At 35.9% G+C, this 51663-nt stretch overlaps 6 protein-coding genes across 16 annotated transcripts; 4 read left to right on the top strand and 2 right to left on the bottom strand.

Moving 5' to 3' along the window:
• Positions 1 to 1625: 1625 nt before the first annotated feature.
• Positions 1626 to 5619, top strand: LOC129322792 (uncharacterized). The gene is made up of 4 exons (XM_054969177.1): positions 1626 to 1788; positions 2629 to 3345; positions 3682 to 4119; positions 5201 to 5619. The coding sequence occupies exons 2-4, from the start codon at positions 2631 to 2633 to the stop codon at positions 5374 to 5376; spliced, it is 1329 nt and encodes a 442-aa protein (XP_054825152.1). The 5' UTR covers positions 1626 to 1788; positions 2629 to 2630; the 3' UTR covers positions 5377 to 5619.
• Positions 5620 to 5773: 154 nt separating this feature from the next.
• On the top strand, positions 5774 to 10928 carry LOC129322793 (mannan endo-1,4-beta-mannosidase 7). 4 transcript variants are annotated; one of them, XM_054969180.1, is made up of 7 exons: positions 5774 to 7243; positions 8464 to 8553; positions 8695 to 8942; positions 9043 to 9237; positions 9567 to 9689; positions 9900 to 10102; positions 10200 to 10928. In XM_054969180.1, exons 3-7 carry the CDS (start codon positions 8781 to 8783, stop codon positions 10657 to 10659), a joined length of 1143 nt encoding a protein of 380 aa, XP_054825155.1. In that variant the 5' UTR covers positions 5774 to 7243; positions 8464 to 8553; positions 8695 to 8780; the 3' UTR covers positions 10660 to 10928. The 4 variants fall into 4 exon arrangements, with proteins under 4 accessions (XP_054825155.1, XP_054825153.1, XP_054825154.1 ...); XM_054969178.1 differs by having other exon boundaries at positions 8464 to 8942; XM_054969182.1 differs by lacking the exon at positions 5774 to 7243 and having other exon boundaries at positions 8390 to 8553.
• Positions 10929 to 11015: 87 nt separating this feature from the next.
• On the bottom strand, positions 11016 to 14986 carry LOC129322794 (lipid phosphate phosphatase epsilon 1, chloroplastic). The gene is made up of 4 exons (XM_054969183.1): positions 14472 to 14986; positions 13312 to 13534; positions 12390 to 12463; positions 11016 to 11304 (listed from the first exon to the last, which is right to left on the bottom strand). The coding sequence occupies exons 1-4, from the start codon at positions 14802 to 14804 to the stop codon at positions 11080 to 11082; spliced, it is 855 nt and encodes a 284-aa protein (XP_054825158.1). The 5' UTR covers positions 14805 to 14986; the 3' UTR covers positions 11016 to 11079.
• Positions 14987 to 26407: 11421 nt separating this feature from the next.
• Positions 26408 to 28280, top strand: LOC129322331 (uncharacterized). Its single transcript, XM_054968618.1, has one exon. The coding sequence runs from the start codon at positions 26988 to 26990 to the stop codon at positions 27765 to 27767; it is 780 nt and encodes a 259-aa protein (XP_054824593.1). The 5' UTR covers positions 26408 to 26987; the 3' UTR covers positions 27768 to 28280.
• Positions 28281 to 29476: 1196 nt separating this feature from the next.
• LOC129322330 (probable methyltransferase TCM_000336) lies at positions 29477 to 34615 on the bottom strand. Of its 3 annotated transcripts, none has more exons than XM_054968617.1 (4): positions 34220 to 34608; positions 33709 to 34116; positions 33322 to 33594; positions 29477 to 29804 (listed from the first exon to the last, which is right to left on the bottom strand). In XM_054968617.1, exons 1-4 carry the CDS (start codon positions 34292 to 34294, stop codon positions 29781 to 29783), a joined length of 780 nt encoding a protein of 259 aa, XP_054824592.1. In that variant the 5' UTR covers positions 34295 to 34608; the 3' UTR covers positions 29477 to 29780. The 3 variants fall into 3 exon arrangements, with proteins under 3 accessions (XP_054824592.1, XP_054824591.1, XP_054824590.1); XM_054968616.1 differs by lacking the exon at positions 29477 to 29804 and adding an exon at positions 30047 to 31760 and having other exon boundaries at positions 34220 to 34615; XM_054968615.1 differs by lacking the exon at positions 29477 to 29804 and adding an exon at positions 32368 to 32953 and having other exon boundaries at positions 34220 to 34599.
• Positions 34616 to 44697: 10082 nt separating this feature from the next.
• Positions 44698 to 51315, top strand: LOC129322685 (toMV susceptible protein tm-1(GCR26)). Of its 6 annotated transcripts, none has more exons than XM_054969018.1 (11): positions 44698 to 44962; positions 45353 to 46006; positions 46451 to 46657; positions 46976 to 47191; positions 47304 to 47520; positions 48122 to 48369; positions 49070 to 49248; positions 49341 to 49594; positions 49846 to 49998; positions 50454 to 50489; positions 50966 to 51315. In XM_054969018.1, exons 1-9 carry the CDS (start codon positions 44714 to 44716, stop codon positions 49995 to 49997), a joined length of 2376 nt encoding a protein of 791 aa, XP_054824993.1. In that variant the 5' UTR covers positions 44698 to 44713; the 3' UTR covers position 49998; positions 50454 to 50489; positions 50966 to 51315. The 6 variants fall into 6 exon arrangements, with proteins under 6 accessions (XP_054824993.1, XP_054824992.1, XP_054824994.1 ...); XM_054969017.1 differs by having other exon boundaries at positions 50917 to 51315; XM_054969019.1 differs by lacking the exon at positions 50454 to 50489.
• The last annotated feature ends 348 nt before the right edge of the window (positions 51316 to 51663 follow it).

Below are 51663 nucleotides of genomic sequence, written 5' to 3'. Positions count from 1 at the left end.
ACTTTTGTGATTGGATATTCCATAAAAAAAGTTCAATGGATGAGGATAAATCACTTGTTAATTTTGCTAGCACTAAATTTTGTGTCCCTTCTTAAGACTTGAAAAAGTGTTTGAATATATTGATTAGAGGTTGAGCTAAAGCTTTTAATATTTTTTATAATCCTTATAGATGGTGTATTTATTACAGGTATACTTGATGAAAACACATATATAAATGTGGAGTAGGACTACTTTTATAAGATTATGACAAAATCTCTAAAGCGTTTGTTAAAACCAAGCGTGTGTATAGTCAATAACTTGCAAAACCATTGTTAACAATAGAGATTGTAGGGTTCATAATCGAACGACATTGGATTCGAAATGTTTGTATTCCACATGAATAACTCAAAGAATAGTAATTTTTTTGACACATATGGGGGATCATTATAATTATTATAAATGTTTTAAAGAGGAGAAGACCCACGTTTTTCAAATGAGGAAAGTTCCTATAGTTATAGTGTTTGTGCGCGCACGTTGTAATTATTATCACATTTTTCAAATGAGGAAAGCTCCTAGAGAGAGAGAGAGTGTGTGTGTGTGTGTGAATACATATGAGATAGGCTCACGTAAGGCAATCATAATTGAAAGCAATCGATTCACCCTCTACACGCAAGTCAAAAAGGCACTAGGTTCTTTTTTTGGGTTTAATTTTGTATCATATGCTTCTCCAAAAATCTTTGAATTTGACATTTTAAAGTTTAAATCCCTTAAATCACATTTTGAATGCCATTAACAAGAGGTTATTTGAATTTTAAAAGATACAACTAATTTTTTAAATGTCTTGATGTGCCAATGTTCAGTAACTCCCTAATTAAATTGCATTGTGTGGCTTTATAATTCTAAAATTGATCCTTAATTGTGTGTTGAGACCAAGTGGAGGTGCAGTTACCTTGCATTTACTGTTTATAGATGCCAAGAAACCCAATGAGTCTAGTACCTAGCTCTTGAGCTTTCAAGTCAATTTTTTCCTCCTCCTTTATGTGTGTTATGCTAGGTTTATTCTTGTTAGTTTCTGCTATTTTATTGTCTTGCTTATTTTTAAGGACAAACTTGTTTAATTTTGAGGAACTATCGTGCAAACAGATTAATATATCAGAATAATTCTTAAAAACAGTACCGTTCAATACGACTTAAGCTTTAATTTCCTATCTATTGCCAACAATATTGTGAAAATAAGAGCTGCGAGCAAATAAAATTAGAGGAGAGGTAGGCACTGGGAGGGGTTGCGAGGGATGCGTGAGAAATGATCTTCTTTAACTAATCAATTACTAAACAATTATTGTGTAGTTGATAATAATTAGATTAGAAAGGTAAATCCACGCAAATAATGTTTGCATATTACACTGTAAGTCAATGAATTGGGAAATGTATGCGTTGGCAAAACAAAAGGTGGGGGAATGTATGAAAAGTTGAAAACATGAAAATGAGGCGCGTGTTCAGGTGAGCACGAACCGGGGGAGGTGGGGTTACGACCGTAATCTAGAGAGAGAGAGAGAGGCGGTCCTTTCAAGTTTTTTCAAGTTTAACCCATTTTGTCTTTTGTTTTTTGTTTAACGAAAAGAGAAAATAAAAGGACGATAGTTTCTTGGGGGAGGGGAAGGGAGGGTGGGTTTGTGTTTGTGTTTGTATATCTCCGAAGCTGCGGGAACAGCCCACCAAATTTATGATGCTTCCTCTTTCTTCCTCCTTGTCCTCCTTCCTTTCTCTTGTTTACCATTAGGGTTTCTGCTTCTTACCTCCCCCGCTCAGGTATTTCTCTTTCTTTCTCGTTTTCTTTGTTTTCTATTTTTTCGGCTCTTGTCAACTAGCTTGATTTCGCTTTCTTTTTTTTAATTGCCCCGATGCACACGATACTTCATTAACGACATCGATTTCCATTTCCATGTCGATTTGGTGAGTGTCTTTTATTTCCCCAAAGAAATATTTTTCGCATCGATCACCATTCATTGCGCTCGGCGGCTCATTTTTTCCTATTTCATTTCTTCTCTGTTTTCTTTGATTTGGAATGGGACGGAATCCTTGCCTGCGTTCAAATTCCATTTCTTTTTCTTCGTTTCCCGACGGAAGTTTGTCAATGTTTGTTAATCTCTTTTTCTCCTGCTCTTTCATTTTTCTAAGTATCTCATTCTGCGCAACCGTTTGAAATTTGTCCGGGGCAGCAGACCGCACGTTCATTCTAATACCCCGGGCTTTTTCTCTGAATTTATTGATATTGAAAAGAAAACATTTCAACTGTATTTTAAATATCTTACGGCAATATTGACCCCCAATAGGTCATATTTGGATCTTTACTGTCCAGCCTTTTTCTCGACGGAGACGTTTAAATCTTCCGCGCCTTGTGTGGCCCGACATATATAGTTGGTAGAGGAAGAAAAAGAAAAGTATTTTTGCTTACTCTGCATCTTAGTGTCCATTTATTGCTTTTATGGCCACTTCTCTATCAGAGTACTGTTATATTTGTTGCTTTAGTGATATGCCAAGTTAGAAGTTTTAGTTAGCCTGGTTGAGGTACTCGTAATCCTTGGAAATGCTCGTAACTTCAGTCAATTTCAAAATATTTACAGTTGTATCACCTTTTGACTTTTACAGCCATGCCGACCTTTACTGCAATAGCGTTTGATAGATTGATAGAGCCTAGAGCTTCTAAATCAGTCGATAAATCTGCCCCTTCGTCCATGCCTGTTCCCAACTCAAAGCTGGAGAGGAGAAGCAGCGCGCCGCCTGCCACAATAAAGAAGGCTTCTCGTCCCCCATTAAAACCAGCCCTCTATGCCACTCCTGAGGTGACACCAGTTCCAGATTCACCCTCATCATTCCCACCTTCTCCTTACGTTGTCAATCACAAACGCCGAGGGCCACGGCTTCTCAAGAGTTTTTCTGAGGCCAACGTATTACAGCAGAAAATTGCAGATGATGAAAAGGATGATGGTCTACAAAAGACATCAGATACCGTGGTTGTTAGCTCAGCTGGTGACCTGCAAGTCACTTTCTCACATCCTGAACCTGTCAAGGAGGAGCGAACTAATGGTTTTCATGACAGTGCGCCTAGAAGCATCATTATTGGTGACCTCTGCACTGGATACAGGGAAGCTGGAAGTAGTAGCAATACAAGTAGGTCACTCAAGGAAAGTAATATGTCAAAGGTGGTGGCAAATAATTCTGAAAGAGATGCAGAGGGTGAAGACTTCTTTGATCCACAAGACTCAATGAGTTACACTAGTAACACAGATGGAGAAGATAATACTGGGGCTGAACACTCTGTAAAGACCCCTACTCCTCAAGGGGAATTTTTTGATGCTTGGGAAGGTAATTGGACTAGCCTCACTGACTTCCTTTTTTCCCTCTTTATTAGTTGAACATGTATGCACATGGGCAAGCACTTGTGTTTGGATTAGCTGAAATAAGAAATAAGACTGTCTCGTTATTGATTTAAACTGTCTAATTTTATCAGAATTTTTGCTTACAGGAGTGGCTTTGGTGAATAAGATAGTATTTTGTTTTTCTGCGTGGGTTTATTAATCTTATTGTATATTGCATGCCTTGATTGGATAGGGAAGGAAGGCAGCGCAAATCACTAGTTTTGCAATGAAATTCTTAGTCTTAAGATATTGTATACCAGCTCACTTGGTTCTTTTCTTGTAGAACTATCTGAAGGCGGGCCTCAAAGTTCTCCTTCTCCATATAATGCCGAAGCTGAATTGCGTGAAATGAGGTTGAGTCTGTTGATGGAGATAGAAAAGCGGAAGCAAGCTGAAGAATCCCTGAACAGCATGAGAAGCCAATGGGAGAGTGTCAGACAAAGGTTGTCTCATGTGGGCATAGTCCTTCCTGCTGGTATTATATCTGTTGCTGAGGGACAACAGATGAATTCTGATCCTGTGGGAGATCTTTGTGAACAAGTTAATGTTGCTAGGTTTGTGTCAGACGCCATTGGGAGGGGTATTGCTAGGGCTGAGGTGGAGTCAGAGATGGAAGCTCAAATAGCTTCTAAAAACTTTGAAATAGCTCGTTTGTTGGAACGTCTCCATTTTTATGAGATGGTGAATCAAGAAATGTCACAGAGGAACCAAGAAGCAGTAGGTAAGATGTGCCCTAGATGGCTTTTTAAGTGGAACCATTGATACAACCCTTTACCTTCAACTGAAAATTTGACTGCATGCAAATTGATGCGTAATTTCTTGCTCTGTTTTAATAACTTTCTGCACTTGGCATCTGTGTTAAACATAGTTTCTCAGTATTGTGTGATTTCTGATTTCTTAAAGGAATCCTCTCCTCCTCTCTCATATAAGAGTTCTGCTTTGCATTAAGAAGTGCCCAAGCATGCCTGTATAAGGCGGGCTTGCATAAGCATCAAGAATTTCCATCTGTCTGGTAACTTGTCATTGTCTGAAAATTTGGTTTTTCTGATTTCACACTGACAGAGACCAAATTCCGAAGTAGAAATGATGCGAAAATTCAGAGCCAATATAGTTATGAAAAATAGAATTAAGTCGGAAGACAAAATCTGGCATTTAGAAATCCTGGAAAACTAGCAGATGGAAGAAACTTGGGGAGAAAGAAAAAACTCTTACCTCTTGAAGGCAGCACTTACCTTAGAAAACCTCTGAAGTCTTCCATGCTTTTCCCAGAACTTCCCGCTCTTCATTGGCCCGTTGTTAACTTCCAAGTTCCAACCAACTTCCTCCTTGTTGTTCACATCAGCTGCTGCTTGCTGCATATGTCAATCTTATCCTTTGCCTTCTCTAGTTCCACAATCCAACCCTTTTAACTCTGGCATGTCCTCTGTACCGGACCTACGCATTTGCACACTGACCTTAGCAGGCACATCATATCATAGTCTTTAAGAGTTGTGTCCTTTAGTTAAGATGAAACGATTTGTTTATGATGGTGTAACGACACCGAGGTATGACAATGATGGATCCCTCAAAATTAGTCATGGGCTATAGCCCCTCTTTTCATGAATTATCAGAGAGTAAAGGATAACAGATGGCAAATAATGGAAGAAACCATATGATTATTTTCTGATTTTGATCATTTAAGATGATCAGCTAAATACTGAGATATGCACATATTTGTATGCATGGTTACCCTGTTTCCCGTATAAGCATCCGTCTAGTAGATTTGCTTCATGTCTTAATCACACTCGTGTTTCTTCTTTCAGAGATGGCAAGGCGTGAGAGGCAAAGGAGAAGTCATAGGCAGAGATGGATTTGGGGTACTATTACTACTGCTGTTGTGCTTGGTGCTGCCACTATAGCGTGGTCTTATGTTCCAGTGGGAAAATCGTCTTCTACGCACCATGATCAGGTTTCTGAACATGGGGATGCAGCCAAGTAATATACAGTGTCAATACTAACTGTAGCGCCTTTTGATGTTAGGAGAGGAGAATAAAACGAATACCTGCCACAGTGTGGTTAACTTTTATAGATGCAATTTTCCGCATCTCGAGCGTTTGCATCTAGCATGTAAGTAGGGCCTGGCACAGAATATCTAGGTGATATGTACTGCAGTGGCTCAGTTCATGTTGAGATTTTCTGTAACTCGTGCATTTCTGCCAGCGATAGATTTGTGCTTGCGATAGATGTGTTTGGTTTTTTTTACATTGCCGCGGCATGTTGACGATGGATGATTATTTAAGCTCGTGCTCCCCCGAGCATTAATGCACTGCAAAAGAGGATTTAGTCAATGAAATAATAGGAAGAAGGAATGGTGTTGGTTGAGCTTTGATGCATGGGGGGATAGGATGATGCCTCCGATTCTGGTGTGTTTCTGTGCCGTCGTTGCCAGTCTTGGTAAAACCATGTTCCTTTCATTCAATTTGGGATTTCAACAGAGTTGTGGCATGGTTATGCCTTGACGAGGCAAAACTATCTAATATCATTATGAAGGTTCCGAAAGCCGTTAGCGGCACCTGTCAACATCTACTTTTTGTAAGGGCTTTAGCATGGGAGATATGTTATTTTCAGGACTATTCCACATTTTATTCATGTGCTGTCGATATGAAGAGCTGGTGACTTGCTTGTCAAGTACTGTCAGCTTTCCAGTTTGTCTTTCGGGTTACGCTGAGGCTTCGGCCTTCGGAGTAGAACGTGAAGGAAATGAAGCATGGGTGTAGAGGGATTGAATTCTCAGAGTCAGGCCCAAGTTTATATTATGAGGATTAACTCGTTCTCATAGGTCACTTTTACATTACATTGTGAGTGCTGGAGTTTGTAAGAAGCCTCTCTCTCTCTCTCTCTCTTTTTTGGGATAATGGTGATTGTATTTTATTTAACCTACGATCCACGCTTCTCAGTGAAAAATGAAAACCCAAAAATGACTTCACTCCGAACGTCCCAACTACCGCCGTATGAATGACAAATTGGGAATAACCAATCAAACCGTTGCGCGCCACTATCTATCTATATCTAGCCCGGTGAGAGGCTCGGGTGGGAAATTAGCCGCGAGTATGGACTATGGAGCCACCTGGAGGATCACATGCTCTCTTATCTCTTCCATCTCTGATTTCAAGTAGGCCGGGTGAACTTTCTCGGGTACAAGACTTGGCTCAATGCTAAAATTTCAAACGTGAGAAAGTCATCTCTCTCTGCTTTTGGGAATGGATTGTATGTAATTTAATGGAGAAATCTCTCCAACTAGATTGTTTGGTGTAGGTTTATTGATCTACATGATGTCTTAACGACCTACGTGGTGTGCCTGGGTGCCCGCGGATATTTATGTCCGATGCATGGACACCAACATTGAAATTATGCTAAAGATCTTACAATGGAGATTCTTTCGAATCTAGCTCGCGAAGCTGCTGATTTTTTAAAGAAGAAAAAAGTTAACAACTCGGCGTTGTTTTGTTGGCTGAACGAAAAGGAGAGTATTGAGGCTTTCAATGTATTGGAGATAGAATTTATTGTTGATGCTTGGCGGAGCAGACAGTGCACGATATGTGCTCGCAAAGTGTCTTAAATCCGCTGATGTCGCCTATTTATTACGCCAATCGTCCACCATTCTCTACTCTAACGCCCATGCAGCCAATATGTTCCAAGCATCACGAACCGTTTTGTTTTGGCCACGTGGTGACATCCTCCCGACTAAACGCATCACCTGCCATCCATGGTGTTCCTTTACATCACATCCTCTATTCTGAAGACACTTTTGGACAGATGCTGTTATATATCATGATATAGTGATAACTGATACAAGATATGGCCATGTATGTTTTTTTTTTTTTTCCTCCGCCGTTTTGATGTTTTCATTTGCATAAGATGCAATGATTTGTATGAAGAAAGAAACATGAGACGTTGCATTAACAATCATCATTGATTAAAAATTGAACCCGGCAAGGTCGAGTTTCTTGGGGGAAAAAAAAAAGATACACTATTGACATGGGTGATGGTTGTATTAGTTAAACATGGGTGTAGGTTGATTGGATAACTATACTGTGAATAAAGTTTCTAAGCCAGAGGGAGGGGGGTGCCGACCTGGGAGCAAACGAGGCGATGGCAAGTGGTAAATGAGATAGAGATGGCGAAGCAGGAGAACAAAGTTGGTGGCACTCCCATCATTCTCACCCTAATCATCACTCCATTATTTCCTTTTTCCACCGAGCCCTGTTTTGTATGGATCACGCCCTTATCCCCATTGAAGCCTCTTCACAAATTAGCAATTGAGGATAAGTTGATAAACCTGTTAGCCAGGGAAATCATTTTCCGGCATAGATATCATATCCTTGGAACCTAACTATTTTAAGGTTATTCCTGCTACTTCCTTCATGTACGTCCTTCCATTTCATCAAGTTGCATACTGTCGGTGGCACTTCGTTTACGTTAGATCTGAAAAACCATCGAGTTGCACATCAGCGACTGAATCTTGGGCTAACATAATATTCAACCAGAATGAAGGGACAGGGCGTTGATATAATTATTCTCAAGATTTTGATTACTAAAAGCAAATGCATGTCATGTTAATCGTTTTTCTTTAGATCGTTTTCCACTTGACTAAATTTTTCCTCACAGATGCTCTCCGCGCATTCATTTGGGTTACCTGCCTGTCACATTACGACAATTATGTGTCGGTAGAAATATTAACACTATCAAAACCTCTTTCTCTGTCCTTCCCGCTCATTAAACTAACTTTCCCGCTAATGTCGCCCTCTGCCCAAGACATTTCATCAAAAAATATTTAATTAAATAAATAATAGCTTTTCAGCAAATACTAGTACCTTCGATATGTCATTTTTAGCATTTAATCTCATAATGTATCTGGTTTTACCCCCGAGTTATTGTACGAAATTCATATTCCTATGCATCACTCTCTTCATTAAATCCAATCCTACATTGCTTTGCTTTCGAAGGCTATATCAACGCCATATCAAGTTATTAATTTCGAAACATCTCCAAAATAACATTATATATTTACGAATTTGTTTTGCAGTAGTAAGAGACGGCCTTCGGCCAGAGCTCGGAGCCTCATAAAACCCGCTTTTTTCGTTTTACTCTTATCTCCACTGCAAGTTTATAAACAGTAAGAGACGACTCCTTCCACATTGAGTCTGTCAGTGTGCGTGTGTGAGAGTCTGGAGCAGAGAAATGAAGAAAATTTCATTAGCTCTTCTCCTGGCCATTTTAATCCACCAGAGCTCTGTCTATGTGCTTGCGGATGCAGGGGATGGCTTCGTCAGAACCAGAGGCACCCATTTTCTGTTGAATGGATACTCCTTCTACGCAAATGGCTTCAATGCGTACTGGCTAATGTATGTAGCTTCAGACCCGTCCCAAAGGTTCAAAATCTCTGCTGCTTTCCGTGAAGCCACTAGCCACGGCCTCACTATTGCGAGAACTTGGGCGTTCAGTGATGGTGGTTACAGACCCTTGCAGTATTCGCCTGGTTTCTATAATGAGCAAATGTTCAAGGTATCTCTCGCAAGACTCACTCAAGGTCCTAAAAAGACGAGAAAGTTCCGCTCTTTAACATGCAGAACTGCTAATGTTTTGTGTATGTGTTGGTTTGAAGGGGCTAGATTTCGTTATAGCTGAGGCTAGGAAGCACGGGATCAAGCTTATATTGAGCTTCGTGAACAACTATGAGAGCTTTGGGGGGAAGAAGCAGTATGTGAACTGGGCTAGAAGTAAAGGGCAGTACCTAACTTCAGATGATGATTTCTTCAGGAGCCCTGTTGTTAAGGGTTACTACAAAAACCATGTCAAGGTTTGCAGAATGCCCGTTATTTTCTTGACGTCACAAGTGATTGTAATTTTTAGTTTGTCCTAAATTTCCCATCATTCGTTTCCCGTCCTCTGCTTTTAATTTAGTTTCCCAATTTTTCCAGTTTATATTCTTCTGGAATTTTGTGAATTGCAGAAGCAAGATGATGGGATTTGTAGTTAATAAGTTCAGCTTGTCCCGATACTTATGTCCGACATATCAGATTAGATGATGAAATAGTAACAATGAGTGATTGCAGTTTTTTTGTAGTTTTTCGGCGTTTTGTTGTGTACTACGATTTCATGTTCTGACTTAACCGATGCCTTCAACAGACTGTTATTGGCAGATTTAATAGCTTTACGGGAATTCATTACAAAGACGACCCAACAATCATGGCGTGGGAGCTGATGAATGAGCCCAGATGCACGTCAGATCGTTCCGGAAGGACTATCCAGGTCAAACCAAACATCTTTACTGTTCTTGTTCATCTTTTTCTTTTTCTTTTTCTTCTTTGATTTTCCGGATTTTGCGGTTTCATAGACGGTGTGCTTTGTTCAAACAGAAGATGCTTTTTGCAAAATTAGAACTTTCAACTCTACCACGTTTTGAAATTGGCCCGCGTCCAATTACTTTTTTAAGAGCTGACTCTTGACTCTCAATCATAGGCATGGATAGCGGAAATGGCTTCCTTTGTGAAGTCCATGGACAGAAATCACTTATTGGAAGCTGGGTTAGAAGGATTCTATGGACAGTCAACACCTCAGAGAAAGAGATTGAATCCAGGTTTTGATATAGGGACGGATTTCATTGCAAATAATCGGATCCCTGGCATTGATTTTGCAACAGTTCACTGTTATCCTGACCAATGGTAACTATACTCCTAAAAAATGCTTGCCAAAATACTTAAATTCAATTCATTAATCGAAATATTTTTAATGCAGCGCGTGTGTTCATTGTATAAACAGGTTATCCACCACCAATGATCAATATCAACTTTCATTCTTGAATAATTGGCTCGGTGCACACTTCTTAGATGCCCAGTACGGTCTCCGGAAGCCAATACTTGTAGCAGAATTTGGGAAGTCATGGAAAGATGCAGGTTACAGCACATACAAGAGAGATCAGATTTTTAATAGCGTGTACTACAAGATATACGCTTCTGCAAAACGGGGAGGGCCAGCAGGGGGAGCCATGTTCTGGCAGCTTCTTACTGAAGGTATGGAGTCTTTTCAAGACGGGTATGGTATAATGCTAGGCCAGAGTACTTCCACAGCAAATGTTATTGCTCAGCAATCTCACAGGTTACACCAACTTCGGAAGATTTTTGCAAGAATGAGGAACATGCACAGATGGAAGAGGGCAAGAGCAAGACGAGGAGTTCCTCCATATGGAGGTGGGAACAGAGGAAGGCATATTGGGAACTGAAGTAGCCTGATTGAACCACGTAAACTTCATGTTATTTGTACTAGAGAAATATTAGTTTTAAGGTCTCGTAAACTAGTTTCTCTCTTAGAGATGAGTGTCGTTTTCCATCCAGGAGGGCATACATTACTCTGTTCCGTTTAAGGCAGCATTTACCATTTGTTTGACAACATTGAGACTTAATCAGCCCAACTTTGCCTTCATTCAGATTCAGCATCCATCATACCTTTCTGCCTTTCGGACGGTGATAAATAAAGTTCGAGCTCTAAGTCTCTGGAACGTGTCTCAAGAATTGTATATAGCACATGAAACTTAAAATCGTAAGCCTCCGGATCGAGTCTTAAGAGTCGCATAAAGCGTAAAAAACTTGAAATTTCTATTTAATAAAGCCAATACCATGTTGTAACAATTCTGATGAAGTTCCTAGTCGTCTTTAAGCCAATGGCGAATTACATAGATTACAAAACCAAAGCAAATTCCAGCAGACCCCAAAACAACAGCGACTCTAACCCATTGAGAGGATACAAATGCATCCAGCACAAAAGCATTCCATAACCAATACCACAAGATAGAGTCGATGGATCCTACGATGGCACCAACAACCACTTGGCTCGCTGTATGAAGTTGTTGGGATACCCGTAGGTATGACTGCAAACACAGGGAATGCATTACAGCATGAGCAATTGATCCTTACAAATAATTTTCTATCAAAACAGTAGCTTCAAATTTAAAACATTCATGCTATGGGACCACAAACCAACCTCAAGGCTAAATCATCAATATATAGAAATGAGATTCAACATTAGATTGCAAGTAGATAATGCTAATTATCAACGGCTCTAAATTCAAAGAGGAGGGCGAACGAATGCTAGTTGAATGATGCATGTACAGTGTGTGATGTATAACTTGGATATAAGTCTAGGTTAAATATCATTTCAGCGGACAAAAATGTTCATCGTTCTTCTAGTGGAACACTAACAAGGAATCCATGTCAAACTCTGATAGTGTTTCATCTCCTAGTATAACTTATAGTAGAAGGAAAGGGAAAGATGGAAAAATGATGCAGATATAGGTTCAGGTCTATGTAAGAATGGCAGTTAGGAAGTTACTTGTGCATATTAACTACTTCTGGCTGTGTTGTCAGTATTTTATATGTCATAGTACAGCCAAGTCCAGACGTTATTCGCATGTGTGTTAGGGTCCAGATGTCACCAGTGTAGGAACCAGGATATGTTTCCCTTGTCTATGTTTGTGTTCTAATGCACTAAGCTATACGAGTGCGGACGTTTGTATAGTATAATTCAGGATCAATATGAACTGAATGTTCAGGAGATGCTCCCATGGCTGTTAGTTTACGAGATATGATTCTGAACTCATAATCTGAATGCTCCTATGGAGTTCTTTGGAAACAAAAAATACTATCACGTCTGAACAAGTCATCAAATTTCACCTGACATTTCAGAATATCATAAACTGGAACCTTCGGCTCACATTAAACAATTTACTAGAACAGCATGCGAACATACATCTGGCCATCTACATGGTTCATTTGATGCCAAAGACAACAAAGAATTAAGAAGATATACATTTCTTACAAATCCTATGGAATAGCATGAAGATAAGGCACCAATGAACAAGAGAACTGCTATTCTCAATGGACACGAGCCAGGAACGCTATGTTTCTTAGAAAAATAGGAGACACCATATAGGAAACACTATATATGTACACTTACAAAATAAGAACCAAGCGCCAAGGCAAGTCCACTGATGATAATGCTAGATACACTTAACCCTAGCCATTCTACACCTGCAGCATCAATAGGAAAAGCAAAAGGTTTGTAGTGAAACCAGCCCAGGTTACCCTGAATCTGCAAAGAAACTATTTTTAAAGCACAATCACTGCCTCCAAGCATCTTAAGAGTGTAATTCTAGAATTAAGTTTCTGGTTGCATTTAAGTGTTCCAAATAAACTGTCCTATTTTATAGGAATCTGAAAACAAGGAAAGATACTGAACTCAAGAGTAATAAAAGAACTCAAAGTAGAACATCAACTCAACAATAAAACTACCCTCTTCCAATGATAACAATAGGAGATTAAACTTTGAAGATGCCAAGATATACAAGAGATATATAAAATTCCCAAAAGAACTAAACTAGTATTAGTCTTCTTTCCACCAGAACTTTGAACTCAAACCATTGGAACTTTTACAATAGGAAAAGCAAGTACTTCCTCCATCTTCAAATATAAGCAAATTTTATCCAACTCACACAGTTTAACAAACTTGTTTAATCCTAATAATTATACTTGAAATTGAAAGTTCTGGACTGAAATGCCCTTGCGATTAATCCTTAATTCTTTTCCTCATTTAATGATACTATGATATAATGAAGGCCAATTTAGGAACAATGTCATAAACGCTTCTTCAAAGTTGTTGTCTTGCTTATAAAAAAAAACAAAGAACCATATGAAAGTTTTGCTTCGTATTAAAAAACCGAGGGAATACAAAATATGGAAAGGAGATGCTTCAAAGTCCATTAACACCTGTCTAACCTATATATTTTATCAGATGTGAAATGGACATACAATTGTCAGACATTAGCGAATATGTCTCCTTGAAACTGATATAAATATGAAGATTGGGAAGGGGAAATTACTTGACAAAATAGCAAAAGTGACAAAAAAGAAGATGGATTGTCCATGTGTAGATGGCATTCCAGGGTCAGATTTTAGGGTAGAAGGCCGTTCCTGGTTCAGTATTCTTTTGAGTACAACAGAAAACACAGCATTTAAAATAGATCCTGCTGCAAACCATAAGGATTCTGCATCATGCCTCCAGAGAATGAGAGCACCAAAGAAGGCAGATACCATCCACTTGCTCTGCGAACAAAACACCAGATCCATTTGCCCATTAAACAATTGTGATGAAGAGTTAGTTTAACAATAACCAGCACCAAAGATGGTTATGTGACTAGTGTACTGCAATAGGAGCTTTTGAACCAAAGCAACCCAAAAACCTTCAAGTCAATCTAACAAGTCTAAAAGAATATCTTGAGTTATGACATGACGGGCTGGTAAAATAATTTATTAGTTAAAGCAGTTCAAATTGATAGCACTGGGAAGTGACAGAGTGATGCAAAGTTTATAGAGGGTCCAACAAGGGAGTGATTTTGCTTTGATTTTCAACTCTTGGGGAGTAATTCTCCTCAAGTAAAACTCTATGCATATGTATCACCGGGCTATTGCCCCTTAATGTCTGAAATCATCCAGCCTGTAGCTGGATCGCGAGCACCAGCATCATCAGCAATTTGTCTTTCCGCCCAGCATTTAACTCTATACACACAATGACAGGAAAATTTTGAAGAGCCTAAGAATGCATATTTTAAATGTGAGGGAAGTTGCTCCGATTTTACCGCTAGTGATGCTTTGTCAGAGGGCGGCGGAATTGGCCTGCCCTATCCTAAGTTTTCAAATCTTTTATTGAAGGCTGGTGATACATAGCCTAGATCCTCTAATTTCATAACAGTTCTTACAAGCTCATCCTCCGAGTTTGTCATTCAAGCTTAATCCAACGCATGCCTTGACGAAAAGAGTAACGCTGCTCTACCTCGGATAGTCTTAATTCTTAACAGTTTCCTCGCGCAGTAATGAACATTCGCAACCTATGAAAGGAACAGTTTGCTTTATCCCACCCTCTCCCATAAATAGGTAACGGAACTGATTTGAAGCCAAAAAACTTGATATCCATAGTTGTGAATTGTGATGGAAGCCAACAGTCGTACCCATGATTGATATAAAGAAGGAAAGGGTTACGAACCAGTCGATTGAGAGTTGGTTCCAGCTCACGAAGCGGAAACTTAAAGCCGAGCTGGGATGATCCATCAATTAAAGATTCCTGCTCAAGCACTTGAACGCCTTCATCACTATCATTATCTCGGATAGCATAAGTTTTAACCAATTCATCCATGTTATTCTGTACCAAGAGGCGGTTTCCCCGGGAAAGAGAAAGGGGCCTCCTGGGGAAGAAGTTTGATCTGGAGGCAGAAAACGAATCAGCAAAAGAAGAGCGATGACAGAATCTTTGACGAGGCAAATTGGGAGCCAGACATCTGGAAGAGGGATTGTAACAAACGGGGGTGGCAACCACCATCGCGGAGGGTGGTGGCAGCGACGTCTTATGGAGAGAATGAAGAAATTACGTGGGCCATTCGGCGTCTTATTAGCGTGGAAACGACCCGGAGGTTTCTTCAGGCCATGGTCAGTCAGAAAAGTCCAATAAATGGAGAATCTGTCGGCTTCTACTGCAATTGTTGCATCCACACGTCCGGAGTGGCGTACAACAGTTTCCCGGGAAATTTAGGAACAAAGCGCCACCTAAAAAAAATAAATAAATAAATAAGGCGAAATTTTAATAAAAATACAACCGAATGGCTTGCCTAATTAAGTTTCGTCCAAGAAATTCCTACAATTACAATGGCTCCTTCATAACTCTCATGTCTTCTACGTTCCAGTTAGAGATGTGATGGTCAAATATCTTTCAACCTTTTAAAATTAAATCTACAATTTTAGCCCCCAAAAACAAAATTCTATGATCTCCTCCACTATATTGGAGTATTTTTGGTCTAACCCATCCTCTACAGCCGTGCCCAGTAAATTTGTTTCTTTTTACGCCTCATTTTATTTTGGATGAATTTTGTTCTTTGATCATCCACCTCCTAACTCATAGTAGAGATGGAGGGTGCAAGGTTTTAGGTTATTTTTTCTTGTAACTAGCTTTTCTTTTTTCGAATATATGCTTCTGTTTCTACTTTAAAAAAAAGTTTTAATTTGATGGGAACATTTTATGATTTCCTTTGTTTTAAGATTTAAATACACAAATTAATAAATACAATTGATATATTACAATACGAGTTATATTGTCAAGCTTACAACTGATTAATGTGTTAAATAAATTTAACTTATTCAAGTAAATAAGAATATAATAGAAAAATTTTTAATAAATAATACTTTGGAATTTTTAAAAAGACAAAAATAATGAAGTGACATTTTTTAAACCATTTAAATAGCCTGAAAATCATTGAAATGAAAAATTGTGATCTTTATTCCATCCAAGCCTGTTTATAAATCAAATAGAAAATATTTTTTTTATATTTATGAGGCATGTTATTGACTTTTTATCACAATTTTTTTTTCAATTTATCTCCCATTAAATATTGGTTAAAGACTGGGAAAATATATTAAAATACATACATTAAATAAGAGCAACTTTATAAACATATGAAATTTTTAAATAGGGTATATCAGTTTTAAGATTTCTATTAGTTCTAACAAAGTATATTGAAATTAACTTATATCACGAGATTATGATCCCCAGCTCCTTTGAAACATTTCCTGTCATAATTTAAAGGTAAATGCACAGTTAATTCATTTTGCTTGGGTGACTAATGGGAGATTCTAATAAATTTGATTTTAAAAAATTAAATGAATGGAGCTGTAATCTTTTAATAAAAATAAATGTAAATTAACGTAGTAAAAGAAATTAATTAAAATTCTTTCAATTTTTTAATTTCGAATTTTTGTTACCAAAATTTTAATCTCCGATTGAAATCGTGAGTTTTCACCAGCAACACACGACGGTAGGTGATTTAATTTAATTGATGTTGACATTGCAGACCTTTTTATTTTTCTTTGGACTAAGGTTGAATTTTTTTTTTATGCATTTCTTAAAAGAGTATTAAATATCTTGTACTTTTAAATGAAGTAAATTTATTCATAAACTATTTGTTAAAGAAGAAAAGCCCCATTCGGCCGAGTTATAACATCATAAATTTTTAAACAAAAAAATTAATCAAATACCATGGTAAGAAAAAGATTTAACCAATGAAAATAATTACCCTAGTATAAAAGTTTAAAACTAATTACCAAATATATTTTTAAAAGGTAATCATTATAGATAATAATTAATCTAAATTTTAGAGAGCTACTATTGTTATAAAAAATATTCATCTTAATCTAATTAACATGAGCCCCGCTATCACAAGAAAAGATTTTCAAGTAGTATTACAAACTATTATAGTAGAAAAAGTTAAAAATTATCTTTACAAACATATACATTTTAGAGTAAAACAAAAGCAAAAGTATTAAATAAGCAATTAAATAAATATAGTTATTCTTGTGGTATGGCAGTAGGGTCTTTTTCTAAACCATATTCTTTAAGGAGGTGGTGGTCTTTACACCTATTCCCTTGTTGGAACTCAGCTAATTGTTCCTGCAACATTTAAAATAGAAGTGAGAAAATGTCTCAATAACCTCTTTGAAGATTACAATATATCTAGGTCGATAAATAATTAATTTAATGGGTTTTCACAATCAACAGTTACCACCTATCTATAAATATTTTCCAATAATACTACAGCATTTGAGGAAGGAATGAACACACGCACGCACAAGCATTATATCTCAAACAAGTGTGCCGACAAGTTTAAAGCGTGCATGCGCTCTTGAAAAGGAATAAACACCTTTTCATTATTATGCACGTGCGCACTTAAAAAGAAATAAACACCTCTTTATTATTAAACATAAAAGGATACAAGTATGTTACAAAGTTTAAATCATGCAACTCAAAATTATCATAACACTCAATATTCAAATAACAATTATATTGATTTCACATAGGAAGTCAAACAATATCTCAAAAAAAAAATCTAACAATAGTTATATTTTTATCATTTATTTATTTCACCTTATTTTCTCATTATTTCCCAAAGTTGAGATTTTAGGTGATAGGAGATAGTGTCAAGCCAAAGGCTCCATCACTTCTCATCAAACCTCGACCTCCTCTTTTTGATTGTAAGGAGTGCCCAAATGGTATCGAGTTTGTCCCAACCTTAGCCAAAGGAATTAGAGTAGCTTAGGTATATATCAAAGCCACCCAGTGTGCCTCACATGGGGGCAAGTGCGTAATCACGATCCAGCCTTAGTTCCTCAATTTAAATTCATAACCTACAACTACCTCATAACAATAGAGTTCCAATATATTGTAAATCAAATTACAATTTTTACATCAAGTATTTCTCAAAATTTACATCATTTATCATTCTATAGATACGATCAAATTTTATATATTATATATTAATTCAAACAACTCAATCAAACACCAACCAATCAAGTTATGACCAATGCAAGTCTATCCAATCTAAAAAATTTCAAACAAGCAATTATAAAATTTTCAAGGATTTTTCACTAACCATAGTTTCACATAAAAGTTTTCAAAGATTTACTTTGTTAACCACTAGGTTGAATTTTCATAGAACATTATTATCAGTATGCTATTTAGGTTTAATTTGATATTAGTACCGAAAAGGTTCAGTTATTTGCCCACATTAGTATATAAGGTAACTTTAAAAGAAGTTACATAAACTTGAGTTTACTCAAAGAACCCAATGTCTCTCTGCAAGAGATCTTTTAGCTAAATCAAACATTAAAGCAAAATTTAGGAGTCTTTAATAAAAATCCTAACACATCTACAAATAGAAAATTAAGGAATTAAAAAATCAAATCAAATTATATTTAATTTATTTCTTGCTCTAAAATCATTCCAAAACACTCCTGTAAGCTATATGTAATTTTAAAACTACTCCAGTTAATTTTTATTAATTTTAGTTAATGTTTTATAACTTTAAAGCTTTTCAAAGACTTTCCAAAACAATTATAAATTATATTAATCCTTATTTTTTAACTTTAAAGCGCTCATGAGCAAATTCTATTAGTCCTAAACATGTAATAAATTAAAATTTCATCCCTAGATAATTTAAATAAATTATAATGAGCTAAAATATATTTTCTCAGGTTACTTTTAATTTATAAATTACTTTAAAGAGGTCTAAGACAATCTCTACAGCTCCTAAAGTTATCTAGAGTTTTTAAAAATTATTTTTTAATATATATTCATAGAGTCACAACTCAATGATTCTGCAACTCTATCCAATTCTTAGGATTTATTTTTCAAATTTTTAAATCATTCAAAACTTGTGAGTTTAACTAGAACAAAAATTTCAAGATACTTATCCAATTTTAAAAGGCTTTGATCTAATCTAGAAATATCTATAAACTTCCCTAGAATTTCTTCTTGCCTGCTCTGCGAATGCTCGCTCTGTTCTCTTGTGATTTCCCTCGCTGCCGCCGTGGAAAAGAGGACTAAATCCTCCGCTAACATGAGGGCATACATAATGCCCTCATTGTATGTACCTTTATGCGGTATATATATTTATTTTAGTTTTTTTTGTTTTACTTTATTTTTAAAAATGTTACTATATTTTTCCTATCTTTTTTTCTCCTTTTTTTCACATTATCTAAACATGTCTACCGATTTTTTTTAAATCCTCTAATATAATTTGTTTGATATTAATCAATCTAGGTTTTAAAAAAAATAAAAAATAAATCTTAACTATATTTGGTTCCAATATAATTTAAATAAATATAATTTCTTAACAAAGTTAATACCATATTTATTTAATCTCACCCAATCTTATAAATTTCTCTTTCCTATAAAATGTATCTTGAAATTGAATCCTCATATTTTATTTCATCATGTGTAAATCTTTCATACTCAACTAATTAGATGATAAATTCGAATTACCATGGCATAATTTATTTTCAGTATTAATTAAGTTCTAAAAATTAAGATGTTATGATTTTTTTCACAAGCTTAAACTATTTTAAACACTATTTTATCCTATTTTTAAATTCAAAAATAATCCTAAAGAATTTCCTGGAGATGGAGGATGTTACACAAGTAACTGTTTATGTTTTTGTCACGTAATGATGTGGCAAAATGTGAGCCTCAAGCAAACTTTGACTTGGTTTTCTTGTCTAGGAAAACACTCCAAGCTCTACACCCTTCGCCAGCTTCCTCTCTCTCTCTCTCTCTCGCTCTTCTCTCCCCCACTTGTTTCTTTCTCTTCTTTCATCTAAGACTCAAATCTCAACCAAAAATCTAGAAAAAATCTTACAGACCTAAAATATAGTCACATATCAAACGAACTAAGAACAATCTCACAAACCCAAAAAACAGATAATGTTGCTCTACCTCTAGCACAGGCAATTTGAGTGTTGTGAGGTATAGTTGCTTGAAGATCGCATAAAGATCTATTTCTATTCCTATAGCAAACATACCAAAAAACATCACAAAATCATAAAAACTTAGAAACTCTACGAGTCGAACACTGTTAAAATGGTGGATGAAATCGAAGCAAAAACTCTAAGGCTTTGCTTACAAATCCCCAATTTACTGTAAAATTGAGGTACTCATGGGATTAAACTAAGTAAATCACTAAATTTGTAAAATTTACATGAATGGAATTTCATGTTTTTAAAACTTAAAATTTTATAAAATTATTTTATAAACTAAAATAAAAACAAAACATGCATATAAAAGTATGAATATTATATAAGATAAGATAATATCAAATTGGGATTAAGATAAAAATAATGATTTTGACACAATATGCCATGGTATAAAATTTTACACCATGGCGTAAAATGCAAAATCCATTACAGCACATGCTGTTATGATAGGTTTTGTGGTTGAAATTTTGACACACCTCATTTCTACATTGAATGTTCAATTGACATGATTTAAGTGTTTATAAATTTTTTTTTTCAAACTCTAATTAATGACATTGGTCTCATATTTAAATCATTTTTTAATAAAAAGTTAGACACTAAAATGTAAACTCACTCATTTTTGCTTTTAAAATATAACTAAAGTGTCCAAAATCACAATCAAATATCATAAATTCACAATCATCCTTAGACCACGTTTAATAAAGACTTGTGCAACAAATCATAGTACTCTAATAACCTGTACAACACACTTTTAACTTTAACCTCTTAAACTAAAAAATGACAAGGGGAGTCTTAATTATACAATTTCACATATAAATCATCATTATTCACAAATATACTCACTCCTTACTTGCACAAGTATTTTAGTCCTATTTAAATTTCACATTTAATTCACATACAACCTAGGGCCCAAAATATACAACTTAGATCAAGAATCAAATAATGCAAGTTAGCAAAAACATGCAATCTTTTAGTTGACATTATCAAGATAAATTATACACATTAACTCTTAAATAAATGAGGCCTAGAAATCTAGGATGGAAATCCTAAACCTCTAACTATTTCCCTCACCCTTGTCCTAATGAACTAACACCTGTAATATTAAAGAGGAAAGGATGAGTACAATCACTCAGTAACTAAAGTTAGTTTAATCTATACAAATGCATGTTAATTAATTATAGTGATGTAAATGGTATATTCAAATCAAAACATATTCACATATTAAATCACTCAATTTATATAGTTATAAAAATAACAATCATGTGGCATTAAATTATTTAGTATGTAAAGGTCACAAGGGAATTTTTCTTTTAATGGAAGGCTCTGCCGGAGGAACGTATAATCATCAGATATTCCATCCTGGACTTAGCACTAACAAAGATTGGACCAGACCTCTCCAATATCAAATCTGGATAGATGTTGATGCTGTGGTGCACTCTTTTAATCGAGTCGCTTGTGGTAGGGTATTCAAAGACTATGATGGCGAATGGATTTTGGGTTTTCAAAAACAACTTAACCCAATGGTAACAACCTCTGTTGGGATTTAGGTGATAAAGACAAGCTTAGAAATTTGTAAGCTTTATGGTTTTCAAAAAAATAAACCTGTTTACTGACTCCCTTGAGGCTCTCAATTTATTATTTCGAAGTAGTGGCAGTAGTCAGGTTGACGAGGATCTTGTGGTTGATACATGCACACTAATTTATGATGACTGGGACTTGGAATTGTAGTTTTGTTACAGAGATGGATTGAAATGTGCTGATTATATGTTTAGAACAGCTCAAAACTCTAGTGGAGACACAGAAGTTATCTTGGAGGCTCCCAGTGGTTGCAACACCTGTTGCTGGCGGATAAGGCGATTAGTGGCCTGCTTTCATTCAGCTTCTAATTAGCTTTGCTTTTTTCTTACGAGTTTTGCTGGCCTTTGTATTTAAAGAGTTAAAAAAAAAAATATTCCATGATAAATGAAAGATATATCTACACAAATATCTAAGTTAATAAATATATAAGGGGTAACATGGAAGAAATTTCTTTTACATATACTAGGTTATTTAAAATTTAAATCAAGATAAGTTAAAAAAAGGCTTATATTTTGAGCAGTACGATTTAGATGTGTTCGGAAGTTGGAACGCAATAAATAAGAGCAGGTGAACATGACAAGTTTTTTTTTTGGCGCAACATTGCAAGTTATTATGGGCTTGTTTAGAGGGAGGAACGTGAAGACACAAATTCCACGTGGACTATTATTGTGCAACGAATCATTGGGCCTGAGGCGATCCATCATACACTGTTGCGAGCCTGATACTTAAACAGTGCGAGTCCAGTCTCTGGTGGCAAGAGGATGGCTTTCATGTTTGGATCATGCCCATAGCAATCTTTTCTTTGATTGAGATTGTGACCCATAATCGAAATAATGCTTTTCCCGCGAAACAAAACAGGACATCAGAATCAGACTATTGTGAAAAAAAAAAGACGTCAGACGCCCTCTGCATGGCTTTGTGAGAGCCCGAAGGAATAATCAAATGTGACGGTGATTCGCCCATATCCAGCATTTGAATGTTGAAAGAAGCGCGCTGCGGAAGCAACGGAAGGATTTGGGAAAGGAGTAAATTTATGGGAAATAAGCGATGGCGTGTGCCTTGGCAGAGACTCAGGGATTGCAGAGTCAACGCTCAACACTCTTTTTGTTGTTAGGTCCATCACTCCCACCTATGTATCCGCGTTCTGCCACCAAACCAATATAGTATTTATTTACATACTCCATTATTTCAATTACGATTAGCATTCTTTTTTCCTAGCGTACGGAAACAAAAGTCTGTTTATATACTGGTAATATTGTGTACCTACGAAGTATGAATGATGACATGCACGGACGCCATTATTTATTCAGCTTTGCCCCCATTCTGTCTTCCCGCTTCCCCCAACTTCTTTCCTTGGCCTATTCAATCGGTAGGATTAAGAAAGCAACGCAATTAATGAACGCTGGAGATTGAGGGACAGAAATAATAAATATTGAGAACGAGGAGGCGCAGGATGGGCAAAGGACGCAATTTTTTCCCGATAAAGGCAACTATAATTATTAATGAACAGAAATTACATAAACCAGAAAGGGAAAGGCACAATTATCAACAGGTCCCTACAACGTATTTGTCTCCTCTCATTTTATTTATAAATTATTTTTAATATATTTTATTACAATAAAATAAATTTAAATCTCAATAATTTTATTTTAAAATTGATTCAGAATTAACCTCTACTCCTAACAAGAACAAAAAAACTGTTTTTAATAACTTTTTTAACATTTAATGACAAATATAAAAAATAATAAAGTGTCATTTTCTCTATTTGCCCTGTAAGCAAGATCATGGGAGTATCCATAAACAATTTTGAAGAAATTTAGGGGTGTAAGATAATTTAATTTAAAAATTAATAATTTTTTTAAAAATATTTTAAATAATAAAAAATAATAATTACGCTAGAACTCAAATTGGAATAACATAAGTAAATTAATCATTATTTAAAAAAACTTATTTTGAACATGTTAATATAGTTATTTATATTAACATGCCTTTTATATATTGCCCTGATTATCTAACAAGATTTTGAGCCCAAATATTTTTTGTTTAGTTCAAATGATGTAAAATATTAAGAACAAAAGGTGTAAGGTTATAAAATTTACATGTCTTGCTTGTAAGTTGTCTTGAGCCCAAATATTTTTTGTTTAGTTCAAGGGATGTAAAATATCAAGGACAAGGGTTGTAAAATTATAAAATTTATACTCCCTCTGTTAAAAAATGATACATGATATTTTTAATTAAATTTCATTCCTTAATAAAATAGTTAACTACTTTCAAACTAATTTCAACTTTTCATATTTACTTCTATTAAATATCTTATAATAAGAATAAAGTCATTATTAATAGAGACACTTTAAAAAAAAAGATAATAATTACACCTTAAAAGATTAAAAATATTTTATATTTTTTAACATTTAATTTTTTAAAAAATACTTTATATTTTTTAATAAAGGGAGTACACCTTAATTATAATTTTTTCAAAATGAGAGGTGTATATGCCCACCTTTGTGATAACGTGGCTCCACCGCTGGTCAAGCCCATTGGGAGTGTGATTTGTTGCGGGGTGCAAAGACAATGTTGTTTAAAATTATACATGCTTAAGGCTACAATAAGTCCACTTAGAATGTGAAGCAAGCAATAGAGCTCATTTGAAATTTATATACTTAGCTCACAGGCTGTTTAAAGTTATGCTTGATTAATAAAGCTTTTAATAGTTTATTTGGCTTTCACTTGTAATTGTAATTTCACAGTTATTAACGAGTAGGAATTCATAATGCATGATTCACATTCTTATTTAATGCTTGATATAATATAGAGTATCTATTAAGTTAATCATGTTCACTCAAGAATATAATTAGCTTAACTTGGATGTAAAATTCGTAATGAACTCTATAATTATATAGTTTTAATTAAGCACAATTAATTTCACAGAGACTCTATGTTATCTCAGGTGTTAAACAAAAAATTTGCCTTGTAAATTATATTTTTTTCCTTGTAACTTTTTTAAAGGGAAACATCAATATCATGTTGCAGTAACTATGGATGCCATGGTGTTGATAAACATTCTCATTTTATTTTGAACGTTTACACGTCCTGAAAGTCGAATATAAATTGATTCCGTTTACTTTTATAATTATAAGATATTATTAACTGGATTATATCTTCAGTGAGTTAATTAATCTCTTCGAGAGTGGAAGGTATATCTCCTTCGATTAAATTTGTTCTCTACGTGGAGTAATTAATAATCAGAGCATCGGCTACTTGCTGAATGAGAGCTTCAATTTCTTACAAGAATTGAAAAGAAAATCTTACTTTAGAATGTCATGTTCCCATACATATTCTTATTTTCTTAAAGGAAGGTATTACGCTTCCGATAATTAAAGGTAAATAACTTTAAAGCCTTATTTGATACGATGAAAGAGTTTTTTATAGAATTATAATTGTAATTAAAAATAAAATTAGAATAGAATTATATTTTAAAAGTGTATTTGATATGAAGATGGAATTTTGATATTATTTTAATAAATATATACATTTAAAATAAGAAAAGTCTAAGATGCCCTTTTCAATTTTTTTAAAAAAAAACCCCTTTTCAATGTTATAAATAATTAGGGGTGTTCACGGGACAGGACGGGATCGGGACACCTCCGTCCCGTTTTCCGTCCCAAAAAAAAGATCGGGATTAAATTTTGATCCCGTGTCCCGTCCTGTTAAGAGTCGGGACGGGATCGGGACAAGATCGAGACGTCCCGCCATCCCGATAAATGAAATAATATCGAAAAAAGATCTAGATAATAATGTTCATTAAAATTTTAAATTATATAATTTATTAAGTTTAAAATCAAAATAACACAAGTACATAAATAACAATAATTTAAAATTAATTATTGAATTATATTAATCACAACTACATATTATAATAAAAAATACAAGTGATCTTTATGCTATAAGATTAGCAACAACAGACAAGTCAAACACAACATCAAATAATTATTCTTCTACTTTAGTGAAGATGTACTAAGCTAACTACTCTTCTAAAAATAAGCAAGAAATATGTTATAAATAAAAGTTATTAAATAAATAGATATAAGAATAAATTATATTAATATAATTAATATATTATAAAAAAGATATCGCCATATTTATTCAATGCCATTAAAATTATCAATATAAAAATACTTTAATTTTAAATAAGAATTGTAAGTATTAAAATTATAATTGATATAATTAATATAAGTATAAATTATATTAATATAATTAATATATTTAAAATAAAAAATAATATATATAATATTCGGGACGGGACAGGACGTCCCGATGGTAATCCCGTGTCCCGTTCCGTCCCGAACCCCTTTCCTGTCCCATTCCGTAAAGTCCCGTCCCGATTTTTTTCGGGCCGGAACAATATCTGTTTCAATATGATCGAGACGATATCGGACCAATCGAGACGGGTCCAGATTGAATACCCCTAGTTATAATAAGCTGGAGTATGGTACTGCCATCATTCTAGAAAAAATTAAATAGTAACATTGGAGGATAGAGATGTCTCACAACTGTAATTTTATGGAATCAAATCGACTCCACCTTCATCCTGATGAAATTAGATTTCAACAATTTTATTGGAATTACAATTCTTAAAAATTACAATTCTAGACTACTAAACATACCTAAAGTCAAATTTCATTTTCATTTCTGTTTCTAAGTCAAAAATTCAGGGAGACCAAATAGGGCCTAAATTCATACTCTTCTCTATCTCAATATTAATATAAAATATAAAAATGGTTGAAAGTTGTACCCTACTTTTTTTTTTTTGGGAAATCTACTCTACAAAACTTGTAAATAATACTTCTTATTCTAAATTCCGTGCCAACACATGGAATCTGGAAGAATAGTACATTTGATATAGTAACGAGTATGGTTCATCATTGCCCAAGCGATATATCGGTAGAATAGAAGTCTATACGCTGTAAAGAAACATATACTGGACAACATAATCAACACCATTTCTTTTCGTGGGACAAATTGTATGAAATCTGCGGCATATAAAAAAGGTCCAGATAGGATTGGATCAAATAATATAAACCAAAAAAAAGGGCAGTCATTGGTGTCATATATTGAAATTGCGGTTGAACGAAAGAGAACACATGACTGAAGTCTGAAAAACTGAAAAGGGGTAGAAGGAAAAAGTGTTGTGATTAAAAAAAAGAGAAAATGAATATTCTAAAATTAAAAATTTGTGAATTTCATGAAATTTATTTTTTTAAAAAAAGGAGAAAAATTTAATAAAATAAGAAAAATATCAATTTTTTTTTTACGTAAATTGATGAATCTCAAGTTAAAAAAATGTAAGTTCAGAAAAAAATGGCGAAGGCAGTGTGAATGTGAAAAACTGTATATAAGGAGCACGTATGTGCGGAAACGGTCCAGTTAGCAAGTGTCTCGCAGACTTGACTTAAAAAAATAAAAATAAATAAACACTCAAAAGACAACCCATCCCTTCTCTCCCTGTGCCTTCCAACTTCTGTTTCCGTTCTGGTTTCACACTCCCATCCCATCCCTTGCCTTTTTCACTTCCTCTTTTCCCTTTCTTCTCAACTTTTCGTTCCACTCAGAAGCGCCCCCTGTCCAGTCCATGGACGCATTTCTCTTCTTCAGCAACCTTCAAACGGAGAAGGCCCTCGCCATGCGCATCTACACTCTCTACACTAGCATTGCCCACACTTTTCGTGTTCTACAACTCTGCACCTCTCTGCTCCTCCTCTACTGGATACTCACTTGCCTTTCTTCTGCCGTCCAAATCTCCCGCCTCTACCTCCACAGCTTCGCCGCCCTCATCGCCAGTCCTCTCTTCGTTTTCTTTATCTCCAATGCAATCATCGCCACTCTTCTCGCCAATTCCCGACGAGTAACCGGTCAAAACTCCGACGGTCGCAATGTGGAGATGGAACTCTTCCTGGAGTTGACGAAGAAGAACGCGGATCATGCCGAGTTACCGTTGGAAGTCCATGCTGAACAGTCGCGTGTGGCGGAGCAGATGCACTGCCAGGACAAGCAGATTGTCTCTGACAACACGACTGCTCGGACACTTGAGAATCAGGTTGAATTCGACGCGCACACTGATACCGATTCAAGCGCGGAAATAGAATCTGACTACCCAAAAGTTTATCGGCGAAGCCAGTCGGAGAACTTGACGGGAGCGTCAGCGAAACAGGCTACGCGGAATCTCCGGCGATCGGAGACCGAGAAGTGCAGAGAAACGGCGAGGTCCTGCGGCAATCCGTGGGAAAATTTATATTCGCATGATAAGATGAGCAACGAGGAGTTTCAGCGCACCATAGAGGCGTTCATTGCGAAGCAGGTGAGGTTCCTGCGAGAAGAATCGTTGGCCATTGTTGTTCCGAAACAGAGTTAAACCGTCCAGAAGTAAATAAGTGGTTAGAATTTAGAAGCAAGAGCTAGGAAAAGAAACTGACAATGGAAATTGCCTTCTAAATCCTCCTTAAAAAAAAAAAAAAACTAAAAATGGCACTGCATGCCCTATACAGTGTTAATTTCTGGATTTGCATATCAATATAAAATAACAAAACTGTCAGTTATCTCATACGATTCTCCTGTTTGCAAGATGATATGCTCTATCATGTTCCTCACTACTAATAAATCATAGAATAGCAAAAAATATATACATATACATGTTGAGTAATTAACAAATGACATTAGCGTATCGTATCTATTGTTTTGTTCTTGTTTTTGCAATGAGGAGACCGTGATTTCCATTGATAGTTGCTTAAGAAATATATTAATTTATGTGTCACGACATGTTAAAATAATTAGAACTGCTCTTTTTCTGTGAGGGATATGTTGCAAACTTTCGGGCCATATCTGTAAACTTGATCAATTATTTAGGGATCTGGAAAGAATTGGTATATTTTGGACTGTAAAGAGGGGAAGAAACAAAAGTGGAAACTTGTTTCCTTGCCGCTACGCCGAAAGGAATGGGATGGCATTGCATTCCATTGATCCATTCTCTATTAGGCTTGAATGGCTACTCTTCTAAACAGCATCAGAATAGCATAACATGAACATCCGTGTGCGATTCCATTATGTTATCTCCAATATGCATTTTTAAGATATTATTCGTTATTTGAATATTTGGAGGGTTCATGTGAGAAAATTTCCCGCACTGTATTCTAACCAACGTCATTTAAACAGGTGTCGTATGGTAATTGCAAATACCAATCAAATAATAATCTAATTACAATCATTTGCATATGCGATTCTTATCATTAAAAAAATAATTCTTAAACAGCTCATACAAATAAAAAAAAAATTCCTTCCTCAAAACAAAAGCCTTGTGATGCAAAATTAGTTGATATAAAATGTAAAGTTTGTAATAATTTTTAATATAATATTTAAAAAATGAATATTATGATTTATTTGAAGCTCTGCGTATTACACAGTAAAATCGTTAATACTTAATATGCAAAAATAGTTTATATAAACAACATTTTTATTTTCTTTGGCTTCGGTTTCTTCTTCCAATCAAAAAGAAAAAGAAATATAGACCATGATGCCGTGTCGTAGACTAATGTACTTGAAGTCACGGATGATGGACTGGAGAACCGGATTTGGTCTCGGTGCTCGTGATGCTCAGCACTAAAACACTTTCGTTTGGCAGTGTTTATTTATTTTTTATTTTTTTTAACCACAAATTCATTATAATAATATAATAAATAAATATTATAAATTTATTATTTTAATATTTAATAAATAAATAAATATGAAGATGTTAACATTGAACCTCAATAATTTAAATAAAAATTTTAATTTAAATAGTTCAAAATTATACTAAAAAAGATATAAAAAAATAATATGAAGAATTTAAAACATGAGTTAAATCTCACAAAATAAATTAATTTCTTACACTATAATAAATTAATATTTAAAATTTTATTAAGAGAAGTATTTATATTTAATATTTGACCATGTCTTGAATAATATTATTTATTCTAGATAAATAACTGTGCAAAATTAATAAAATAAAAATTATTTATAAAATATTTTTAGTTATAATTTTAAATTTGAACTCTTCAAATTAAAATTTATATATAAACTCTTTAAGTCAAATTTTAATGAGTTAAACTATTCAAGTTTAATTTTAACATCTTAATATTTATTTGTTTATTAAATATTAAAATAAAATTTTATAATATTTATTTATTATTATTATAATGAATTTGTGATTAAAAAATGAAAAAAAATTAACACTGTGAAATACTCAAACGATAGTGTCATGGACCTGGGGAGCCACACGCTCGGCTCTTCAGATACAAGATATTTGAGAAACTCACTTTCCTCGGCTATCGATTTCTTGAATTATTGCCATCTTTTTTTTTATGCCATTTTGCTTGTCTTATTTTAACGAACTTCAAACTTGGCCTTCCCGGGAAACCTGAAAGAATGGTCCCATCAAAAGCCAATCAAATCAAGTCTTTTCATATTCCATGGCTCCTGTCGATCAAGTTCTTAATTAATTGTGTTTTTCTTCGGTCAAAGAGCTTTCCGGTACACTTCGTCAGGAAAAGTGTGGTATTGATTATAAATATTTTTTATTTTTTATAAATTATTTCTATTAACTTTATTTATATTGTTATAAACAAAATATAAAAAATATAAGTGCGTAAAATTTTAATTGTCTCTGTATAATAAATTTAAAAAAAATATTATATTATTTTTTTTCTTTCATAAATGATAATTTTAAAAATATTTTTTAATATTATTTAAAAAATTATATCATAATTTATAAATGAGGTTAAATAATTTTTTTTAAATGTGCCTTTTAAATGAGATAGAAAAGAGTTCTTTTTATTGTAGCACTTTCAGTTTTCATCATGTGTGAAAAGATTAACTAGAATCTACATTGGTTCATATGGCCAGCCAAACCTACTTAATTTTCTTTCCAAAATATACACCTCTTTATCCCTTGTTGAGTTCTTATGGCCTTCCACCGAAGCTGGCAAGACTCATGAATCATGATCACTTCCAGGAAAATGGGTTCAGATAGTTTTCTTGTGGGATTTAGATAAAAGTCTAGGTCAAAAGACAATATGTGGTTTCATTAAAGTTCATCACGCAACAGAGTACTAGTAATAATGAAGAGATGAGAAGGAAGGGCAAGTTGAAGGTTGAAAAATTGGAAGGTCACACACAACACACACGGCGTCGCCCACAAATTTATTTTCGTGGACATGGGGAATCCCGTGTTAGTGGAGGGTACCGAGGGACCATTGCTTTAATGAAGGCAGAGACAAAAAGCAAACACACACACTCCGATTCCATCTTAAACAAAACTTGCCACCTTCTATCTCCTCTTATCCATGACTATTCGTTGTTGGCGAACCCAACCGGAACCTCTCTCGAGTTACTCTTAAAACTCGGAACCCACCTTCTATTATTATTGTTTAATACGGCGTTAATATTCTCAGAATCTCAGTCTCATTCGAAATATGTTTCATTTCTATGAAACGGCAAGCTGTTCAACTTTGAGAAGAATAATGGGAACCTAATATTTGTCGTCGCTGTCTTCTTTCTCAACATGAACATGCCAGTGATGGCGACCCCTCTGGCTTGAAAAGCTCTATCAATCCCAAAACCACTTGGTAATGAATAAACCACCTCAAATTACCAAGGTTTCGGGATTCAAACGAAAACAAAAAGCGTGCTTCAAATTTTGGATTCTCTATGGACAAGCAAGAGAAGGGAGGTTTTCCACGTTGTTTGAGCATGACAAAAAGGTTCCTCTGAGGCAGCACAGAGTGAACAAAATAGAAGAAAGTAACCAAGACTGCAACATCATCAATGTCTATCGTTTTGAAGCTACGATCCAAGAACCCCATACCCAAAACCGGAAGGGTTTTACCCTTTTGAAGTGGGTGCTCATCATGCCTCCGTGGGCCATCGAGAGCAGGGAAGGGGAAACCCTGGTTTTATTGAACTGCTGTATCACAGAACATTCAGACATGAAAAGCTCGGGAAAATTATTGTCTTGGGAGGCAAATTTCGAGTATTTGAGTCCCAAAGTTTTTTTTTTATTAAAATTTTGAAGAAAAAAAAAGGTTTACCATGGCACGTGGAAGGGAACAATGAAATAAATAGTGGGATTTGTGCTAGGGCACGCGTCAAACAGTGGAAGGGACAGAAGCAGCAAGCGTGCAAAAGCAGAAATGGCTGATTGGAATGAGAAAATAATTAGTGTGTTGTTATCCACATATTGGCTGTGGCTTGGCTTTTAAAGTAGGCAAGGGCCCGGCCCATGATATCTCTAAGGTCCGAAACGGCAGTCGCTTTATGGGTGACCTGAGCATTCATTGCCCTCCCAGTCTGGGTTTTCAATTTCCTTGTCCAGCATCTGAACATAGTAATGCCGTGGTCATTAAATTAAATAAGCCTGGTAGTCTTATCTATTGCGGATTTGCGGTTTGGGAACTGATGACAATAAACATAAAAATAAACCCGCTTGTTCTAATTGTTGTCATGTCAGGTTCGTTATGATTTATATAGAGGCCAGGTGTTTCAAGTCTTTAATATTTTGCCAGAATACAATCGCCGGGGGTAATTCAGGTGAGAAGCCCCATCACCTAAGTGTGTTTGGAATTGTATTGGTGAAAACATTCGGAAATATACTTGCCAGCATATGTATATTGGCTTCTCTCAACCAATTTAAATTCCCACTTTTATAAAGGTTAGACACTGTATTTTACCCCTTTTTTTTTTTGTTGAAATTCCTTTCTTCAAGTGAGTTAACCTATGCTTGCAAAGTAAAGAGACTCCGGAACTATTAATCACTAATTAAGCAATATCTTCGTTTCTTAATTTCTTTTTAATTTTATCCTATCATTTAATATAGTTTTAATTATGTTAAAGTTTATTTTATATCACTTGTATTATATTGTATATTAATAAAAGATATTAATTTTAGAGAATAGATGTTGTTGGCCAAAAAAGTAAACCTAAAATGATGTAACTGAAATTTCACAAGCCTTAATTAATTGTCTCTTTGCTCCAACAAATGTATGTATTCATAACGGGTTTACATGTACTGGCCACTGGGTAAGGAAAGAAGGTACATATAATGAAGGACGAGATGGGTGTTGAGAACAAAGGTGCAAGAGGCATGCACGTAAGTGGAGGGCAGGAACGTAGAAGGTGTGAAGATACATAAAAGCAAAAGGAGATCACGTAATCAGGACAGCGTCATAGTTTTCGGAGGACGGTAACAAAAGTGAGGGGTCGGATAGGGTGAAGGGCGATCTGCTGATCCAGGAGAGTGGCGTACGTGTGAAACAAGGACTCCAAGATCGAGTCTCCGAAGTGGTCGCTTATGATTGATTCTTGGATGGCCCTCACCGCCATCGCCACCCTCTTCCCGCGGCTCATCCCACCCTCGTCTGCCGCCTCTTCCGCCGCCTCGTCGGAGATACATGTGAAGAGCCTTTCCACCTCGAACGATCCCTCCCTCCCCACCCCATCTTCTATCTCCTCCCTTGACGGTGCGTAGAATGGCACTTCATACGAATCCACCTTCTCTTCTTCCACCTCTCCCTTCATTCACAATCCCAATCAGATTCCTTCACTTTTACTTTGCATCATGATTTATTCTAATCTTAACAACATTCACTCATGCATGTAACATTTTTAATATGTTAATCATTGCTTCATTATTTTTTTAAATACATGTAACATATATCAATGTCTCTTGTTACTTCAGAATATAACTATTTCTGATCTCTAGTGCTGTTAAATCGGCTTCAGTACTAGCTTGTTAGATTTTTCTTGTTTTATAAATATCAAAATGGAACGATTTTTATTAACTTCTTTTATTTCTTTACCACTTTTACTAACGATCTAAATATAATCTTCCTGGTTATAGAACGGCAAGGGAGAATAATTTTGGCACAGAAGCGTTGTACCTTGGAGACCAAAACGGCAAAGGAACGGGAAAGAATTTCCCAGAAGAAAGAGTTGCCTCGGTCAACATGTTCCGCCCCTCTTCTTCCCAGAAATATGAGCACCATCCTTCCCCCGACAACCACCTCCTCCGATCTCGATCTAAGAAACTTCCAGAAATCTTCTCCGAACTGCTTGTAGTATGCCCGCGCCGCCTCTTCAGGACTTGACTCGCAAATGGATATACAGCCTTTGTTTATCGACTTCCCCTCTTCATCATACAGTTCTGGGGGAACCTGCGTCTCATATATCACCAATCACCATTAGCTAGCTACACGTAACATGTTCTTTCTTCTAAGTACGCACTAAGCTCGAAAGTTTGACCCTCATATATAAAGGACGCGACTCACCCTGGAAAGCCAATGTAGACTGTAGGAGGAGTGGACGAAGTGCAAGGAATTGTTGGGGAAGAGTCTTCCATAGAAAGAGCCAGGGTAGGCTCCCATGAAGATGGAAGGAGAAGATCCTCTTTCTGTGTCATGCCAGAGAGACCTGAGGAAATCTGGCAGGGCCCTGAAGATTGAGTTGAAGTCGTTGGTGGGAAGATCGTTAAGGTAAAACCTTAACTCCGAAGCTGGACGGTGGATCTCCTGGCTTGTGTTTTGGATGGCTTCAAAGATGTCTCTGATGGTTGAGAGTGTGTTGGGTCCACAGGAACACCCCAAATCCGCAATGCCCAAGCTCTCTGGTGTGCTTGCTTGGTACAGCTCCTTCACCGTCTCTATGATGATATGCTTCACCCTGTCACTTCCTTTCTTCTGCAGCACGTACCGTGTTATTTTCATGCTTTAACCAAAAGAAAATGAATGTCTAGATAGAAATGACAAAGATTTGCAGAAAGATCAGATAGAAATATAGTACCTGGAGGGAGGAATTTTTGGCGTAGCTCGTGCTACCAATTCCTCCAGTCATGTGAAACACTTTCTCTACATCCATCTTGAACCGAGCTAGGTATTGTTTACCTTGATCTCTGGTTAGTGAAGCTTTGGTCTGTTTTTAAATTTGGATGATGTGGTCCCAGTTCTTTCTATGCTTCGCTATCTTCTCGTTTATTGGAATTTAAAAAGAAAAAACATATTACTTCCCAAGGTACTTCGGAATCCATGTCCGTGAGAGCGTCATGAGTTATAATCATTATGCTACAGTTCATTCACCATCAGAAACCAGTGCAGCAGGCGTCACTGTTACGAAGCCCATGGTTCTAAATTGACAAGGCTAAGTCTAGGCTGCTGTTGGTAGTTGTCCAAATAATTGAAGTCATCAAAAAAGGTTCGATTTAAGTAAGTAATATTTGAATGAAAAAGGAAAGTGGGTGCAGTGGAAATTGACTGTTTGGCGGGGACAAAAACGCAATAGGTTGTGATATGATTGAGCAGAGGAAATGGACCAACATTGTTAGGGAACCAGTCAGAACAACTTTGTTTTGACGCAGCCGCTTTGAGTCTATTAAATCATCAGTATTGGTATCGGCATGATAATTTGATCCCTTTAATTAATCGATGAAAGTCAAAAGAAGCAATTGGAAGAGGACACGTGTAGGCCAAGGGGCGTAAGTGTGCGATGACCCAATCACTTGCTTCGTGAGCGCTGCTAATAGTGCCATGAAAACGCCACATTTCATAGAGTTATAGTTAGAGTTAGATGCATGAACCTGCAAACCATATACTCTATAATTAGTTGGCCCTCGTCACTGGACGATAAAGTTTATGGACACATATTGGCATTTAATCACACTGCCTCGCGTATTTGTCACTAGAGCAGCTGAAAATGGAATATTGAAACTAGCAGTACCATGAACATAATTACGTGTTCAACCAATATATACAAGAGAGAAAAATTCAAAAAGTCCTTAATGTGTTGGTGCCTAGAGGTTGGGGCGCCTGATGTTACAAGTAATCCATCGATAAATAAATGTTAGTAAAGTGGTAAAATGTGATAGTATAGCTTCCACGGGAGACAGACTGTATATCTTGAAGGCCACATAAATTTGGAAATATTCAGAAGAATTCTATTTGAATGAGCCTAATAGTGGAGCATTTATTGGAGTTGAAGAGAGAACACGTTAGTACCTCTTCTACACAGGGTCATTGCTGCAGTTGCAGCATCGAAAATTTCACAGATACATGTCCTTTGAATGTTATCTTCCTTTTAGATAATGTTAGCTCGGATGTTTTGACAATAACTGATAACTAAGGAATGCACAGAGGAGTTAGAGGAGGTATTGAAGAAAAGGAAAAGGTAGAGGGAGGGGGGGGGACCAAAAAGGCGCAAAGTAACTTTCTCTTCTTCCAATATAATGCGTCTGGCACTCACATGTTTGGGACCAGCGATGTGTTAGTAATAATAATAGTTGAGCGTGAAATGGGACTCTCCAAGAAGACCCCCCCAAAAATAAAAAAGGAAGCTAAATTGATAAGGTTGGAACAGGTCTAGCAGGCAAGCATGATTGCTTCTAGGAGTAGGCCTGATGTTCTCACACTCACACCCACTGGTTTATGGTCCTGGTTCAAGAATAAGGGTACGGGACAGGCCGATCTCAGCTTTGCGTATAGCAGTCAAACTTGATTGATGAGTCACTGTGTAGTGGAGATTGATTTTGCTGTGTGAAGTTGAGATTTTAAGTGGTGGTAGTTTAAGAAAATCATGATCTGCTGAACTCAAGCACGGGAGATTGGTTGGGGTTGGAGACCCGTGTTATGTTATCCCTAAAAGTATGGTCCACTAGCTAGCATTTGACAAAATGGTGTTTTGATTCAAACACTCAAATTGCTAATGTGTGCAGTGGATCTGATCAATTCTCCGTGAGTGTAAGGGAAGATTCTGTTTTATTCGGATGCAATGAGTAGCAGTGGCAGTAGAAGTATCATTTGCATTTGATAGAGTTAGAGATAGAGGAGAGTTTATAATGCAGCATGACACGAGAAGCTAAAGCTTTTTAAAGTGATAATGTCAAGTTTGATAGAGAAAGGAACTGACTTACAAGGAGGGGTGAGTGGGGAGGGGAATACTGAAGAAGGAAGAGGGAGATTAGGCACGCGCACTTAGCTTGGATTGGCAAAGTCAAAGGACCCCCACTTTGCAGCTCTGCTAGGGTTAGTTTCTTTTCTTTTTGGTTTTCTGGTTTAGCTTTTAGGATGATGTCGGATCCTAGTGGCTTGCGAAAGCAGCCACCTGACCAACCACCCTTCGACTCTGCAACCAATGGCAGAAATAAAAAGTTACGTAACTCTCAGGAGCTTATCCATGGAAATGATATCATAGATGCTCCTATGGAAGATAAGCAAGATGATGAAGAACCCTCTCATGGTGTGAATCAGATTGGATCGAAACAAATATCCTATAAGGACTCTCCCATTGGACTCTCTCATTGGGTTCAATGGGGTGGCAAATGGTGATATTATTGTGGATGAAGAGAACCTTTTTGGTGAGGAGGATGAAGTCCTATGGGAACTGCCAGAACCTTCGGAGGAGATCAAACAACTTAAAGGCATATATCCTGAGGTTCCTATCTCTGCTGAAGAATTTAAAGAATGGTGCAAACCATAAAGGTATACTTTGGTTTTAAAAGTGTTAGGGAAAAAATGTATTTGAAGAAGCTCAAGGAATGGTTGGTCAGGCTTCAGGGAATTCCTAATCATGCATTCAAAGTAATAAACCTTCCAAATAACTACTTCTCAGTGAAATTTATAGATAAAGATAACTGGAGGATTCACTATAAGAGAGCTTTGTTCGAAGTACCTTGAATCATAATGTAGGCATTGTGTGGTTATACAGAGATGGTCTCCTTTCTTTGATCCCCTTCAAAACTCTCTGGGTAGGATGGCTCTCTGGGTCTGTATCCCAAATATCTCTCTTCATTGCTATAACTAGCATTTTATCATGAGATTAGGGGAGAGGATTGGAAGAACCCTTAAGGTGGAACATGAATACCTTTAATGGTGATAATGCTAAAACTGAAAGAAGGAGGTATGCTAGAATCTAAGTGGAGATAGATCTATGTGTTGAAAATTATTGTTGCAAATTCTCTTTTCAATGTTATGTATGAAGGTTTAAATGTGATTTGTTTTAATTGTGATAGATACAATCATAGAAGGGAAAATTGCCCTTAGCTTACAAAACAAGATTCTGTCCATTTAAATGAAGCTGAGAAACAACCCCTACCAATCATGGCTTCGATGATGGAGATGATTAAAGGTCCTACAACAGGTGTAGATTATGGTGGTTGGACGTTAGTGAGAAATCAATAGAAAACTCACTTTACAAGAAGAAGCCCTTACTCATAATCCAATCCCAACAACTCTAAAGGGCGAAGAAACCAAGCATGGGAGGATAAAGTTCACATCACATCTTGGTATGCGGCACTTGCCAAATTGTCAGAGGAAGAAAATCTTTTGGAGCTAGCTAGTATGAAGAAAGTGATGCAAGATAGAAGGAAAGATATGGGAGAGATTTCTGCACTGGCTAGGAATAATAGCTTGAAGGAGACTCAAAAATTATAGGAAAAAGCCTCTTCGAGCCCCTAAGTGGAAAAGGGTATGTTAGAAAATACAAAAAATAATTCAAAAGGCAAAGGGAAGAAGAATTGGGTCTCAGTAGAAATGTCAAAAAGGAATGGGGAGGAAGTAAATCAATCTTCGAGCTTGTATCCTAAGCAAGGAGAGAATGGGCCTTTGACAATTAAGACCGTTGGAAGTAGTCAAAGGATTCATGTGGTGGTAGAAGGAAATTTGGACCAAGTAAGGCCTCAATCTGTTAGTGGACATAAATGTCTGAAGGGGCAAGAAAAGGGCCTTAATCAAGATGGGCTTTCTCATGAGGTTGATGTAACAGCTCTCCTGGGTCACCACTGCCTCTCTAGGATCTTTTTCGGACTCAATGGTACCAGAATTTGCCTCAACTTCGTTAACGTGATAGAGGTTGGAGGTTCGAGTCTGGGGAGGTTTCAAAAGACCCCGTGAGGGTGGGGTGAGGAATAACCACTGTACCACCAGTGGGAAAGCCGGCAATCATGTGGTGACATGTGTGTTGTCCAGCGCCTGGGAAAATGTAACAGCCCTCCTGGGTCACCATTGCCTCTCCAGGGTCTTTTCCCAGGCGCTGGACAACACACATGTCACCACATGATTGCCGGCTTTCCCACTGGTGGTACAGTGGTTATTCCTCACCCCACCCTCACGGGGGTCTTTTGGAACCTCCCCAGACTCGAACCTCCAACCTCTACCACCTTAACGAAGTTGAGGCGAAGTCTGGTACCACTGAGTCAACTGGACTCAATGGTACTAGACTTCGCCTCAACTTCGTTAAGGTGGTAGAGGTTGGAGGTTCGAGTCTGGGGAGGTTCCAAAAGACCCCGTGAGGGTGGGGTGAGGAATAACCACTGTACCACCAGTGGGAAAGCCGGCAATCATGTGGTGACATGTGTGTTGTCCAGCGCCTGGGAAAAGACCCTGGAGAGGCAGTGGTGACCCAGGAGGGCTGTTACAGTTGACAATAGTAACCTCAGAAATTTGGATGGGTCAGATTAAAAAGGAGGGCAGGAAAATTGACTTAAATCACACTGAATTACCTTCAAAACGCCATGATCGTCCAATTTACAATATGCCTTTGACATTAGATGATGATTTAATGTGAATTGAAAGTGACGAGGATGAAGTGGTCATGGAAACCTAGATTTTTGTGAGAATACTAGAGATTGAAGATCTCACTATAGAAGAGGATGATGATATGGGTGAGTAAGTTCGCCTTTTCACTATTATTCCTGTTTTTAATTTTTCTTTTAATGATTATTGGTCACTAGAATTGTAGAGGTGCTAGGGGTAAGACATTCCCACACCTAATTAAAGATTTTGTTTCTAGACATAAGATTGATGTGCTTTGCCTAGTTGAGACTAGGATTTGTGGGGAAGAAGTTGATAAGGTTGTTCGTAAATTGGGTTTTCATAACTAGACCAAAATTAAAGCGGCGGGTTTTGCAGGAGGGATTTAGATTTTTTAGAATGAAGTTGATGTGAAACTAGAGTACATATACTCTAACATGCAAATTATTCATTGTCATATCATTGATTTACGCATTCAAGATAATTTTTGGGCCTATCTTGTTTATGGAGAACCACGAGTAAATGAGTGTAATGTTTTATGGGATTCTTTAAAGGTAATGAGTAAGACCATTAAGGAACCTTAGTTAGTTTGTAGGGATTTCAACTTAACACTTCTTTACTCTCAAAATTTATTTTTTACTCATATAAAAATACTCATAGGGTTTCTTGGCTTCCTCTCACCCACATTAACATTATATAGCTGTTAATATAGCTACATTGCTCCAACTAACATATTTGTGGGAAAATTTTGCATATTAAATGCTCCCCAACTATTGATCCTCATACAATCATAAATATTAGATTTCATTAGCTTAATCTACTCCCATTTACTTTATTTAAGTCAATGAATTCGGACTCATAACCTATATAGATTGAAAATCATCATTCTCAATCAAATCCTAACTTCTAATATTAAAAAAATGGATGAGAAAGATAGATTTAGGTGTGAAAAGTTTCACTTTAATGTTTATGAGCTATAAAATACTCCTACTGTAGATTCCTTAAGCCCCAACAGAGCATTTTTGTCTCCCTTTCATTTCTCTTTTATTTCCTCTCTCTTTTTACTTTATTTAGCTATCTTATTTCTAATTGACTATGCGTATGGCATAAAGAAGATCTCTTCCTAAGCATGTCAATACACATGCACTGCAGCGATCTTATCCATAAGTCACGGCATGTGGCACAGAGCCTTGTCTTTAAATTTCCTTTCTCGTTTCATTCTCGGGTAGCCTGACTTCCTTTGAACCTACTTTTAAGGTTGGAAATACAACCAAACACACCCGTTAGACATCTTTAACCACATACCTTTCTAATTAACTTAATTAATCTAATTAGGTTTAAATAACTAAATTAAAATTTAAGGACATTAAACTAGACACCTCAGACTTAAAGTGTACCACTTGCTCGACCAAGTACCCAACACCCTAATTCAAGTCCCTAGCCTTAATCAACTAATGCAAGCATACTATTTACATGAATACGAATACTAACATGCATGCATAAACTTGTTGTAAACTATTATAGTTTATCAATAACGATATAACATATACTTGCACATTTGGCCTTCAACTCAAAAATATAAGAGGCCACCCAAGAAAATGCTCAAGTCTACAAAAAAGGCCTCATGTAAGTGAGAATAGTTAATCATATGCAAAATAAACCCTAGTATTAGCAAGTATGAATTTAGTTACACATGAATGACTAGAGACTTTACAAGGACAATCATGTATTCTAACACTCGAGACTTCCCCCTTGCCCATATCTTGAGCATTTCTTGGAAAAGTATAAATAAACAGGAGTGAGATTATACAATATCAATAACTAAGCAATTTAATTAAAACATATAAAGGTGTGACAAGTACCAACAATTAAAGCAAGTAATCAAACTTATCACATCATACATTTGCAACATAAGTATCAATGATAGATATAATGCATGATCATATGCAACTATTTTATTTCTCTCTTTATATCTTTTAACTGAATTCAAGGATTACTAATTCATATAGGTCTAACCTGTGTGATTGGATTAGCCTTGCCTTTCAATTGTGAGGGGTTACTCAACAAAACACTCCCACACTCACTTTTGGATCATAAATTCCTTCTTCTTGAATTATCGTAGGGTCATAACTGCTTGACTCATATTATTCCCTACAAGAACATGTGATATTGAGCATTGTGCCCGACCCATGCTAATTCTCATAGAATATTGACAATACTAAATACTTTTATTTACAATATGACAATCATTATGTGCAACTCTCAGTGGGTCACACCATATAGAATTTTATCATATCACCCTATACCCTATCTCAAGTGAACTCCCACTCATCTATGATCGTGCAAATTTCAACTTAGTGTAATGACATACCCATAGTCATCTCAACCCAAATTAAATGATATGATCATCATCATCTGATATAAAATATACCATAAATTTAGGCAACCTATTCATCATAGACTCAACTCAAGCATGTCTAACTATATTCATACACTAGTTGTCACATAATGTCACCAAGCATACATTTAATCCCAATATCATTAATCATGCAAATTTCATTTCCATGTAACATATACCATAGCATATTAACTTATAAATTGCAAACACAATCATATACAAAAATTAAACTCCTAGTTGCCTTAACCCTTAAGTTTACCACTCTAAGAGTACAATTTAGATTCTCAATGGAGCTTTCTAACAAATCAACAAGCTCCAAGAGTAGTTAATTTACGTATTAGATTAACAAATATCATTAATGATGAATCCTCATTAATTAATCCTTAATCATGATTAGGGATTTATTCCCTTATTAAGCACCATTAACCAAAATCTACCACATTTCAAACTTCCATTAGCTTAATTAACCATCATTAAGCCTAACTAACACTATTAACCCACTTTATTAGCTTAATCTAGCTTACTAAGCATTAGGGTTAAGATCAAACCTATCAGTAATGACACTAACCAATGCCATTAACATAAACTAATGATTATAAACTTAAAAGAACACCCTTAGACTCCATTAAATTAACTAAGGTGGGTAGAGCTTGGCTGGAAAATTAGGTCTCAACTCACAACCTAAAAAAACTTTAAGGAAATGCATAGAAGATGAAGGAGAAGAGAAGATAAGGCTTATCTAGTAATTTGGAAGCTCAAACTAGTCTCTAATGGTCACCTAGACACAAAATCTAGTAAAGCCTCTTTTGTCCTCCCCTCACTCTCTCAAATTTTTTTATGTTATGACACACTGATTGCATCTCTAAAAATTTAAATTTTGCTACATCGAATAGCTTGGAATAGAAAACCTTACTTAAGCCCAATAATTTGTGCCCAAGACAACCTAATAGCTTTCTAAACTTTTTTCTAAACCCCATATTGGGTCTAGTGATTAAGTGAAGGAAGCCTACACTTGTAAAAGAAATCAATTAAAAAAAAAATAATATGCATCAAGCTTATCAATTTTCTATTCGTTTTACATTTTGTAAGCATTTCAATTTACATGACCTAATTTCTTAACTCCTCTCAGTTTTGAAATTTTCAATTTGAATAAAATATCTGTTTATATACGCCTCTGTCCCATTTTATAAAGCACTTTTGGAGAAGATTTGCTATATCAAAATATAAGACATTTTTCTTTCTATCAATTGGAGGAGATTTCCCATAATTAAATAGGTTTATTCTAATACTACCTTTTTTCTTTCTATTTAATATTAATTAACTGTAGATTTAAAGCTATTAAATAAAAAATATTTTTAAAATTTTATATTTTTATTTTGAAAAAATAAAGTTGTTAAGTGTATTTAATAAGGTTTATTGATATATGATATTTTATCTAAAATTATCTTATAATATGAGACGGAGGGAATATATAATATTTTTTTCATCCCAATGACTTCTCTTGCCTTGATGTCTATCCACATTCACTATCTTTGTGATCAGAAATGTAAGTATCGATTTCATTGTATTTTACCAATGGATTTTTTCAATTTGAATATTATATGAAGTGTGTTTTCTGGCCAAAAAAATATAATAAATATTTTATTCTTATTTAAAAAAAGGAAAAACATATTTTCATTCAGGAATTATATGCCAACATGCATAAACCATATACTTATTATGTTATTATTGAAAAACCACACGCTTGTTCTGTTTTAGTTAATCATCCCGATTAAAAAAAATATAAATGACTAAATATAAGTTTCTTAATTTGATTATTGAAGAAATCCTTAATTATTTATAATCTAATTATACTCATTCCCTCACACACACACACACACATTTGGGCTTCATATGAAAATATTTAAAATTTGTTTGAAACTCAAATTTTAAAATCAGGTTAAGGAGTGCAAAATATTTAAATTAAGAGATGCAAAATAGTGAAAATATATAACCTTTTTTTACAATTTTCTTCAAGTTTAGGGGGTGCATTTGCCCCCCTAAATTATACCTAGCGTCGCCCATGTATATATATAATAAAGTTCTTATATATAGTTGTTTTATTTTACACTTTAAATCTCTTATTTTTTTAAGTGAAATAAATCTCTAATGTTCATCACTTTCTAATTTTCTAATTGTCGTTTTTCAGCCTCAAGCTTTTTAATCGTTTATTGGAGTTTGACCCAACAATTTACAGTGTAGGCCCAATCTTCTTTATTCAGGATGGTCTATGGGAATACCAATGCATTAATCAGCTTATGACTTTGAGTGAGTTCATTTCTTGGAGGTGAATGTAAAAATATTTTTTTTGAAAGAAAACAACTCCTTAAAAAATATTCAAATTCTTTAAAGAATTAGTTTTATAACTGTCAACTGTGAAGATGTCTTGGGCAACCAAAAAACTTATGAGTGCCATTTGGTCGGTGATAAAAACAAAATATCAACACCAATTTATCAATCAATATAAAAACGTAAAAATTCTGGTAAAGTTAATTATACCTTTGACAAAAAAAAAAGTTAAGTTAATTATACTTGTCCTAAGTTGTGAAAATTGTCGTTCATTTCCTAGATTTTATGTATCGTAGTTTGTAGAGACTCATATTTAGTTTTCTTTGTTTTTTTAAATGCTTGTTAGAACCATAAAAAGTTTCATTTACAGAAGCTACTTGATCTGATTTTTACTTCAACAGTATGAAGTCCATTTCAAACAACTGGGCTTCTATTAGGACTTCCTAAGCTCATCATGCTAAATGCACGTAAATCTAACAGATAAAGGCAATTTAAGCCAACCTTAAACAAAGAAATACTAAGTACAAAATTAAATAATGTGGCCCAAAGAAAATATCCTGAGCAAATACAACAATAAAACATGCTACAACCCTGTAGTCTGTAATTCTGGGTCAAGGCCCTCTTCTTCCGTCATAAAATTAAAAAGAGTTTGGGCTTTTTTTCTTTTTAAAAAAAGAAGAGTAGGGACCGGTCTCAGTCATGGAAGGTGGAAGATAGTGCCAGCTTAACTAGCACATCCACGTGGCACGTGCTCAGATCACTTAATTTAATCCTCATCATTGATTTTTTGTTAGTTTTTTTCAGTTGGTTTTTTTTGTTTTGTTGTATTTTGTTTTTTTTTATTAGTTGTGTGTTAGTTTGTAACTTTAGGTTTTTTTTTTGAGTGTTTTTATTTGGGCTTTAACTGTTAATGTGTGTAATGTTTTTGTTTTGATTTTAATAAAATTGACTTTTCCGGCAAAAAAAAAATCCTCATCATAGATCGGTTGAAAAAAAAAAACAAATCCGCATCAAAGAGAGCGGTCATCTCCGATGTGGCACCGCAGAATGCTTTTCCCACGACGATGTGAGCCGGGACGGCACGACTTTCTCTTTGCACTCGTTCAACTTCCATTTTCTCCCACCAACCTCCTGCTCCCGGTCTCTACCATGGTGGACCTCAATGACACTTTTCGAGTATTCTGCATTGGAACTGTCGATACTAAGCTTCAGGAGCTCCGTTTCCTCTCTGATTCAGTTCGTTCCAATCTCAATCACTTCTCCGACCATTCTTCTGTCAAGGTACCCGGCGACTTTCTTGTTGTTTACGTGAAAAATCTATTCTCCGCAATTGTCTTTGGTCGATTATGTCAGAATATAAAATCCTTGAATTTCAAATTTTTTGCGGTTAATCAATCGTGCAACCTTATCGAACAGAAAATGCATTTGTCGTCTTTACGTATATCAGATGCAGCTGAAGCTAAAACTATTTTTCACATTCCTCTCAAATTAGAAAAACTTGCTAAATGCTCCATGAAAAACGTATTATTCGACTTGATTGGTTTACATATCCTAGAATAGAATGCAGTAAATGGTTCGAATAACAGGCATACAATTCGTGTCAATCCCTTTCTATTTTAACATCGTGACTTGTGCATAGCACTTGTTAACCATTTGTTCCTGGAATTACAGGTAGAATTGGTGGTGGTAGATGTGTCTGCTGGTCCAAACGAGGCAGACGGTTTGGACAATTTTTCGTTTGTTTCCAGAAAAGATGTTCTCTCTTGCTATAAGGGATCAGATGGACAGGCTCCAACATCGCTTCCGGATGACAGAGGCAAAGCTGTTGCAATTATGAGTCAAGCACTTGAACAGTTCTTAAAGAATTCTCATAAGGATCAAGTTCTTGCCGGAGTTATTGGTATTGGGGGCAGCGGGGGGACTTCTCTAATATCGTCCCCCTTCAGATCTCTTCCAGTTGGAATGCCCAAGATTATTGTATCAACGGTAGCAAGTGGTCAAACTGAACCTTACATTGGAACATCAGATTTAGTATTGCTCCCATCGATTGTGGATATTGCTGGTATTAACAGCGTCAGCAGGGTCATCTTATCTAATGCAGCTGCTGCTTTTGCTGGCATGGTTATAGGAAGGATTCAGAGCGTCAAAGATTCTCGTGTCCAAGATAAACCTACAGTTGGTATAACTATGTTTGGGGTTACCACTCCTTGTGTTAATGCTGTCAAAGAGAGATTGCATAATGAAGGGTATGAGACATTGATCTTCCATGCAACTGGAGTTGGTGGCAGAGCTATGGAGAGTTTAGTTAGAGAAGGATTTATACAGGTATAGGATTTCTGCCTACTTCTTTCTTTCTATTTTCTTTTCTTTTCTTTTCTTTCTTTTCCTTCTTTTTTTAATATTTTAACGATCTTAAGTTTAAGTGACTAATTTTTTCAGAGCATTGGAGTTTCACTTCTTTGGAAGATCACCATAAGAAAATTCTCCAGTGAATTCGAAAAGGAGTTTGCTATTAATGCATACATCACATTTAATTGTAAATGCTTGTTATTTAGTACTACGAGGAGATGCACTACATTTATGTATAATCTTCAAGGCCAAACTATGAGGCCTCACTTATTTCAGAATATTACGTACAGAGATTCATCAGATGAATTATGATAATCTCTTGGAAGTTACTAATGTTACCTTGGTTTTAGATTCTTTTCATGTTTGCCGGCCTCTGTCTGTACTTTTTTCATGCATAGCCTTTCTTTAAACTTTTCTTAGGGTGTTATGGACGTCACTACAACAGAGGTAGCAGACCACATAGTTGGAGGTGTCATGGCTTGTGATAATTCACGCTTTGATGCTATCATAGAGAAGAAAGTCCCTTTAGTCTTGAGCGTGGGAGCATTAGACATGGTGAACTTTGGAGCCAAAGATACCATACCTCGTCAATTTCAACAGAGAAATATATATGAACACAATAAGCAGGTCATAAATGTAAAAGGCTAGTATATTATGTATTGATCTCTGTATGAATACAGAATACCTGTCACATTTTGCTGTGGTCGTTGTTTTGATTTAATATTGACAGCACTACAGATGATTTTGTCAGTCTTTTTATTCAAATGGAAATTAGCCTCGTCTCTAAGCTTTATTAGAGTGCAAAAGCCTTGTAGTTTTGTCTTTGCTTTTTAATCTTGTAAATGCATTGTATCATCTGCTTGAATTAGAGATGTTTGATGTGATTTGGTGTTCCATATACTTTTGTGGCTGAGCTAACATTATATATAATTCTTATCTTTCCAGGTCTCCCTTGTGCGAACAACAGTAGACGAGAACAAAAAATTTGCTGATTTCATAGCAAATAAACTGAAGAAGTCATCATCTAAGATCTGTGCTTGCCTTCCAGAAAAGGGTGTATCTGCTTTAGATGCACCAGGAAAGCCTTTTCATGATCCAGAAGCAACAGGTGCCCTTATTCATGAATTAAAAAGTCTAATTCAGACAAATGATGATAGACAGGTACAGTTGTTGCCCAGCAGTGGTTTTTCTCCCCTAATTGTAACCTTTAGTTCTGCTTATATTGTTCAAAAAGATTTTTATTAATTATTTTTGAAAGTATTGTATTATGCAGGTAAAAGTATATCCATATCATATTAATGATCCTGAATTTGCAAATGCATTGGTCGATTCATTCGTAGAGATCAATAATAAAAATACTAACAATTCTAGTCACCCGCGAGTTGCCATTCCTGGATCTGTAGAAACTGCTCATGGGGACGATGTTTCAACTGCATCAAGCATTGGAGCTTTTCTCTACACACCTAGTGACTTCCCAGATGCAAGACCAGGTTCTAGTTTGAATTAACATTTCCCCACCTTGAAAATATTGGTTATATGCCTACTTTCAATAATGGCTAAAATAAGTCAATTACAGTTATGGTCTATGACACTCCTTATTCTTGTTTTGAATTGCCTAGACTGTTCTCAATGAAGTTGGTATCCCAAATCTTGTTTGCTAGAAGAAAGATGTCTTTTTCTCCATGACTCACTGGAGTGGTTTAAGTTACAAGTTTTCGATGACATGTTGGTTACATCCTATCCCATACTTGCCAGTATGGGAGATGATCTGTGAGGAATGATACTGGCCAAAGTCAGCTGGTCTTGCAAAAAAAGTCCAAAATTCCCGCTGTACTGGGTTGCCTGCAACAAATTACCATTTTTTTTAGCAAAATCATTTTTTCTGCATTCTTATTTAGTTCTTTGTTTGGAACCCAAACGATGTTGATCTAACAACTGTTTATCCATTGCTAATGCCCCCCTCCCTTTTTCTCCCTTGGCGTGTTAACTAGGAAAAAATAGCTGTTGCCAATTTTAACCATTATTTTAGGCCGTTGTTTTTTGTTTCCTTATGCCTGAACTCTGAAGTGATATTGCCTTCTTACTTGGCAGAGACTCTTGATAAAACACAGCAGATCTTACAGCAATTGAAGCATGAAATAGATAAAGGAGTTCCTATAATAGGAGCTGGTGCAGGAACAGGAATATCTGCCAAGTTTGAAGAAGTTGGAGGGGTTGATCTGATTGTAGTGTACAATTCAGGGCGATTTCGCATGGCCGGTAGAGGATCCTTAGCAGGATTGTTACCTTTTGCTGATGCCAATGCTGTAGTGCTTGACATGGCCAATGAAGTTTTGCCAGTATGCTTCCATTGTTTTGCTTGTTCCATCCAAGTTCTTTATACATAGAATCATTTAAGTTTACATATTTCTCTAAATTCAAAGAGAGGATATTTTCAAATAGTTGATGAAAAGGTGTGATAAGTGACCGAGTCCACTTAGTTTGGTTGCTTCAGCCTTTCATTCCATATTTTGTCTTGGTCAGCTTGATTTCAAAAAAGAAGGTGAAAGTAAAGGCTAGGATTTTGTTATTTTGTCTTCTCTGGTTCTCATATAAACACTACTGAACAAAGATTTGCATGAAATCATTTTGGCCCTAGTCATCTTCTGCATGGTAAATTACAAGTAGCTTTAATATCCTTAATTTCTTACTTTTTGTCGGCCAGCTGAAATTTCATTCATATAACCGCATCAAAACAAGAGACTTTAAATAGGCGAAACAAAGCCATAAGCCGACAAGGCAGTGGCATATGAGAACATAAAGAACAATATAATATTAGCCTATTCCTTCACGATGCGGTGTTGGCCTTCAAATCCTTAGCAAGAATCTTGAGGAGATTTTGAGATTTTGAATTGCTTACTTTTGGAGTAAGGTTAATTATTTTATAAATGTTGACCAATATTTTGAGATTTTGAATGTTGTTAGTGGGGTTACCAAATTTTCTCCTCATTCTTGTTTTGATTTTCTTAGGCACATCAAAAATCAAAATTTTCTTTTCAGGTAGTAAAGAAGGCACCTGTTCTTGCTGGTGTATGTGGAACTGATCCCTTCCGACAGATGGATTACTTCCTTAAGCAGGTGGAATCAACAGGATTCTGTGGAGTGCAAAATTTTCCTACTGTTGGGCTATTTGATGGTAATTTTAGACAAAATCTTGAAGAAACAGGAATGGGTTACAGGTAGGTGTGACTTGTGATGGAATACTTAAAATATAATATTAGTTGGGTTGGATTGCTACATCTCTTGCAAATTTTTCCTTTTCAATGACCAGCTTGGAAGTTGACATGATCCATACAGCCCATAAATTGGGTCTTTTGACAACCCCGTATGCATTCAATCAAGATGAAGCAATTGAAATGGCTAAAGTTGGTGCTGATATTATAGTGGCCCATGTGGGTCTCACTACAGCAGGCTCCATAGGTGCAAAAACAGCTGTTTCCCTTGAGGAAAGTGTAGTTCGTGTACAAGCCATTGCGGATGCTGCACATAGGATCAATCCCAGGGTCATTGTGCTCTGCCATGGAGGTAAACAGATCACCTAGCAGTCTTTTGTTTCTTTTTTCAACATTTTCATGCTTTGGCTAATAAGTTTACTGTTTAGGATTGATTGGATATATCTTTGCATTGAATATTACGAATAGATAAATCTTTCTGTCTTTTGTTTTTGTGATATACCGAACCATGGGAGCGATAGCCTCCCCCGCCAATATCCGCTCCAACTATAATTCTGATGTACTACAACGGTTTATTAACAAGGCACGTGCTGCACTTTGTAGGTCCAATAACTGGTCCGAAAGAGGCAGAATTCGTATTAAAGAGAACCAAGGGGGTCCATGGCTTTTATGGAGCTTCAAGCATGGAAAGGCTACCAGTGGAACAGGCAATAACAAGCACAATTAAACAATACAAGTCAATCGCTATTAGTTGAGGTTCAACTTGATTGCAATTTATAAATGCCAATATCATGTAACATAATCATTGTCATGTTTTGTGAATGCTTAATACATTATAAAATTTTGAAGAACTGAGGGTGTGAGGATTTGGAAATTATGAGGCAAAAGCAATGTATAAATTCACTTATAATAGAGACCAATGTATAACTCACTGCAGCTTCTGTCCTGCACTGCTTCTCTGTGTGAATCATACGCTCCGTTACTACGTGAAACAGCCTCCCATACCAGACAGCATGATGACAATCCGTTACAAATCATTATCCTAAAACTAAGGCCAATTAGCCCATTACATGATAAAAAGCCCAATGAACCTATTACACTAATATCACATATTCAAAGAACCTCTTCACATCACATATTCTAAGTATTCATTTTGCTGCTTAAACATAAATTGCACCGGAACTCTGCATGAACGTATTTATTGTATGCAGATGCATGATATTTGGCTTGGTTGTCGAATACATCAGGTAACCTATAAAACTCTTGTGTGGCCTTACATCGACCTTTTTAGCTCCATCTTCGATGCTAAATCTCTCTTTTTGATTCTCTTGAAAGTAGTTGGTTTCCATTCTTCCATGCTGAACATCTTGAGGGCTTCTTCCTTTGCATATTTTTCCTTTACCTCCTGTCCTTGAAGAGAAAATCCTTTTGGTTGCCACTACAACACGCTCCTATTTCATTAAATCTATGGCAAAGTTTGTCTTCATTTGAACTTTGAACAATGCTTTGCCTTCTTTGCATTTAATCATGTAGATTTTGTCTTCAAACAACACTTTTTATCCTTTTTGCGCAAATTGAGTTGAAAAAAATGGCATGCTCTACCTTCCTCCCCTTGCTGAGGAAGATGGCTAAGAAGCTTGTAGCTTGACAAGGAAAACTTTAAAATCTTGCTAGGAGGACGACACTGTTGAAGTCTGTCTCAAGTTCTTTTCCTCTCTACCAGATGCAAACTATGATGAAGGCTTGGAAAATAGATGAGGAGCAGGAAAAGAAGAGCAGAAAACTCTTTATGTAGCCCCAAAGAAGGGTGGAGAATTGGCGATGAAAGATTTGAGTAGGCAGGCTAAAGCGTTTACTAGGAAAATTTGAGTTCGCCCAAACTATAAGGCAGGCATTGAAGTAATTATGATCATGTGGAACCAATATTGAGCTTTGGACTAATAAACCAAAGTCAACCATTTTGCTGTGTGAATTTTGAGACATTTTTCTTCAAAATGGAGATTGCCATGATCCTTAAACACAAAGGACAGGTTGGCCTAGCTTGCATCCTGATAAGCAACAAAATTGGCATGACCCATTTCTCAGGTTCAAGCATTATTGTTGAGTTTGTTGGTTTCATGATGGGAGTGTTTTAATTGGAAGAAATTGAGTTGATGTAATGAAAAGTCACTAAAACACAGACGGTGACCATAGATATATGATCCAAAGACCTAAACTAAAAATGACGATTTGCATGATGATGCTGTCAGGAACTCATAGTAATGCAAGGGCGGATTGAAGAAGCCATCATTGCCACCCACGTCACTCCTGCTCAAGCGGCAAGCTGCTGAGCAGCTCTTGAAGAGAAGTGATTGTCACTCCGCTCTTCGGGACCTTCTGGACTTTCTTGCAGAGCAAAAGCGGATCGAAAACGAAGAGCTT

Source organism: Prosopis cineraria, unplaced genomic scaffold, assembly GCF_029017545.1.
Source record: "Prosopis cineraria cultivar Desert tree isolate PC_DT_omini unplaced genomic scaffold, ASM2901754v1 PC10, whole genome shotgun sequence".
Taxonomy (NCBI): Eukaryota; Viridiplantae; Streptophyta; class Magnoliopsida; order Fabales; family Fabaceae; genus Prosopis; species Prosopis cineraria.
The sequence above is the reverse complement of the archived record's forward strand: the minus strand, read 5'-3'. Positions and strand labels throughout refer to the sequence as shown.

What these genes read in the sequence shown, in the direction of transcription:
- LOC129322792 (XM_054969177.1), top strand. Translation starts at nt 2,631, where the DNA reads ATGCCGACCTTTACTGCAATAGCGTTTGATAGATTGATAGAGCCTAGA. An exon ending in ATTTTTTGATGCTTGGGAAG is followed by an intron (nt 3,346 to 3,681) that starts GTAATTGGACTA and finishes CTTTTCTTGTAG; the next exon opens with AACTATCTGAAGGCGGGCCT. An exon ending in GAGGAACCAAGAAGCAGTAG is followed by an intron (nt 4,120 to 5,200) that starts GTAAGATGTGCC and finishes TTCTTCTTTCAG; the next exon opens with AGATGGCAAGGCGTGAGAGG.
- LOC129322793 (XM_054969178.1), top strand. Translation starts at nt 8,619, where the DNA reads ATGAAGAAAATTTCATTAGCTCTTCTCCTGGCCATTTTAATCCACCAG. An exon ending in ATAATGAGCAAATGTTCAAG is followed by an intron (nt 8,943 to 9,042) that starts GTATCTCTCGCA and finishes GTTGGTTTGAAG; the next exon opens with GGGCTAGATTTCGTTATAGC. An exon ending in CACTGTTATCCTGACCAATG is followed by an intron (nt 10,103 to 10,199) that starts GTAACTATACTC and finishes TTGTATAAACAG; the next exon opens with GTTATCCACCACCAATGATC.
- LOC129322794 (XM_054969183.1), bottom strand. Translation starts at nt 14,804, where the DNA reads ATGGTGGTTGCCACCCCCGTTTGTTACAATCCCTCTTCCAGATGTCTG. An exon ending in AACCAACTCTCAATCGACTG is followed by an intron (nt 13,535 to 14,471) that starts GTTCGTAACCCT and finishes TTTTGTTCGCAG; the next exon opens with AGCAAGTGGATGGTATCTGC. An exon ending in TGGCGCTTGGTTCTTATTTT is followed by an intron (nt 11,305 to 12,389) that starts GTAAGTGTACAT and finishes CTGTGTTTGCAG; the next exon opens with TCATACCTACGGGTATCCCA.
- LOC129322331 (XM_054968618.1), top strand. Translation starts at nt 26,988, where the DNA reads ATGGACGCATTTCTCTTCTTCAGCAACCTTCAAACGGAGAAGGCCCTC.
- LOC129322330 (XM_054968615.1), bottom strand. Translation starts at nt 34,294, where the DNA reads ATGGATGTAGAGAAAGTGTTTCACATGACTGGAGGAATTGGTAGCACG. An exon ending in CCAAAAATTCCTCCCTCCAG is followed by an intron (nt 34,117 to 34,219) that starts GTACTATATTTC and finishes TACGTGCTGCAG; the next exon opens with AAGAAAGGAAGTGACAGGGT. An exon ending in TTGCCGTTTTGGTCTCCAAG is followed by an intron (nt 32,954 to 33,321) that starts GTACAACGCTTC and finishes TTGTGAATGAAG; the next exon opens with GGAGAGGTGGAAGAAGAGAA.
- LOC129322685 (XM_054969019.1), top strand. Translation starts at nt 44,714, where the DNA reads ATGTGGCACCGCAGAATGCTTTTCCCACGACGATGTGAGCCGGGACGG. An exon ending in TATATGAACACAATAAGCAG is followed by an intron (nt 46,658 to 46,975) that starts GTCATAAATGTA and finishes TTATCTTTCCAG; the next exon opens with GTCTCCCTTGTGCGAACAAC. An exon ending in GAAACAGGAATGGGTTACAG is followed by an intron (nt 49,249 to 49,340) that starts GTAGGTGTGACT and finishes TTCAATGACCAG; the next exon opens with CTTGGAAGTTGACATGATCC.